At 42.1% G+C, this 72,089-nt stretch overlaps 1 non-coding gene across 1 annotated transcript; it reads right to left on the bottom strand.

The window, feature by feature from the left end:
* Positions 1 to 26,500: 26,500 nt before the first annotated feature.
* LOC126254799 (U6 spliceosomal RNA) lies at positions 26,501 to 26,607 on the bottom strand. Its single transcript, XR_007546435.1, has one exon. It is a non-coding gene; the product is annotated as a U6 spliceosomal RNA (small nuclear RNA).
* Positions 26,608 to 72,089: the final 45,482 nt, after the last annotated feature.

The following is a 72,089-nucleotide window of genomic DNA, read 5'->3' on the forward strand; positions in this document are numbered from 1 at the left end:
CGAGTTTATACTGCAGTCGCAAAATCGGACAAAATATTCTATGGAGGGATAAACTGAGAGGAATTTAGAAAATAGATACACTGAACATATCAACTGTTACCACATATAACCAATTTACAAAATCAGCAGTAGCAGCACAAATAAAAAACACGGACACCCATTCAAAAGCACAGAAGATCTTAAGATAGTCCACCACTTCCCAAAATCGCACACAATGGATTTAATGGAGAGCTTGAAATGTCTGTGCACCGCAAAAATCAAGGAGAAAAAAATGCTCAAAGACAAACTAGATAGCGCTTCAGCAAATTATTTCAAATGTTTCTCTTGCGTATGATAACTGTAGTACCTTTTATAAATATGTGCACATAGATGGAGAGGGAGAAAGAGAGGGACAATGTAATCGATAATTCATGGTTCAAATGGCTCTGAGCACTATGGGACTCAACTGCTGAGGTTATTAGTCCCCTAGAACTTAGAACTAGTTAAACCTAACTAACCCTAGGACATCACAAACATCCATGCCCGAGGCAGGATTCGAACCTGCGACCGTAGCGGTCTTGCGGTTCCAGACTGCAGCGCCTTTAACCGCACGGCCACTTCGGCCGGCTGATAATTCATGGTCAGTAATGGTAAAATAAATTTTGTAATCGACAACCTGGTATAAATAATGCAATCCACAGAAAATGTAACACCTGTGACTGAGTGTCAAACACTTTGTGAGACCCTAATGTCTTAATACCTGTGTAGCATGTTACATCACAAAAACGAAGAGTGGAAGTACATATTCTATGTACTGCAGCAGGCACAATAATTACAAGCAGACAAAGAAAAATACCATCTGTAACATAGCATATAAAATCATTCGAAGATTCATTTAGTCCGATTTTCCGATTGGAATAATCTAAAAAAGACAACTACAGCGCAAGAGAGGCAGAAAATCACAAATGCGAACGGCACAAAAAATACTTATGTAAACAAATGCTCTTAAATGGCTCTGAGCACTATGGGACTCAACTGCTGAGGTCATTAGTCCCCTAGAACTTAGAACTAGTTAAACCTAACTAACCTAAGGACATCACAAACATCCATGCCCGAGGCAGGATTCGAACCTGCGACCGTAGCGGTCTTGCGGTTCCAGACTGCAGCGCCTTTAACCGCACGGCCACTTCGGCCGGCAAATGCTCTTAAAAATTAGAATAAATTTTCGAAAAGCGTTGTGCTAAGCATGTAAAAATAAGTAACTGCCGCAGATTTTCATTATTCAGATACAAATGGCGCTGTTGCAGGCTTTCCAGAACATCGATTATGATAACGAAATTAGGAAACGTTAACGTGACTACCGTTCGATGCTCTTCACATTTGGCGGGATCTCGATCATACGTATCCACTTCGGAGCTGTCGCTGAATTGTAATAGGCGACCATGCTTGTTATGCAACCACAGAGCTCAATAAACAATCGTAACAAAATGTGAGCAGAGCTGCGGGTCATATCAGATGCCAGTTCAGACTCACTGGCAGAAACTTAAAAAAATGTAATTCATCTACTACAACTGTAGCTTACAAAACACATGTTCGACCGATGCTTGAATATTGTCCATCATCCATTTGGTTGGATTAATACAAGAGATACAAAAGATCCAACGAATCTCGGCGAGTTTCGTCAAAGAATCGTTTGGTCGGCGCGAGAATATTCTGGAGGTGCTCAACAGATTCCAGTGGCTGACGGTTCTTAGCGGCGTTATGCACCACGGAAAATTTTACTGCTGAATTTCAGAGAGAACATTTTCATTTTTTATTTATTTAACGCATGGCGCCTAGGGACCTAATCAGTTTCTTACATTCAAATATAAAACATTTATGTACTGAGAATTATGCAACATTGGCAAAAAACGCTTATAATAAATAAAATATGAAAGACACTGAATATTTAATGGTGACAACAGTATTTTTACATAGCATTTCATTTTTCAGTGTGCGTCTGCTACAGTGTGATGCCCAAAGAACTCGGCCATTCAACTGCTGCCGCTAGCAGATCGTCTCAGGAATTTCCTGTGTGCACCGTCCGTCACTTAGTGCTGTATTGTCTGTTGTTGAGCGCCACAGCCGCACTGAGAATGTTCAGCCTTCAGCTTTCGTTCTGGCATGCCATGTTCTGATTCTGTACAGGCGGCTCGATGATTTCCGAGCCCCATGTATTCCTCGAAGTGGTTTGTTTGGATGCGTGTTGGCCGTGTAGTTGTGATTCCGAACGGATGTCCGTTCTGATCCCATTTTTTTTTTCTTCCATGTCATGGGTGGATGGAATTTGGTTCCAGGTAGGTTTCCTAGGTTTAAGCGTATTACGGGATAAGGAGCTCAATGTATTATTTACTGTCAGATCTTTGGAGACCGAGATTTCTTGTTCCACTCTTCTATCATCTGTAGCTGTCGCCCTCGGTGAGGAGGGGCAATCTTCGAGAGAACTGGTGACCACGGAAAAGGCGTCGACTCGAATGTTCCACACGTTAGCCCCATTGCGTAAGATAAGAGTAGGGTAGCATGTTACTTCCTCCCATTCATGTATCAAGAAATGGCTGCAACGGGAAAATCAGAGAAATTAGCGAACATACGGAGGTTTAACGACAGTAATTCTTCTCACGCGCTATTCACGAATGGAACAGTGGAAAAAGGGAGCGGTGGAATAGGCAGTGCCACCAAAAGTGCTCTCCACCGCACACCGTGTGGATGGAGACGTCAAACAGTCGTAGTCGCATTGTTAATACCATGCTCCTGGTCATAATCAAGCAAGATATACCACATTTTTTTGTGTCATGACAGCAAAAGGCCAATGGACTGGTCCTCGACTCTATTTTGGGAAGGTATGAAAAAAAAATGGCGAGCATGCAAACTGTTACGTTCCGGGCTCATCAGATTTGAATCATATTGGGTGTGCGAGCAGCTAGGGGTACATTTTCAAGAACTGCAGGCACCATACAAGTTACAAGCAGCGCGTAAGTTATTTGTGACTTTCTGAAAAGCTGAAACTGTGTACCGGACAGGAGCTCTACATCAAAACCTTCCCTTCCGCACGCGGGTTGTAGCTAACTCTGTAAAAGCATTGCCAGCGAAACGCAAGGCTCGGAGAGTTGGTTCGGGGACAGTTGTTATTTTTCAACTAGATGTTGCCAGGCATGCATTAAAAACTATCCTTTTCTTTCTAATTTGATACATATATACCAAGCCATGTTTACACTCCGCGAACACTGACGTTCCACCTGAACGAAGCCAACAGGGATTGTCAACAGACCAACAGTGCATGTTTCGGCGATTTACCTGACCATGATTGGCAAAATATGGCTTCATCACGGTACACGATACATCTGGAGTATCCTGTCTTAATGCCCATGTAACCAGCGAGAACACATTTTGTCGTTACTTTTTCCGTCCGTTACGTTGTCTAGGTGTTACTCTATCACTTCCTCATAAGTGGTCGAAGAAATTGATAAATAACTGCAGATTTTGGTTGACCCCTACTGGGATGTCTCGCCGCATACACCGCTCAAGGACGAACTGTATTCTTCCTACACTCTCCTTACATTATAAGCATATCGATTTTTTCTACATTTGGTAAATCACATCGTCCACTAACGATGTACTGCTTGGACTGTCGCATACTAACTAGCAAGTGGCAATGCACTCAAGGAAAACAGAAGCACATTGTAAGTAAACACGACAGCACCGTACCTACCAACTACGCAGGTTTAATGGCACAAACAAGTGTTGGTGTGGGAACCTTCCAAAATACGATATCACGTAAACGAATCGCACAAGCATCCTGCAACAAACACCACTGACATTCTAGTCTGCCCTACTTTAAATCTGTTAAAGTCAATACAGATTGTTCCATTCAAAAAAAAAAAGTGTATGTTAGCACAAAAAATACACTTTCTAACTATTATTACAATATCTTGATTGACTAATAACACGAGCCCCTGACTACCAACCCATTCTTTGAAAACCGCTCTTCAATAGTACTCTCCATTTCCGCAATATATGCGGTGCAAGTGATTCACCCTGTACACAAAATTTGACCGAAACTGGCCGTTCCTGAGTTAAGCTTGTATGTCACCCCCACCTCTATAGGTGGCAGTCGGTGCTTAACCCCCCCCCCCCCCCCCCCCCCACACACACACACACAGAAACCGTAGCGGGTGTGCGCACAACATCTTAACAAAGTTTCAGTATAGTCAGATGAATGGTACAGGAACGCAGAGAACACAAGAGCGCATAGGACAAACAAAAATATTGTTTATGAACGAAATTTCCTCCATTCGACTATATATTGTAATATTAATTTTTTTTCACTCCATCGCGGTTTGAGCTTTATACCGGGTGCAAAGCTGAAATATGACTAAACGTCATGTCATCGTCGAAATATTAAAACGTATATTTGGTCTTATAAACCAGTAGTCACATTACAGGATATAAGAGGATAAACATATATAATGCGCTTCGGCTGGTACCGGCAGAGGTTCGAGTCCTCCTTCGGGCATGGGTGTGTGTGTGTTTGTCCTTAGGATAATTTAGGTTAAGTAGTGTAAGCTTAGGGACTGATGACCTTAAGCAGCTAAGTCCCATAAGATTTCACACACATAATGCGCTTGAGACTGTGCACGGCAGACAAAATTTAACATACTGTACTGCGTATAAGACGGCCGATACCGTGCTCCGATACGTATGCGTCACGTCCGTACGTTAACTAATGTTAACTGTAACGCGGCAACTCGTTTATAGGACTAGATATATATTTTAATATTTCGATGATGACATGTCAGTCCCGTCGGAAATTTTGTGATATTTCAACTTCGCACGTAATAAGGGCTATAAAGCTCAAATCGCGGTAGTGTAAAATAAATTAAAATTTTATTTTTATTCAGGCCTACAGCCTAAACGTCTTTTGAGAATGAAAAACAAGGTCCAAGTAGGATGTGTACTGTTTATTATCCTTACAATTGACCATTTTCAACAGTGGGTCCTTTTTCAAGCAAATATTTTCAGCTTAATGCTTCATTTCACATCCTAATAGATCACTGGTACCTGTGAACAGGTACATATCGTATTCCTGTTCGTATGTGGTATTGCACTGCATTGTTTTTGTGCCATATACACAAAGAAATACGCTGTATACTTGTCCACAGGTACCGACAATGTATTAGAATGTAAAGTGAAGCGTGATGCTTAAAATATGTGCCTTAAAAATGACCTACGGTTGGAAATGACTAACTGCAAGGATAATAAACAGAACAGAACGGACCATGTTTTCATCCTCAAAATATTTAAATATATATTGAAGAGAAATATAAGGTCAAGTGTAGCCATGTATGGAAGTGAAAAATGCACGATAAACAGTTTAGACGAGAAGAAAGTGGAAGCTTTTGAAATGTGATGCTACAGAAGAATGCTAAAGATTAGATGGGTAGGCCGGCCGATGTGGTCGAGCGGTTCTAGGCGCTACAGTCTGGACCCGTGCGACTGCCACGTCGCAGGTCCGAATCCTGCCTCGGGCATGGATGTGTGTGATGTCCTTAGGTTAGTTAGGTTTAAGTAGTTCTACCTACTAGGGGACTGATGACCTCAGAAGTTAAGTCCCATAGTGCCCAGATCCATTTGAACCATATTTTAGATGGGTAGATCATGTAAATAATGAGGTGGTTCTGAATAGTAATGGGGAGAAGAGAAATTCGTGGCACAACCTGAGTAGAACAAGGAATCGGTTGGTAGGACAGATTCTGAGGCATCAAGGGATCACCAATTTAGTAGGGGGGAGGGGGGGGGGTGAAACCCATAGAGGGAGACCAAGAGATGAATACAGAATCAGATTCGGAATGATGTAGATTGCAGTAATTACTGGGAGATGAAGTGGCTGGGACAGGATAGGGCAGCGTCCAGAGCTGCATCAAATCAGTCTTCGGACTGAAGACCACAACAACAAAATAGCCAAATGTGGGAAATTTTGTTCAGGAAGTTCTTCTTGGCTGTGGTCCACTACGAAGAAGGGGAAAAAAATCATGTTTATAAATTAGATAAGTTTCAATACAGGTTCGGCACAGTCAGCCTCCTCGTCTTTATTTCGCTCATTGCCATGTAACGACACTGCGTAAAAGGAATGTTTTCTCTGTTTCTATTATATGTTCCACAATATCGACATCTGGCAAGTCTTTCTTGCCGTTTCCCTTTACTCCTCATAACTCCTGTCTTTGCTTTTAGTTGGCTTCATCTGCATTCCGTTTTGAATGGTACGTCCACGCTACAAATTTTGGATTCTTTCCTCGGCGAGTACGTCTACTGCCGAACGTGCACATGGTGGTCTGGTTTGGAGTTCATTCAGACAGTAACGAGACACGTGGACTGGAAGGCCTGGTTACACAATAGACGATACCGGCAGGCGTTTGGGAGGAAAGTCACCATTTGGGCAAACTTTGCTTAGATCGCTGAGCAGACACAAGTTTCGTGCGTCTAGGTGGGAATGGCGGCGTCATTTTCCGCCTCCAAAGGACGGCGTAAGGGCGATTTCTGCGACGCTGCCGCTATCCCTTTAATCCGGCCAGCGAGGCCGGAATGCAGCGAGGACTCCGAGATAAGCAGCACGGCGGCGTCAGCATCCCACCCCACGTGAGCGCGCGGCCGCCGCTCGATAGTCGCTAGACGGGGAGCAGCGGAGCCGGCAGAGAGGCGCAGAGAAGACGAAGCAGTGGAAGAAGCGGGCGAAGGGAAGAGGAGGCGGGAGAGAGGAGAGGTGGCGCGTAATGAGGCGTACACCCCTGCGGCGCGGCCCGACCCTCCGACACTGGCGGCGCGGAGGGTCCGGCCGCGCCAGAGCGCCCTCCCGGGCCGCCTCTGCTCAACACAAACACTTCCCAGCCCAGCCGCGCTCGCAGCTGTCGCACGGCGGCCAGTTCCCCGCGACGCACGTCACTGCACAGAAACACATCAAAATTCCACGTACGGAACTAGGCGCGAGCGGATAGGGAGGTACTTTTGCAAAGAATGCGGCGGGTAGATAATGTTACCCAGGCCAAAGACGGTGCAAACAATGCGTATATAGGGTTAATCACCTAACACCGTAGAAATGTTCGAAGACGTGAGGCATACTGATCCTACGACCTATCTTAGAAGAAAGACTAAGGAAAGGCAAACCTACGTTTCTGGCATTTTTTAGACTTAGAGAAAGCTTTTGACAATGTTGGCTGGAAAACTCTCTTTCAAATTCTGAAGGTGGCAGGGGTAAAATACAGGGAGCGAAAGGCTATTTACAATTTGTACAGAAACCAGATGGCAGTTATAACAGTCGAGCGACATGAAAGGGAAGCAGTGGTTGGGAAGGGAGTGATACTGTGTTGTAGCTTCTCCCCGATGCTATTCAATCTGTATATTGAGCAAGCGGTAAAGGAAACAAAAGAAAAGTTCGGAGTAGGTATTAAAACCCATGGAGAAGAAATAAAAACTCTGAGGTTCGCCGATGGCATTGTAATTCTGTCAGAGACAGCAAAGAACCTGGAAGAGCAGTTGAACGGAATGGACAGTGCCTTGAAAGGAGGATATAAGATGAACATTAACAAAAGCAAAACGAGGATAATGGATTGTAGTCGAATTAAATAGGGTGATGCTGAGGGAATTAGATTAGGAAATGAGACGCTTAAAGTAGTAGATGAGTTTTGCTATTTGGGGAGCAAAATAACTGATGATGGTCGAAGTAGAGAGGATATAAAATGTAGACTGCCAATGGCAAGGCAAGCATTTCTGAAGAAGAGAAATTTGGTAACATCGAGTATTGATTTAAGTGTCAGGAAGTCGTTTCTGAAAGTATTTGTATGGAGTGTAGCCATGTATGGAACTGAAACATGGACGATAAATAGTTTGGACAAGAAGAGAATAGAAGCTTTCCAGATGTGGTGCTACAGAAGAATGCTGAAGATTATATTGATAGATCATGTAACTAATGAGGAGGTACTAAATAGAATTGGGGAGAAGAGGAGTTTGTGGCACAACTTGACTAGAAGAAGGGATCGGTTGGTAGGACATGTTCTGAGGCGTCAAGGGATCACCAATTTAGTACTGGAGGACAGCGTGGAAGGTAAAAATCGTAGTGGGAGACCAAGAGATGTATACACTAAGCAGATTCAGAAGTATGTAGGCTGCAGTAGGTACTGGGAGATGAAGAAGCTTGCACAGGATAGAGTAGCATGGAGAGCTGCATCAAACCAGTCTCAGGTCTGAAGACCACAACACCACCTAACACTTACACCGGTAATATTTCGGAGACGGAAGGCACGGTCGATATGCGGTTTTCAAAGAATTGAATTGTAGGCAAAGGTGCGTATTTGCAGACAGTACACAGTTATGAGACGTTGACGAAAGTGCAGGGTTTTACAACTGTCACAAATTTCTAAATGGGACAACGCCTATCGCACTAAAATCGTAAAACGCGAATATCAATGATGTGTGTTGCAGGAAACTAGTGCAGGCAGTTTACGAATTTCCATAATGAAATTTTTCGCTCTGCAGCGGAGTGTACACGGATATGGAACTAGCCGGCCGCAGTGGCCGAGCGGTTGTAGGCGCTTCAGTCCGGAACCGCGCTGCTGCTACGGTCGCAGGTTCGAATCCTGCCTCCGGCATGGATGTATGTGATGTCCTTAGATTTGTTAGGTTTAAGTAGTTCTAAGTCTAGGGCACTGATGACCTCAGATGTCAAGTCCCATAGCGCTTAGAGCCATTTGATATGAAACTTCCCGGCAGATGAAAACTATGTTCCGGACCGAGACTAGAGTTCGGAATCTGCGCCTTTAGCGAAAACTGCTCTACCGACTGAACTACCCTCCTCACAGCTTCAATTACGCCAATACCTCATCTCATACCTTCCGTAAACCACGTCTGCGTAATACAGTTCTTCGAGGAGTACTAATCTTCCAAGTTTCGCACGAGAGCATATGTGAAATTTGTAAAATAGGAGACGAGATACTGGTGGAAGCAAAGCTGTGAGGACAGGTCGTGACTCGTGCTTGGGTAGCTCAGACGGCAGAGCACTTGCCCGCGAAAGGCAAAGGTCGCGAGTTCGAGTCTCGGTCCGGCTCACAGTTGTAATCTGGCAGGTAGTTTCAGTATATAGGTTGTAAAGATTGTAAACACTGAAACGTCTCCTTAGAAAAATTATGAATGACAGTGCTGGAAAAACTCTTACGATTTTTGATATAGAAACAGTACAGTAAAACTCAACTTACTGTTTTCTCTTTACTTATTCTGATCATCACTAAACTGACACACAATATTTTCAGCGCAACGCAACGTGACTTTCAATAATCCCTACTAAAGAATGGCCCTGACTAACAATAACCCATACCTTTCATGGACCACTTACCTCACTAAAATCTTCGTTACTCGAACTACTGCAATACAGCGAGCGCCAATACTGCCAGCTAAATAAAAGATTCTAACTACTGAAGGCACTAGCTACTGATAGGCATAGTTAGCAAATGAAAGATTTTGATAGAGAACAAACTACGTATTTTCCTTAACAGCGTTCAAAAGTTATATTTATAATTTTGTGACATCCAATTAAACAAATTTCATTTTTCTGACGGACACACGTCCAGGTCGTCCGCTCAAAACTCTGGCACCTCTCTCCCCACATACACCACTGCTGGCGGCTCACCTCCAACTGCCCAACGCTACGCGTTTTTCACATCCAGCTGCCCAACACTACAATAGCGAATATTCCAACAATGCCAACCAGTCACAGACTGCACACAGCATAGTCAGTGATTTTCATACAGAGCGCTACGTGCTGTTACCAACATAAAAACCTGAGCAGCCTACTTACAACACCGACATCTGTTCGTTCTACCCTATTGCTTAGATTCTAGGCGTCGATGTTATGCTTGTTTACATTGTATTGTGTGTACACTGCGATTGCATTGCGACGACCCTGTCACTCACTCTGTAACAATGAACGCAGTAAGGCGTGCTTGGAAGATGGTATTTTCCATTGCGAAAAAAGCGGGCATGCTCACGGTTTACGGTGAATGTAGGAAGTATGCCTTTCGTTCGTGCACCGTGTACGCCGAAAGATATCCCAACAGACGTCAACCTCTTCAGACAACTACAGATGATACGAAACGGCGCATTACTGCTGCCTGCGCTGCATTTTTCGCTGAAATGCTAGAACGTGTTCTGCAATCATTGCATGGCACACTGCAAGCTTGTACTGATGCTGGTGACGGCCATTCTGAGCAGAGACTTTGAGGGCACTAGGACTTTTTACGTGTCAGACCCCACAAAAGTACTGCATTTGCCTTTGTTCGTCTTTAGTTTGTCCTAGGCGACATCCCATTTAACAACCCAACATCTCCGGAGACTGATTAACATCTGTGTAGAGCCGCACATACGGACCCATGTGAAATTAACATTAATTTCTGCAACAACTGTCGGTGTTTAGAATGTTCAAACTACGATATCTCGTAAATTACTTGGACTAGACTCTTGCAACACCACTGATGTTCTAGTTTAGTTTGCTCTGATCGTGGTACTGCCAATAGCCAGTGCTGCATTGACATATTTGCACCCTTTTAAAATAAATATCTGAAACTCATAATACTCTGTGAACGGGCTGCCTACCATTTCAATCTGTGAAATCAGCATATCAATGGCTCCTTCCATTATAGAAATATCTACGGCGCAAGTTTTAGTGATGAGCCTGTATACATCAACAACTGCCGTAGGGAAGGTCGTAAGGACAGTATCATACAACGCAATCCCCAACAAACGAAGTAGCCTGCTTCCAACTACCTATTTGGGAAAAAAAAGAAAAGCTGAACTCTGTCCGAACAAGTTTCGGAAGACCCAACGAAACCGACAGACCGCCGAGTCATCCTCCGTCGACAGGAGTCACTGGATGCAGACATGGAGGGGCATTCTCCGTTTTCGTGTCCGGAGCCACTACTACTCAGTCAAGTAGCTCCTCAATTGGCTTCACAAGGGGTGAGTGCACCCTTTTGCCAACAGTTCTCGGCAGACCCGAACGGTCACCTATCCAAATGCTAGCCAAGCCCGACAGCGCTTAACGTTGCTGATGTGACGGGAACGTGTGTTACCAATGCGGCAGGACCGATGGCGCAGCTACGTATTACACAGAAAAATTAAAAGAGCAAGGCAATACCGTTACACGATATTAATGGAGGGATCACGGACATCGTAATAGCTACTATCCGGAACGCTAGGAAGACAACCATACTTTACATAATGAATCAAAATTATTTATAAACTAGTGACCCGCCCACGCTTCTTCGCACGGGTAGCACCAATTATCTACAGCTGTACGACTTATCTGGTATATCCGTAATAAACTGCACGCGCAAGTCTCCCTCGTGAATCTACTCAGCTATTAGTGAAAGCCATATCAAAATTCACATACTGGCAGAGAAACGCGGAGGGGGTCATTAATTTATGTTAAATCAACGGTATGTGCACCTGTCGGTACACAAGAAGGGCGAATATGTTGTTATCTTTGTTTCTTTTTGTGTTTGTAGATTTTACCGCCGACAGCTATCACAGGTTTCATTTCATTAAGAACCCGACTCAGTTGCTGTTTATATTCGACGTCAACAGCCATTTAGTCAGCAAACGGTATCAAGCTGGTTTTCTGTCTGTGAGAAACAGCTCTCACACCAAGACAGGCCTTCACTTCCCTCGTCTTTTTATCAATATACAAATTCAGTATCGATGTTAACCATGATCGACCTTGCCTTACACCTCTAGTGATTTCGAATTTTGTGTCATTTCGTCAGTGTAGCTAAATCCAGTTTGCTTCGCATAAAAATAATGGATTACCATTTATGCCGTAGTTCATACCTCACTCCCTCCTTGTCCACACATACGGACACACACAATGCTAAGATTGCTTCTCCAGTATCACTCCTTGTCTTAAAAGCAAACTGGTGCTCTCTCGAAGTACGGATGGTTATAATTACTGTAAAGCGCAGATATTTATGAAGGTACAGTGGGGACTGTAATTATCCTATGGCAGCGAATCTCGGTAGATATGCTGATACGTTAATGTGCAACCGATTTACGTTGGAAAAAGTTAGCTCCAATTTTGGGCGCGCTGTACATCTTCTCGTGACACCTCCTGTGCTCATATTGAACAAATTGTGTAAGCGGCGGTTAATAATAAAAGTAACATTATGCCTTTCTCGCTTGTTTGAGCTTTTCTGCCCACGTCCCGTTCGTAATCCATTGCATATGCAAACATTTCTATACGTCTTTCTTGCATTCACGGCGCTAGATTTGCACTTGCTGGCCAAATTTGCAGGTCATTTTTTCCAGCGTAAAACGGTTCCCCATTAACGCACTAGAATATCTACAAAGTTTCGCTGCCAAACGATAGCTATAGCCCAGACTGGGCGCTTTAGTTATAATCACTCGGAACCTTCGAATTTCCGTTCCGTTGTTGGATGAAGTATTCATGTGCGTTTTTGAGGCATCCGATACTACTAGAGTCATTGTGCGATAATTTTCTCATCTCTCTGCTTCTGCTACCTATAAAAGCTTCTAATAGAACAGTGACTTGGGGACTACATACGTTGACGTAGAATATTATTAAGACGAATTTGCTGTTTTTCGGCAACCAGTGATAAAACTGAGGTGAGTTTATGAGCAGCGGACATGAGGCAGTGGCTTCGCGCACGTGTGACTCTGTGAAACGACCGATACAGGATTTTGTTATTTTACTGCACGCTCAGGAGAATGGTTCAAGTGGCTCTGAGCACTATGAGACTTAACATCTGAGGTCACCAGCCCCCTCGAACTTAGAACTACTTAAACCTAACTAATCTAAGGACATCACACACATCCATACTCGAGGCAGGATTCGAACCAGCGACGGTAGCGGTCGCGCGGTTCCAGACTGTAGCGCCTACTATGCGGCTGGTCTCGGCAGAGGTTCGAGTCCTCCCTCGGGCATGTGTGTGTGTGTGTTTGTGTTTGTTTGTCCTTAGTATAATTTAGGTTAAGTAGTGTGTAAGCTTAGGGACTGATGACCTTAGCAGTTAAGTCCCATAAGATTTCACACACATTTTTTTGTAGCGCCTAGAACCGCTCGGCCACACCGGCCGGCGCACGCTCAAAAGAATTGAGTGACGTTATGAGTAGTGGCTATAGCCGTGGAAGAGGTCATTATTGCGATGGGGGGGGGGGGGGCAGATAATCCCATCATGAGAATTGCAGCGGCCTATATATCATAGGTGCTGAGTATGACGACAGATTTCGGAGCAAAAATGGTCGTGTAGTTGTTTACAGGTGACAACTGAAAAAACACATAATGGATTTCGTGGGAACTCTGCGTTTGACGCAGTAGAAATTAATTACAATTTGCTGGGCCACCTGTTGAATTCTCTGTGTGTTCCGGGATCGGTTTAGAATGACGGTTGCTGAGAAGTGTTGGGTATTACCGCTACCGGCGAGAACACATGGCTGGCGGGAAAACAAGTCGGGGCAGCAGAATGAAGCTCCACGGTTGGGGAGGGGGATGGAGGTTATGTGCGGAAGGGGGGGGGGAGGAGGAGGAGGGAAGGGCCGTTTTCTGACGGGCCATCAACTGCGAGTTGAGCGTCCATTCTACTTTCGCTCCTTATGGATGCGGGACAGTGCAGTTACGACGAAAGAACTGTGGCACATCCCCCCCCCCCCCCCCCCGAACACGGTACGGTTGACAATCGCGTGAATGAATTATGGATGACCAGATAACGGGGTCGTCCGGCGAAAGGGGTGGCAGCAAACGGGGGGTTGGGGGAGAGACGCGGTCGGGTATCCACGCGCGGGACGGACTCCGATGAAGAGTTCCGCCTCTTATCACGCCGTGCATCTTCTGCTCCGCCTCGCGGTATCCTCCTGCCGAAACGAGCGGCAGGGCCACCTCCATATACACTGCACGGGGGGAAAGCCAAACGTACCGGGGCGACCGCAGAAATTTACACAAAGGGGGAGAAACATTCTAAAACTACCATTTCCATACAACTGATTCGGCGAGCTTGACAAAGCAATTAAATTTAAAATTTATTACACCTCAAACAACTGACAGGCATCCACACAATATTTTTAAGACAGATTAGTTTGAAACCTAAATGATACACATATTTCATTAGTTATTATTATTATTATTATTATTATTATTATTTTCGATTATTCCCATTTAAAGAGAGCGTTTGAACTTGAATTCCTTTATGATGACTGTTTATGTTTTTTCTGAGCCCAAATTTTCTTCATGTGTTCACTGTGTTGTTTCTTTCGCTCCGCTGTCCATTTGCATCCTGGTCTCTTCTGTGTTGTGGTGTCAAATTTATGTTTTTTGATGATGTTCTTGAATTCAGTTCTATTTTCTGCATCGTTTACTGTTGTGTGTGCTTGTCTGGGGCCCTCTTCAACTTCTTTTGTCCATTTCGTTTTTCCCCTGCCTGAGCTGATGACTTTAAGAATTCGCTTTGAAATTCTGTTTTCATTCATCCTGTGGATGTGTCAGTAGAACTTCATTCTTCTTTTCCTTATTGTATCCGTAATCATGTCTGTGTATTTATATAATTCTGATGTTGGTCTCTTCTTCCAGATTCCTTGCTCTTGTATCGGGCCAAACATTTTCCTGAGAATTTTCCTTTCTTGTTTCTCTATTTCTAAGGCCTACTTTCTCTGCTATTTCTTGTAGTGATTTCACTTGTTGCCTGGCTTCTTGAACGGTGTTGGCTAGGAGAGCAAGATCATTAGCGAATCCCAAGCAGTTTAAGCTAATATCAACTTTTGCACTTCCAATTCTTATCATCTTTCGATATATTATTATTATTATTATTTATTTTATGCCCTTCATTGGACCACTCTAGTCAAAAATACAAAGTTGTAAACAAGTTGTTACACAGGGATACAATTTGGCTCAACAGTAACTTAATATGATATTTAGGTAATATAATTATTAGAGTCTATTCTTATATGAAAGGTGTTTTGCTCTTCTGTGTGCCCAATATTTCTTCATTCTTTCAGATATTTTCTTTCTTTCTTCATATGAGACCACTCTTCCTGTACTCCTTCTGTTGATTTTCATTTGTAGTATTCTGCTTTTCTCTGTCTTGTTTTTTAGGTCATCTACTGTAATTTGGAGTTCTTTTATATCTTCCTTAATTTCTGTGATCCATTTAATGTCGCTCTTGCTATTCCACAATTTTTGTATTATTTTTTTACTAATTCTGTTTTTTGGAGTTCTCATCAGATGTCCAAAGAATGAGATGCGTTTCTTCCTGATTGTGCTCATGACTGGTTCCATTCTCTTATATACTGTTTCATTTGATGCTATTCTCCAATGTCCATTTATTTTATACTGTTTATTTATAATGTCCTAATTATTCTTCTTTCTATTTTAGTATTCAGTCAATTTCTACTGTAATAGTTGTTTTGAAGATAGTTTCAGCTGCATACGTTATTTCTGGTTGTGAAACTGTTTTATAGCCTTTAAATTTGCATCTATAGATAGGCTTTTTTTGTTGTATGTAGTTTTGGTAATGTAATTTGCGTAGTTCAGTTTTTTATTCTATTCTGCCATGATGGCTTCTCATTTAGATTGTATGTTATTATTTCGCCTAAATATTTAAATTTATCAACAATTTTGATTTCCTGTTTTCCTATTGTAATTTTGTTTGCAAGTGGTGGATCAGTTAACATAATTTCCGTTTTTTCAATTGATATTCTAAGGCCTACTTTCTCTGCTATTTCTTGTAGTTATTTCACTTGTTGCCTGGCTTCTTGAACGGTGTTGGCCAGGAGAGCAAGAACATCAGCGAATCCCAAGCAGTTTCAGCTAATATCATCTTTTGCACTTCCAATTCTTATCATCTTTGGATTGTCCTTGTACCATTCTCTAATTATATATTCCAGTGCACAGTTGAACAGTAATGGTGATAGGCAGTCACCTTGTCTTAAGACTGTTTTTATGAGGAATGGTTCCGAAATTTCTCCTCTAAACTTCACTTTTGATTTGGTGTTGGTTAGAGTGAGTTGTATTATTTTAATTAGTTTTGGATGGAGTCCTAGATTTCTTGTAAATTTTTAATTGTGAAGGTTTGCCAGAGTTTGTTCCGTTTCTTGATGTATGCCATAATCAATTTTAAACTAATTATCTGCTCTGCACAGCTTCTCCAGGGTCTGAAACCTCTCTGATATTCCCCTAACTTCTGTTCTAATTGCTCCTTGATTCTTTCTTGGATAGAATTTTGTCTGTGCAATCTAGGAGAGAGATTCCTCTGTAGTTGTCTGGGTTGCTCTTATCTCCCTTTTTGTGTAGTGGGTGGATGATAGCTGTGGTTCAATGTTTGGGGAATCGTTCTTTTACCCAAATTCTTGTTAGAGCCATGTGTAAGGAAGTCTTGACTGTGTCACTTGCATATTTCCACATTTCAAGAAAAACCTGATCTCCACATGCCTTATAATTTTTTTGTTCTTCAAGAATTTTTTCTACTTCTTGGAAGTTTTCATTACTATAAGCAAAGTGCATCATTCTAATTACTAATATGAATATTAATATGAATAACCTTTGGGTGTGGTTTTCATGCAGTTTCTCAGGCTCATTTAGGCAAATGCTGGGCTGGCCCTCGAAATTGCGCCTCAGAAAATGCGGTACACAAACAATTAAAATACAAAGCAGAACAAACTGTACACATTTCAAGGACGGATGGCGCACGCGACCTCCCTCCCTTATATTACCTTGCTGCCATGAAGAGCATCTGGACACAGAGTTAAATAATAAAATAAAATCTGCCAAATCTCGAAATAATGGACACCGCACATTTATTAATAACGTTAGGTTGAATAAAAACACACACACACACACACACACACACACACACACACACACGCACACACACACACACACAGAATTACTGAAAATGTCGTTGGGCAGCAACAAAAGTAACCAGCAAAAAACTGACACATAGCACACCTCAAGATGTGGAAACGAGACCAAACAAAGAAATGCAAGTGATAGAGTAATTGCTGAAGCCATACTGTTACCCGCCGCGATCGGTAATAATAAATATGACGCCCGAATTTCAACGATGCTGATACGAAACTTCGTGACACAGTCTTCCTCGGGTAGCTCAGCTGGTAGAGCATTTTCCCGCGAAAGGCAGAGGTCCCAGGTCCGACACATAGTGCAATGTACTAGAAACGCGTAAAAATTTTGTTACGACTCCCAAATAACAGGTGGTGGCAAGGATGGCTATGGCGGAATCCCTGGTTTGTTTTCGATAAGTGCGCAGCATAATACAGAGTAATTGTACTTCCTAAGAGGTGATTGTGAACTGTTTTAGAAAATTTAGGAGCAGAATCCTACACATTTTGGACGTGTTTTACTCTTGTACGCTACTGTCATACAAATCTTGACTCACCACCAGTATTAGTGCTAGAATATGCAAACCACTGTACAGTAGTTCTATAACTAGGGATTTCATTGTACTAATTTAAAATATAGTACACATATATGAATTGAATGAAATGGGCCTATGAAGGTGCAATGATATGAAACCGTTCAGGAATTATGAACCTGCAATGTAATGAACAGGCCTTGAGGTGTGCTGTCAGCAAAAGGCAGGGAATCGGAGTTCGAACAACGGAGTAGCACCAATTTTCAATCGTCACCGTTTTCCAGTCCTTCGCTTTTTTCCCTTCCACTGGTACCCATCCTCTTTAATTATCGCAGCTTGTCCATCTTTGGTACGCTCTACAATTGGAAAGACGAAACATTCTGAATCTTGCGTTGGATTTGAAGCAGCGATCTTCTTAATACGTCTGAAATCTTATGCCGCTACTTTTGTTTTCACAAGTAGTATATAGATGACATTCTACTGGCTGTTAGACTAAAATTATAAACAGCACCCAGGCTGCTGATGAAATCTTCTCGGGCGTCCATCCGGGTAGCTGCGTCGCAAATCCACGACGTTTCGATGAGTGTCATTCTCCTGATCTTCTGGCTTCTGACTTCGCCAGAAGATGATGAGAATGACACTTATCGAAACGTCGCGGATTTTCGACGCAGCTACCCGGAAGGAAGCCCGAGAAGATTTCATCAGCAGTATACACCGGGAAAGCCTACATTCACAAACAACGCCGAGGCTATTTGTGAAATTGGGAACCGACCACCAAGTCATAACTTCTACTTCATTGCTTAAACACTACAGTTCTGGAAAATTTACCAAGATTTTGCCCATGTGAATTTCAATGAAATGATTAAAACACAGCGGAATGGAACAGCTTGTGGTTGTTGTTGTTGTTGTTGTAGTCTTCAGTCCTGAGACTGGTTTGATGCAGCTCTCCATGCTACTCTATCCTGTGCAAGCTTCTTCATCTCCCAGTACCTACTGCAACCTACATCCTTCTCAATCTGCTTAGTGTATTGATCTCTTGGTCTCCCTCTACGATTTTTACCCTCCACGCTGCCCTCCAATGCTAAATTTGTGATCCCTTGATGCCTTAAAACATGTCCTACCAACCGATCCCTTCTTCTAGTCAAGTTGTGCCACAAACTTCTCTTCTCCCCAATCCTATTCAATACCTCCTCATTAGTTACGTGATCTACCCACCTTATCTTCAGCATTCTTCTGTAGCACCACATTTCGAAAGCTTCTATTCTCTTCTTGTCCAAACTGGTTATCGTCCATGTTTCACTTCCATACATGGCTACACTCCATACAAACACTTTCAGAAACGACTTCCTAACACTTAAATCTATACTCGATGTTAACAAATTTCTCTTCTTCAGAAACGATTTCCTTGCCATTGCCAGTCTACATTTTATATCCTCTCTACTTCGACCATCATCAGTTATTTTACTCCCTAAATAGCAAAACTCCTTTACTACTTTAAGTGTCTCACTTCCTAATCTAATCCCCTCAGCGTCACCCGATTTAATTAGACTACATTCCATTATCCTCGTTTTGCTTTTGTTGATGTTCATCTTATATCCTCCTTTCAAGACACTGTCCATTCCGTTCAACTGCTCTTCCAAGTCCTTTGCTGTCTCTGACAGAATTACAATGTCATCGGCGAACCTCAAAGTTTTTACTTCTTCTCCATGAATTTTAATACCTACTCCGAATTTTTCTTTTGTTTCCTTTACTGCTTGCTCAATATACAGATTGAATAACATCGGGGAGAGGCTACAACCCTGTCTCACTCCTTTCCCAACCACAGCTTCCCTTTCATGCCCCTCGACTCTTATAACTGCCATCTGGTTTCTGTACAAATTGTAAATAGCCTTTCGCTCCCTGTATTTTACCCCTGCCACCTTCAGAATTTGAAAGAGAGTATTCCAGTTAACGTTGTCAAAAGCTTTCTCTAAGTCTACAAATGCTAGAAACGTAGGTTTGCCTTTTCTTAATCTTTCTTCTAAGATAAGTCGTAAGGTTAGTATTGCCTCACGTGTTCCAACATTTCTACGGAATCCAAACTGATCTTCCCCGAGGTCCGCTTCTACCAGTTTTTCAATTCGTCTGTAAAGAATTCGCGTTAGTATTTTGCAGCTGTGACTTATTAAACTGATAGTTCGGTAATTTTCACATCTGTCAACACCTGCTTTCTTTGGTATTGGAATTATTATATTCTTCTTGAAGTCTGTGGGTATTTCCCCTGTCTCATACATCTTGCTCACCAGATGGTAGAGTTTTGTCATGACTGGCTCTCCCAAGGCCATCAGTAGTTCTAATGGAATGTTGTCTATTCCCGGGGCCTTGTTTCGACTCAGGTCTTTCAGTGCTCTGTCAAACTCTTCACGCAGTATCTTATCTCCCATTTCATCTTCATCTACATCCTCTTCCATTTCCATAATATTGTCCTCAAGTATATCGCCCTTGTATAAACCCTCTATATACTCCTTCCACCTTTCTGCCTTCCCTTCTTTGCTTAGAACTGGGTTGCCATCTGAGCTCTTGATATTCATACAAGTGGTTCTCTTCTCTCCAAAGGTCTCTTTAATTTTCCTGTAGGCAGTATCTATCTTACCCCTAGTGAGACAAGCCTCTACATCCTTACATTTGTCCTCTAGCCATCCCTGCTTAGCCATTTTGCACTTTCTGTCGATCTCATTTTTGAGACGTTTGTATTCCTTTTTGCCTGCTTCATTTACTGCATTTTTATATTTTCTCCTTTCATCAATTAAATTCAATATTTCTTCTGTTACCCAAGGATTTCTATTAGCCCTCGTCTTTTTACCTACTTGATCCTCTGCTGCCTTCACTACTTCATCCCTCAGAGCTACCCATTCTTCTTCTACTGTATTTCTTTCCCCCATTCCTGTCAATTGTTCCCTTATGCTCTCCCTGAAACTCTCTACAACCTCTGGTTCTTTCAGTTTATCCAGGTCCCATCTCCTTAAATTCCCACCTTTTTGCAGTTTCTTCAGTTTCAATCTGCAGTTCATAACCAATAGATTGTGGTCAGAATCCACATCTGCCCCTGGAAATGTCTTACAATTTAAAACCTGGTTCCTAAATCTCTGTCTTACCATTATATAATCTATCTGATACCTATTAGTATCTCCAGGATTCTTCCAGGTATACAACCTTCTTTCATGATTCTTGAACCAAGTGTTAGTTATGATTAAGTTATGCTCTGTGCAAAATTCTACAAGGCGGCTTCCTCTTTCATTTCTTCCCCCCAATCCATATTCACCTACTATGTTTCCTTCTCTCCCTTTTCCTACTGACGAATTCCAGTCACCTATGACTATTAAATTTTCGTCTCCCTTCACTACCTGAATAATTTCTTTTATCTCGTCATACATTTCATCAATTTCTTCATCATCTGCAGAGCTAGTTGGCATATAAACTTGTACTACTGTAGTAGGCATGGGCTTTGTGTCTATCTTGGCCACAATAATGCGTTCACTATACTGTTTGTAGTAGCTAACCCGCACTCCTATTTTTTTATTCATTATTAAACCTACTCCTGCATTACCCCTATTTGATTTTGTATTTATAACCCTGTAATCACCTGACCAAAAGTCTTGTTCCTCCTGCCACCGAACTTCACTAATTCCCACTATATCTAACTTTAACCTATCCATTTCCCTTTTTAAATTTTCTAACCTACCTGCCCGATTAAGGGATCTGACATTCCACGCTCCGATCCGTAGAATGCCAGTTTTATTTCTCCTGATAACGACGTCCTCTTGAGTAGTCCCCGCCCGGAGATCCGAATGGGGGACTATTTTACCTCCGGAATATTTTACCCAAGAGGACGCCATCATCATTTAATCATACAGTAAAGCTGCATGTCCTCGGGAAAAATTACGGCTGTAGTTTCCCCTTGCTTTCAGCCGTTCGCAGTACCAGCACAGCAAGGCCGTTTTGGTTAATGTTACAAGGCCAGATCAGTCACTCATCCCGACTGTTGCCCCTGCAACTACTGAAAAGGCTGCTGCCCCTCTTCAGGAACCACATGTTTGTCTGGCCTCTCAACAGATACCCCTCCGTTGTGGTTGCACCTACGGTACGGCCATCTGTATCGCTGAGTCACGCAAGCCTCCCCACCAACGGCAAGGTCCATGGTTCATGGGGGAAGCAGCTTGTGGTAAAGATCTGAATAATATGATCACTGGGTACCAAAGAGCGACTTCTGTTTTGCGAATCGTGTTTTTGCAAGGCCTAAGTGCAGCATATGTTAATATACATTGTTTCAAACAAATGTTAACTTTCTGCCACATACCTCCTGACACAGGACTGCTGTGAATATGCAGGCGAGGATTGTTTTTCACATATTATTCATGATAGCAAGATGACTGATAAATTTGGAAAACCGTGAATTCTCAGGAAACTGATTTTACTGGAAAAGTCAGGGTATTCTGTAGGACTCAGGGATTTCTGAGAGACTCTAGGGGTATTTGCACTGCTCGTTAACGGGAAGAAATATTACTCTTTTACAAATTACTCAGAAATTCTGCTTCGTAAACAATCGGTTGTGGAGTCGCAGGGGGACACTGAAGAAGTACACTGAACTGTCGTAATGTTCGTCGCCAGCTCCGGAGCGCTTCCCGACCTCCAGAATCTTCGTCACTGTTCGTACGTTGTAGGGCCGCAGGCCCGTTTCCCAGTGTATGATTGTGACGTCATCACCTGCGGGTGAGAATTTGCACAGTAGCTGTGTATTCCTCGTTAGGCTTCGATTCCGTTTTACTAATTTCATCGTGAATAGTGCTTTGTCGACTTTCTTGCAATTAGCAACGACCATGTGTGAAGAGCTTCCGGTTTGAAACATGCAGTCAAAGTGTATTGTTATTACACTACAGTGACGACATTTCGAAGCGTGTTTCTGTATGGATTTCTCAGAAATTCGAGGTAGTCGCACAATGACGCGGCACAGCACGGAACGGTGAAGGACGAGTTTAAAATGGAATTTACAGGGACGGTAAAAGCTATAGAAATTACAGAAAAGTTGATAATAACTGTAAATCTTAGCTAAAATTTGAATAATCAAGTATTAATAAGCGACGAGCAACTCAATAAAATGGTGAAATAAAATTGTTCTCACATTCAGTCTGAAATTTCAACCTGGAAAAAATTTGAAATAACAGGGAAATCTTTCGCTGAAACAAAGTTGCCACCCTGTTATCGTTTCTTCAGCGACTTGGGCTTTTGTAGTCTTAGATTCGTTAACTTTGAAACATCGACTTTATTCAAATCCCGAGTTGAGCAGATAAATGGCGTTGATAGGTGGTAGAATAGATCTGAATACATTAAAATTATGTTTATTCGATTTCGCCCGTTTCCGCTAAGGTGCTTCCCTTGTAAGTACTTCAAATGGCTCTGGGCACTATGCGACTTAACTTCTGAGGTCATCAGTCGCCTAGAACTTAGAACTAATTAAACCTAACTAATCTAAGGACATCACACACATCCATGCCCGAGGCAGGATTCGAACCTGCGACCGTAGCAGTCGCGCGGTTCCGGACTGAGCGCCTAGAACCGCTAGACCACCGCGGCCGGCTTGTAAGTACTCTGTGATGTTAGATCGACGGCGGTCGAGTGTCAAGACTCGCTGCTTATCTTTATTATGATTGAAGGAGTCCCACATGTGGCATCACGGAGCTACGCTGCAGCGTGCCAGAACTTCCCACGCCATAAAAGTCCCAGGAGGTCTTTGGGAACGCGAGAGGTCGGTGTCTGTAGCCACGAGCTGTCTGGACTGCACACTACTGTTGAGGCAGAGGTCTGTGAGGACAAGAGAATCTATAGGCGCACCGTTTGTCTGTGGTATACATCCGCAGGTATTAAAGTGTAACGAATTGCTCTGACTCGTTCGGTACGCCGCACAATAGGCTTGTGCCTGGCTGAATTTTTTATGTGCTCAAGCCCGTAATCGGCTTTGAAGCTTTGCTGCGAATTTATGGTTGTACATACTTCAATGTCAGTCACATAAAATTTGAACTCTTTTCTTTGTGCGTCTAACAAAGAGTGGTTAAAAAATGTGTGGCTTATTTAGTCGTATGTTAAAGATCTTCCGCTCAGAAGACATTTCGTAATTTTCTTTGACATTTTAAGGATGGGCCCCGCAATTTACATTGCAAAGAATATGAATTTAAGGGTGATCATGGCATCATTTTAAAACACCATATCCTGTCATACTCTCGATATGCTCCACAAACTTCTACGTTATGTTGTAATTCCTGAAACGGATTTTGTGAATTTTTTTGCGGAACATTTTCGTGATACTGAGTCACATTCCCACATGTGCTTATAGTTCAATATTAGACACATACTTCGTTCATCATGTATACGTTGACTTACAATAATGTTGAATCACGTAAACGTGCTACACTTTTCACTGTAACAGCCACTGAGTAATGTGCTTTTAAATATACTTTACGTGAACAGTGATAGATTCATCGAACATAATTTGTGTCGTATGTGATACAGATAATAAAGCAAATGAAATAATCGTATGGGGAGTTCAGCCGCCGTATTGCAGGTCCTTTATAGTTGACGCCACTTCGGCGACTTGAGAGTCAATGATTCAATCAATGATGATGAAAACGATGATGGACACACAACACCCAGTCCCCTGCTGGGAATCGAGCCCGGGCCCCCTGCGTGGTAGGCGGTAACGCTACCGCTGCGCTACAGAGGCGGACAATAAAGCAAAGATTCTAAAGGATGGCTTCTCTTAGTAGGCTTATACACTGTCCAGTTGCATTAAAAGTGGCCACCTGTCAGAAGCGTGAGTAACCAACATTAGCAACAAGGACCGCTGCGAGATATGCAGGAAGAGAGTCAAGTCAGGTTCTGGAATCCACTGGGACGTGGAGTCAGCGGCCAGCAGCATTACGTTTCTCGGTTGAGGATCCGTGACGGGAACAACCCGATCGACGTGGTCTCGCATATTCTCGATGGGCTAAAATCCGAGGAGTTTGGTGGCGGGGGGCCCTGGTGCTCTTCGAACTATGCACGTACACGGTGAGCTGTCTCTCACACGCATTGTCATGCATTGTCCTACTGGTAAATGACATCGTGCAGAGGAAAAACAAACTGGGTGTATGCGTAGACATGGTCGCTAGTGAGAGATGCATACTTGCGTTGATCCATTGCGCCTTCGAGAATGAGGAGATCACTCTGAGGATGCCACGAAAACATTCCCCGGTCTCCTCCGGTCTTGACATTCCGACGGTAGTTGCAGGGCTATACGCGCCAACGACTACTTGTCAGATGGAGCATAAAACATGACTCGTCTGAAAACAGCGCTTGTTGCCACTCGTCTGACATCCAGTTGCAGTTGGCATGCATCGCCTATGAACCTCAGTCAGCACGGTCGCATGAGCAGGGCGCCCGCCGCAGAGGCCCATATGCACCTAGGTTCGCTGAACGGTCGTTGAGGAGACATTGTTGGAACCTCCTCGGTTGCCGGCCGCTGTGGAAGAGCGCTTCTAGGCGCTTCAGTCCGGAACCGCACTGCTGCTACGGTCGCAGGTTCGAATAATGCCTCTGCTATGGATGTGTGTGATGTCCTTAGGTTAGTTGGGTTTAAGTAGTTGTAAGTTCTAGGGGACTGATGACCTCCCATAGTGTGCCGGCCGCGGTGGTCTCGCGGTTCTAGGCGCGCAGTCCGGAACCGCGCGACTGCTACGGTCGCAGGTTCGAATCCTGCCTCGGGCATGGGTGTGTGTGATGTCCTTAGGTTAGTTAGGTTTAAGTAGTTCTAAGTTCTAGGGGACTTATGACCTAAGATGTTGAGTCCCATAGTGCTCAGAGCCATTTGAACCATTTGAACCTCCCATAGTGCTTAGAGCCATTTGAAACTATTTCTTTTCTTCTTCTTCTTCTTCTTCTTCTTTTTTTTTTTTACTCCTTGGTTCATCTGGAAGGTCAGTTTCTCTACCTGCCCGTGCACATCTCCGCCGCCATCCATCACCCGTCATCTATGGCCCGTGGTGCCCCCCCCCCCCCCCCCCCAGTTGTCTCGCCGCTGGTTTTGAGTAGCGGCATTTTGCCACGCACGACATGCTTTACCCATGGCGGCACGCGAACCGTTTACAAACTTAGCCGTTTCGGAAATGATTCCGCCTTTGGCCTGAAAACCAATGACAACGCCCATTTGAACGTCGGATGAATCGTTCCGCTTCCGCATTACGACAACGACTGCACTGTTTCCGTCGGGATTGAAGATTTCTTCCGAATAGGTTGCTTCTACTGGTCATCTGAATGCATTACGTTACCCTAAGGCATTCCATGTCGTATCTAAGTTGATAAGTAGTACAGCTTCTAAGGATATTGGTTTTCTTCGCGGGTGTCTTAACGAGGTATAAATAAGAAACTTCCTTGCAGATGAAAACTCTGTGCTGGACCGAGACTCGAACTCGGGACCTTTGCCTTTCGCGGGCAAGTGCTCTACCAACTGAGCTACCCAAGCACGACTCGCGCCACGTCCTCACAGCTTTACTTCCGCCAGTACCTCGTCTCATACCTTCCAAACTTTACAGAAGCTCTCCTGCGAACCTTGCAGGACTAGCACTCCTGAAAGAAAGGAGTGAAAATCTCATTCTGGAAACATCCCCCAGGCTGTGCCTGAAGCACGTCTCCGCAATATCCTTTCTTTCAGGAGCGCTAGTCCTGCAAGTTTCGCAGGAGAGCTTCTGTAAAGTCTCGAGGGTAGAAGACGAGATACTGGCGGAAGTAAAGCTGTGAGTCGTGCTTGGGTAGCTCAGTTGGTGAGCACTTGCCCGCGAAAGGCAAAGGTTCCGAGTTCGAGTCTCGGTGCGGCACACAGTTTTAATCTGCCAGGAAGTTTCATATCAGCTCACACTCCGCTGCAGAGCGAAAATCTCATTCTGGAGGTATAAATAGTAATGATAAACTCTCATAGCCCTACTGCCTATCAAGCAGGGTCACAGGCAGCTTGAAGCGTCAACAGCTTCATTACGACGTCCTAATATCCGTATGACGGTGTTTAATATGTGGAACACTTCACGACTTTGCGTGTCATCCTTGGGCAAGGGCCATGCTAATCTTCTCTGTAACGTTCCAGTTTTAGTAGATGTACCACCGAAGCGAGTACTGCTGCTTCCACGTTCCCCCCCCCCCCCCTCCCCTTCCCCCCTTGCGGCCACCTACCGTCTCCGAGTGGTTATTGCACCCCTCAGATCCAGATCCGCAAAACTTTCAAACTCCCTACGAGCCCCTCTATTTTTACGGCGGAAACAGTGGCAGTTTTGGAAGAACTTAAGTTTGTCTCTAGCACTTCCTTCCCCAAGATATTGATAGTATCTGACTCGCAAAGCGTTCTTACAAACATTCAGTACAGTCGATGGAACAAAACAACCAACAGTTATATCTTGGACGTGATATCTGAATATATTCGCAGCACACGCACGGGCCGGACGATCCATTTGTTGTGGGTACCTTCCCACTCTGGTATCCTCTATAATGATGAAGTTGATGCATTAGCCAAACAAGCGGCAACCTTAGGCACCGTCCTGGATCTGCACCTTCCTTATACAGACTACTTACGTGAAGTCAAGGATCACGCAAGACAGCAATGGCAGGAAATGTGGAACGTTTCTCAACAGACAAAAGGCGGTTATTACGCAGTGCTACAACCTCGGATTCCTTCACAGCCGTGGTTCATGAGGACACATCTGGACCGATCCACGATTTCCACCATCAGAAGACTCCGCTTCAATAATGCCTCTTTCCCACAAAATCTCCATCGGATCAACGTTTACAGTTCACCAGCATGTGAGTGTGATCCTGAGTGGGAAGCTGATGTCAACCACATCTTATTTATGTGCCCCAAATTTGACCGTGAACGGTTGGTCTTTCTGAAGACATTGCTGAGTATGGGCTACCTTCTTCCTCAATCAGCTTCTCCTCTTTTGTGTACTAAAGACGTTCGTCTATATAAAGTGATAGTTAACTTCATCAAGAGTACTGGTTACAATCTGTAGGTTTTAATGGTGTACGTAAATTATAAATATGTCTTGCTGATGAAGGTATTTCAGAATCGGTGTGAATTGTAAGCCAAGATACTTTTAATTATTTTCCAATTCAATTCAATTCAATTTTTAAAACATTATGTACAAAACTGTAACAGTTAAGCTTTTTATTCTTGTAAATATGCATTTCTGTATTTATTTATTCAATTATGTGCACATTGTCACTATGTGTTGCCGATGGCTAAATTGAGTACACACTCAAAGGCCAAATAAAACAAAAAAAAAACCTTGACGTCGAACAGAGGCGGTGGTCACATTAAAGTGACTGGAACGCGTGTACACGTCGTCTCATTCGATGAGACTCGGCAGCGACTGCTCCGGAGCGAGGCAGGCGCGCGTGTTAAAGCCCGCGGCAGGCACTGCAGCGTCGGTACGCCCACCTCGCGGCCAAACCTGCTCCGCGGCAAAACAAAGAGCAGGAGGCCGTCTGCCGCACAGGTCGTCCACCTGCGCTGCGCATGCGCCGAGCCGCCGCCGCCGCCGCCGCCCCTGCCCTTCTCCCGTTCGCATCTCCGCGTGAACACGCCGATCAAAACTGCGCTACCGCCCAAGACACAAACTGTTACTGAAACAACAAATTATTGTGACCGCTGTCTCATGTTATGCTTTCCACAGGGCGTTTTAGGTAGATTGTAACTGCATCATCACGTAGATTTGTGTCAGTACGCACGGATGTATTGTTTCTGCGGTTTTTGGGGTAACCTGTGGAACTGTTCGGCAGCAGAAGATAAAAGAGTGTTTTAGTACAAAACTCAAAGTTATGTGAATGTTTTGATTTTATGGGTGAACAGAAATATAAATTTACCAAGAGCAGGCGTTGCCAAAATTGTCAGAGCATTTATAATGGCCAAACTCGGACAGCGTTCAAAGTACATTATAAGGAACATTGCAACTGAAATTCGAATCTTACAAGGGAACCTCCCCATTGCACCCCCCTCAGATTTAGTTATAAGTCGGCACAGTGGATAGGCCTTGAAAAACTGAACACAGATCAATCGAGAAAACAGGAAGAAGTTGTGTGGAACTATGGAAAAAATAAGCAAAATATACAAACTGAGTAGTCCATGCACAAGATATGTAACATCAAGGAGTGTGTGAGCTCAGGAGCGCCGTGATTCCGTGGTTAGCGTGAGCAGCTGTGGAGCGAGAGGTCCTTGATTCAAGACTTCTCTCGAGTGAAAACTTTACTTTCTTTATTTTCGCGGAATTATGATCTTTCCGTTCGTTCATTGACGTCTCTGTTCACTGTAATAAGTGTAGTGTCTGTGTTTTGCGACCGCACCGCTAAACCGTGCGATTAGTAGAGAGGCATTGGAGAGAGGCACGTCCTTTCGTCTACTAATCGCACGGTTTTGCGGTGCGGTCGCAAAACAGAGACACTAAACTTATTACAGATAATTATTATCTGTTCGTCTTTTGGGAGTGATTATCACATCCACAAGAAAACCTAAATCGGGCAAGGTAGAAAAATCTTTTTACCCATTCGCCAAGTTTACAAGCTAGGTGGGTCGACAACATATTCCTATCATGTGACGCACATGCCGCCACGAGTGTGGTATAGAATATATCAGACGTGTTTTACTTTGGAAGAATCGGTTGATCTATGACCTTGCGATCAAATGTTTTCGGTTCCCATTGGATAGGCACGTCCTTTCGTCTACTAATCGCACGGTTTAGCGGTGCGGTCGCAAAACACAGACACTACACTTATTACAGTGAACAGAGACGTCAATGAACGAACGGACAGATCATAACTCTGCGAAAATAAAGAAAGTAAAGTTTTCACTCGAGGGAAGACTTGAACCAAGGACTTCTCATTCCACAGCTGCTCACGCTAACCACGGGACCACGGCGTTCCTGAGCTCACATTATCCTTGATGTTGCCTATCTTGCGCATGGACTACTCAGTTTGTATATTTTGCTTATTTTTTTCATAGTTCCACACAACTTCTTCCTGTTTTCTCGATTGATCTATGTTCAGTTTTTCAAGGCCTATCCACTGTGCCAACTTATAACTAAATCTGAGGGGGGTGCGATGGGGAGGTTCCCTTGTTAGGCCTTGAGTGAACGTGAGATTCAAGACAGTATGAAAGTCATCCACACCGCAGATACAGGTCGTGTGCTACATGTTTTGAAAGAACTCAAAAATGGCTCTGAGCACTATGGCACTTAACACCTGAGGTCATCAGTCCCCTAGAACTTAGAACTACTTAAACCTAAGGACATCACACACATCCATGCCCGAGGCAGGATTCGAACCTGCGACCGTAGCGGTCGCGCGGTTCCAGACTGAAGCGCCTAGAACCGCTCGGCCACACCGGCCGGCTTGAAAGAACTGGAAAGTTTTGTAGAAAAGAAGGAAAACCCGCAAAATTTATGAAACGAACAAATTAAATTTAATTTACATCGGTTTTCCAGTTACTTCATGAAGTACTGCACATAAACGAACAAAATATAATACCTGCCGTATTATCGTATCAGAAATATTTACAAAAACAATTATTTTGTATGAATATTTGTAAAGGCATTTTTAAATATGTACTTTTTATGATGTATTTTGAAAGTGATGTAATTTTTACGGGTGTATTTTGAAAGATAAGCAGGTATGTACGGATATGAAATGTTTATACACAGGTACATAAAAGACGCGATTAAAATGTAAATTTCGTTACCGGCACTTGTAAATTATCTTTGGATACTCTGTACTTCGGACGTTACAAGTACTGTTCTATACTCAATTTAATCTTTCACGCTGTCAGTATCATCATTCCCTACCGTACGGTAACGCACTTTAAAGGTGAGTTAAGTACTATATTACAGCCAGTTTAATATTTAGTGCTGTCAGCGAACTTAAAACGTAAGTCACCATACTGGAAAATGAATACGTACTTTACTTAACCTCAATGTAAGTTTTCCGTATTACTCATTTTGTATCTTTTACAGTGTATATTCCGATGATGCTCTTGTTCATTTGAAGAGTGAAACCGGTAAATAAAAATATTAAGTGCGACATCTGGCTGTTTTCTAAAAACTTACTAATATAAATGTTAATATCTTTCAGCGAAACAAGCAAGAACTAGGAGGTGGTGGTGGTTAGTGTTTAACGTCCCGTCGACAACGAGGTCATTAGAGACGGAGCGCAAGCTCGGGTTGGGGAAGGATTGGGAAGGAAATCGGCCGTGCCCTTTCAAAGGAACCATCCCGGCATTTCCCTGAAACGATTTAGGGAAATCACGGAAAACCTAAATCAGGATGGCCGGAGACGGGATTGAACCGTCGTCCTCCCGAATGCGGAACTAGGAGGAAAGACACTTGAACTGATGGCGAGTTGAATCGCAGATCTTTAGATTTGTATGATCTGACACATACCCGTTTAATTGGTGGGTCACACAACACTAATGAATTCCGTCAATTCTTCACCGACTGCCACGAGAGATGACCGATGACTTGCAGCTCATGCAATGCATCAAGTGGTTAAATTCCACTTAAAGACGTTGGAGGCCTGTAAAGATTAATATAATTCATATCGTCGTGAGTTCATGCATTCACGTATCAGACATACATTAATTATATTACCAGATTCTTCACTTCACGAAGACTATACATTGCAGTAGATAGAAAATCTGACATTAACTAAGAAAGAGGAATACAGGATGCTAGAGCTGTTTCTCCTCTTCAACGTCGTCGATGATTGATGATTTGCTGTCCATGCGTTACGCCAAAAAATTCGACCTCTCTTAGGAAAGTTAATGGCTCGTGCTCGCTGTTTCTACCTGAGCATTTCCGTAAACTCAAGTGATTTATTAATTAGAACATATACTACCTTTTATTACGTTTTGTACCTATCACATGGTAATAAATATTTCATTTGCTGACATGCGATAAATAGTCTCAATTCGCTCTTTTAGCAATAAATATCGGCCATTATTTTGTGCACACGAGGAAGACAGTTTTTAGTATAAAAGACTGTTGAAGCACGCTGTAAACAAAAATGTGTGCACTTGAAAATAGCTTGAAGTCGAAGTATGTCAACAGTGATTATGTAAACGAAAGTGTTTATTTATTTGCACGTGATACTGAACATAATTCTGATCACGTGTTATGATGTGGAACGTTGCACTTTACACACACACACACACACACACACACACACACACACACACACACAGATATATATATATATATATATATATATATATATATATATATATATATATATATATATTGCATCCGCAGATAATTCAATCATCTAGTTGATTCCTGACATCACTGGGTTCATGGACAAAGATATTTATTCTACACCTCAATTCCATTTCTGCTATTCTGAGTGTAAGTCACATCTCCTTTTATTCTTATGTTTGTTAATATTATAACATCTACAGTACTGGCGGAAGAAAATGTTGAGTTTATTTCTGGATTTCATACAGATGTTCCAGTGTTAACGGCAACAAATGGCACAAGACTGTCAGTGTTTCACTAAAACTATACAAGTCCGGCCAATCGCTTTACAACACTTGTTGCCTGTACAAAATTTAACGCAGAACTACCGAACGAATGTATAAAATAAAACCGTACATATTATAAAAATGTTTGTGTATGTATGTGTGTGTGTGTGTGTGTGTGTGTGTGTGTTTCACAATTTCTCCAAAGCTACTGGACCTATTTCAACTAAACTTGATACACATACCCTTTACTGTCAAGCAATAACTACTATGGCGTTAAAAACTGTCTACGTATCACTGTTCAGGAGGTATGACATCATAAACAATGGGATGGGAGAAAAAATTCCGCATCATGCATGACTTTTAAATTTATTACTTTTTTGCTACTAATTCCATTCGCAATATATTTCGCAGGCAGTATCCACATAAGCCGATGAATATGCCTACATAAATATCTCATTGTACGACACATTGTTCACGAGATGACATCATAAAACTGAGATGTGTGAAAAAATGCCACCAATAATTCTCTACTACTAACACACTCCTACAGTCGAGTTGACACCTCTCAACTGCGAAGTGCAAACCGGCTCCAAGCGAAAACAATAGCCGTCTATAGTGCTATGAAGAGACGTCGCCATAGAGACGTTTATAATATCGCGTTGTAGATACGCAACGTATCTACACCCAAGTTATAGAAACAGTATGTCATTAGTAGAAAATGCAAAATCAATACCCGGACAGCGCCCGCTTTTGTCAGCAAGTAAATAAATACGTATTGAAGTAACACAACTGGGCGCTGGTAAAAGGGCTTTGGCAGTCGCTGTCCTGAATAGGTTCCTTTCAGTGACATAGAAACGGGCGTGGCGCGGGCACAACCTCTCACACAGGGCAAATTATAGCTCCCGTCTATCTGCAGGAATCAAACACCCGCCTCCCCGCTCTTCGCGTTTCGTAACGTGCGCTTATCGCAGACCACACCAACTGGTTGCAACTTCACACCCAGATGAAGCGTGACACCTGCTAATAAGCGGCGATACACATCAGACAGGCAGTGCTGATTACAATTTATATTCTACATTTACGTTTCTACATCCGACTACTCATTAGCGCTGTTACCTGGCATTCGTTGTCGCTGTGCGAAACAATGCGGAAACAGTGCCTTCATTTCTAGTGAAAGAAAAAGAGCGCCACAGTTTTCATTAGCCTGGAAAAAAGAAAAGAATGAAAAGAAGCCCGCCAGGGGCAGTAATCAGCGCCTGTAGTTGATATTCGCCTTCATCGGAGGAACAGCTCTATCATTCTCTCCCCCCTCTCCCTTTGTTAATATAAGATTTTCTATCTACTGCAATTTATTGCCTTCGTGAAGTGAAGAATCTGGTAATACAATCAGCATACAGGGTGTTACAAAAAGGTACGGCCAAACTTTCAGGAAACATTCCTCACACACAAAGAAAGAAAATATGCTATGTGGACTTGTGTCCGGAAACGCTTACTTTCCATGTTAGAGTTCATTTTATTACTTCTCTTCAAATCATATTAATCATGGAATGGAAACACACAGCAACAGAACGTACCAGCGTCACTTTCAAACACTTTGTCACAGGAAATGTTCAAAATGTCCTCCGTTAGCGAGGATACATGCATCCACCCTCCGTCGCATGGAATCCCTGATGCGCTGATGCAGCCCTGGAGAATGGCGTATTGTATCACAGCCGTCCACAATACGAGCACGAAGAGTCTCTACATTTGGTACCGGGGTTGCGTAGATAAGAGCTTTCAAATGCCCCCATAAATGAAAGTCAAGAGGGTTGAGGTCAGGAGAGCGTGGAGGCCATGGAATTGGTCCGCCTCTACCAATCCATCGGTCACCGAATCTGTTGTTGAGAAGCATACGAACACTTCCACTGAAATGTGCAGGAGCTCCATCGCGCATGAACCACATGTTGTGTCGTACTTGTTAAGGCACATGTGCTAGCAGCACAGGTAGAGTATCCCGTATGAAATCATGATAACGTGCTCCATTGAGCGTAGGTGGACGAAACTAAAATGAGCTCTAACATGGAAATTAAGCGTTTCCGGACACATGTCCACATAACATCTTTTCTTTATTTGCGTGTGAGGAATGTTTCCTGAAAGTTTGGCCGTACCTTTTTGTAACACCTTGTATATCTGATACGTGAATGCATAACCTCACTCACAGCGATATGAATTAATAAAATCTTTACGAGCTTCCAGCCACTTCAATTGGAATTTAACTACTTGATGCAAATGAAAGCCCAAGAAGGCTTTGTTAGCGATCGTCACAATTATAGCAACTTTGGTTGTATGCCTGATGAGGCTTTTGTGAGATTATGGCTGTTACTGTTGCCGTTAAGTGAAATGCATTTCTCGATGGCTGCGTGCAGCGACAACGTATATGGAAATACCATCATACCAACAAGCGTTTAGTGTGTCTCATTGTCAGAGAGTAAACTGTTACCAGGCAGTGTAAGCGGACCGCTGCTGAGAGTGAGGTCGCAGGGAGGGGTGTGGGATTAGGGTTTCCCATTCCCTCGACGGCCGGTTATTACATAGAACAAGTTCCGATTGGAAAATCGTGGGGTAGGAAATTGGTTATCTCTTTTAAAGGGATCGTGTTAGGATAATGCTAAGGAAACTACGGGAAACTGATGGCCGGATTCGGATTTGAAATCCGTTTTTCTGCATGTGGAGGGTTGGAGGGGGGGGGGGGGCGGCACGGATAGGGGCGGGGGATTCAGCAGTTTAGCCACTGTGCCACCACTGTTGGAACATTTGTCGGATTTTACGCTACCGTCCGAAAATCCCCAACGAAGCAATAAGCACATTTTTGCTCTGAATAATACTCAACACTGCAGCCAAACTTAAATTTAACCGCTTTACAATGGAATTGATTGAGATCTACGATTGTCTTACGAAATTCACATTTCCTGACAGTAGTTTAGCACGTCGTCCTCCTGCAGTACGCGAATGTGCCCCCATAATTTATTACATTAGTTTGCGTAAATCATTCTTTTCATATTCTACATTTCTGCTGGGTGTCCCAGTGACGAAATATCACCTGCATTGGTTTGGCGGAGTATGTAATCCATTTCCGACAAAACTATACAGTTTTTATTTACAAAACTGGTTAGGAAGGAGTATCTAGAACAAATTAAAATCATTACACTGTCACGACACTATACTATTTGTACAGCTATTACTGTAAACATATACGTTTTGACAATTGTCACGCTATCGAATTTATACTGTTCTGAGATGTTCACCAGCCTATACTACTAGTACTTGGGAAACAAAGCACTGCTTCAACAAATGATAAGCGCTGGAAAATATACACGCCAGCACTACTTCATTTAGAGCTCACTAGGGTAGTGCGCAGTTAACATGTGTAAACTACGTCTTTTTTTCTTTTTAGGCCTCCTTTTTCGTAGTCGCTTTTATACGTACACGTAATAGAGGATATATAGCGTCTTTGAGACAATAATAAGTCTTATTTGGCCCATACGAGTTTATTTTAAAGCACCTGAGTCACACTGTAACAACGTGGTTTTTCTTACAGTTCTAATAGTTGTAATTTCAAACATGAGAAGTGTTTATGAGCTTGGCGAACGGAATTGGAAGAAAAATCACATTGTTACAGTGACCACTGAGATGCTTTAAAATTAAGTGAAACGCGTATGGTCTCAGTATAGGTTGCGCATCATATCAACACCGACTCAAAGGAAGGCCTCGGCGCTTGTTGGTGACGTCACGTCAGCTAGGCACGGCGAACGCCAGGTCTGTTGCAGGCAGAAACGCCTGGGCGTGCTTGTCACTATAAATCTCTTATTTTTGGACAAAATGTTTGGTATTGTTTTGAATCCTGCAGTTTTATTTAGATGAAAGATTTTCTCACTATCGTAAAGCTACAAATGAAGATCATAGTTCTGTATTACTGAATCCTGTCGAAACAAACGTAGATCAATATGAGAAGATGCTTTGCCCCATTGCAAGCATCGGAAATTTTACATTCAATTAACTATATTTACTTGATCCATTTTGTTATCGAAACTTACCCCAAACACCCTTACAATTAACTCGTTTCTTTTATTTATTTATTTATTTTCGTTTGACATCGTCACTGGAAATGTGAACTAATTTACATGTGTAAATGTCCAACTGTTGCCAGTCATTAGATTACAGTCGTTTTCAATTAAAGGAATTCTAAACAGGAAACAAAATAGCTTCATGCATCGAAAATACTGCTGAGCTTAAACTTTTTTAAACATGCACATTAGAAAAGATATAAATATTCCCCTCTTGCAACTGAAAGGAGAAGCTTTATAAGACAAAAAAATTTTATTTGATTAAAGAAGTATCTCTCTTTTGCCTCTTCTTCTGTCCCCCACCCCTCCCCCAACGTCTACAATCGCAAGATGTTTCATTAACATTCAGTGCTCCTCACCCCATAGTCAACCAAGATACCTAAAGAAGAGCACCAATATATTCACAGTTTCTTGTAAAAGCAACCCAGTACAAATGTAACTTCCTCAGATTTACAAATAAGGTAAAGAAGCACGAATTCTGTTACTGGTGGACCATGAAGTTGTTTTTGCATGTCAATCCTTAAAACAGGTGGAAATTTAAGTTAAGGAGTACACTATTTGTTAAGAAGTGTCATTAATTGCACAATTAATTGATTGCAGAAATCTCTCAGAACAATGTGTGTTGGTCAACCACCGCCAATAGTTTCACATTTTCCTGTGCCAGAGAGGGAGACACAGGCATTATGAGTATGCCTGCAACAGACCTGGCGTTCGCCGTGCCTAGCTGACGTGACGTCGCGAACAAGCGCCGAGGCTTTCAAAAAATGGCTCTGAGCACTATCGGACTTAACATCTATGGTCATCAGTGCCCTAGAACTTGGAACTACTTAAACCTAACCAACCTAAGGATATCACACAACACCCAGTCATCACGAGGCAGAGAAAATCCCTGACCCCGCCGGGAATCGAACTCGGGAACCGAGGCCTTCCTTTGAGTCGGTGTTGATCGTATACGGGCAACCTTAGTGCCATCACGTTTTTCCCGCTCTTGTTTTCTTGCGTTGTATACAGCGTGTACATAAAGTCTGCAAAAACTTTCAATTATTTATTGCACAAGAACTAAACACTGTACTCATATATATATATGAGTTTTGAAGAGAAACTCTGAAAGTTTTTTTACGAACATTCGATATGCGAACCATGAGTGACCCGGCAGACGTCAATATGATAATCGAATTCTTGCCATACCCGTCCCAGTTGGAATGGCATCGTCGACTTTGGCAGTCGCTTCCCGTATTCTCTTCCGGAACTCTGCTCCATTACGTGGTAGACGCGGTACGCACACCAGCTATTTAATGTGTCCCCACAGAAAAAAGTCACACAGCGTGAGATCTGGTGATCGGGGAGGCTATTTCATGAAACAGCTGTCGAAATCCAACACACAGAAAGCTCGCTCCGCACCTGAACTCGCCATGTTTGCGACTAGCGCTGACTATCGGCAAATTACCAAACTACGCTGTGGCGGCATGCAAAAAAAACCTTTCCGGGATTCTCTTTGAAATGATATATGTACAATGTTATATTCTTGAGCAACAAATAACTGAAAGTGTTCCCGGACTATATGTACACCCTGTATATCAGAACAGTGAATTGCAAGAGAAAAGGCTGGCGGGAAAACGTGTCAAGCGAAAAGACACAATAAGTAAACACTTTGTTACTCACTGCGTTCCACCTCAACTTCGCGCGACAGGCAGAGGAAACGTGTTAGCAACGAGGGCGCCTGCGCTTTTTCTCCGTCCACTTGTCGTTGGGCGATAAATTACACTTTACCGGGGCCCGGCGTGCGGCGGAGCCAATAAAAAGAGCGAGCGGGCCAATCTGGCGCCTCGGCACACACGGCTATCAGCACAAATATTTGACCAGCAGTTTGCTCCGCGCCGCGCCCTGCTTATTACCGGGCTTCCGGCAGCCACGTACTGTATACACGTCCACCCCGGCGTGCCCCGCCTTGTCCTTCACCCAACCCCGGCCCTCTTTAAAGGATACTCAATTCTGCAGTCTGATTCTATACCATTTTTGACAGTTATTACGCTACTTGGTACTCGCAAGTTATCCAGTATCCATATAAATAAAAAATGCCACGGTTCACTGGCTTAGACTCACTTCGTGTAGAAGATAATCTAATGTTTTAATAATCTGGCAGGAGCAGTGCCAATTACTGCGTTAGTTCATGCCTATTTTATCACTGTTAAAAGAAACAATTCACTTTATTGCTACCATGACCGCTCCCACAGGAAAGAACCCAAGCAGCGTGGGCCTGGTACCCTCCACAGTTAACACACAAGTAGTTACGAGGGACATTTCATAAATAACACGCACTAATTTTTTACTTACAAGTTTATTTTTTCAGTATTTCTTTAGAGTCCTTCAGTATGGTCTCCCTGCTTCTCTATGACTGAATCTCAACGTCTCGGAAGCTCTATTATTGGATCCAGGGCACCACTTCTATTCATCTGTCGAATGGTTCTGGTAACGGTGGTACAAAGTTCCTCCAGATAAAGATAAAGACGTCCACGCATAGGTTTTTTCAACTTCGGGAAAAAGTCGAAATCCGGCGGACTCATTTACGCACTGTAGGGAGGACGAGGCAACACTTCCCATCCGTATTCGCGCAGTTTTTGGGCTACAACACTGCCGACATATGAGCGAGCATCCTCGTGGAGAATGAGTAGCTCAGTCTCGAGCAACTGAGGTCGGGTTCGTGCATTTTTCTGCGCAGGTTTTGCATCAAGTTAACGATAATACACTGCTGTGACACTTGTTCCACATGGAACTCTACCTGTCATGATGATTCCTTGCACAAAATCATCATTTGCTCGAGATTTGATTGAGCGCGTTGAAATTCTTTTGGACGTGGGGAATCTGAAGCCTCTCCACTCACTGCATTGTGATTTCAGCTCCGGTTTAAAGTCTGTAATCCACGTTTCATCAAAGGCGAGGCGACAAATCGACGCAAGAATCCTTGGCCTTCACAGTCGAATTGTTGTTTGGCGAAGTTTGCAAAGTCCACGCGTTTCTGGTTCTCTTCAGCTGTGAAACTGTGGGACCCATCTGGCAGAAATTTTTCTCTTCTTCACATCAATTGTCAGAATACGGAATACTGAAGCTGGGGGAATTCCCGTGGCTTCAGAGAGTTCCCCAATAGTCGCACTGCGACCACCTTCAAGAATACCTGCCACGTGTTTCACACTTCATCTGTTTACGTTTTTGGCCTTCCGGGTCTTGGATTATCGTCTCTGCTCATACGTCCACCACGAAAAGGGCTAACCAAACATGAAACTGTACTACGGTCGACTCTAAACGCACCATAAACTTCACTTAACACACTGTGGATTTCTGTCGGCTTTTCGCCGCGTAAAGTTTCGATCTTGATGTATGACCTCTGGTCTTCAACAGTCACAGTACCCGAGAACCCTGCAGAGTCCATTTCTATCTCTCCCCAATTTTATGTTGGAGTACACAACCGCTCAGTCCGGAACTGCGGGACTGCTACGGTCGCAGGTTCGAATCCTGCCTCGGGCATGGATGTATGTGATGTCCTTAGGTTAGTTAGGTTTAAGTAGTTCTAAGTTCTAGGGGACTGATGACCACAGATGTTAAGTCCCATAGTGCTCAGAGCCATTTGAACCGTTTTTGAGTACACAACGAAAAAACAAAAGAATTCATTCTGAGAGGATGACCATAAAAATTTATCCTCCTTTTTCGCATAATATCTGAAAGTTTTTCAATTTTCTTGTAGAGAGTTTCATTTTTGATGTATATAATCTTATTGTCTTGAAATTTTGGTCCTATGTTTTTTCTTAAAATTTTTCTTTCCTTTACCTCAAGTTTCTCCATGTGACCTTTGAAATTAATGTTTAGTGTTCCTGCTGCATACAGTGCTTCTGGCTTAATCACTGTCTTGTAATGTGTAATTTTGGACCCCCGTGAAAGGGATTTTTTGTTGTATGTATTTTTTGTTAGCTGGAAGGCCAATTCAAGTTTATTTTTTTCTGGATTCCATTGCTTTGCTTTCCCCAGCATTCCAACTAATCCATTGTCCCAGATATTTGAATTCTTTTACTATTTCAATCTTTTGTTCTTGAACGTTGAGGTATTTACATGAATGCTTGATGTTTGTCAATATCTTAGTTTTTTCAAAGGAGATGTGAAGACCTATTTTAGCTGCTTGTTTCTTTAATTCAAGGATTTGCTCCCGCGCTTCTTCCATTGTTTCAGCAAACAGGGCCATATCATCTTCGAAAGCAATGCAATTTACTTTAAGGTTCTTCTTTTTGCAACCCAGTCTTATACCACTCCATAGTATTTAAATTATTTGATAAAAATTTCCGTAGTGCTCAGAGCCATTTGAACCAAAAAATTTCCGGTCAATAATTTGAACAATTCTATATCTAGTAACATACATCGGAAATAAAATATAGCATTTTTGGCTACAATTAGGTATTATGTAGTCATAAAAGGACGAAAAAACCATAGAAATATTATGTACCATTTTTATGTAGTGTTAATAAAGTCGCGGTTGAAAAGATTCATTTGACAAATATGAGCATATTTAGATAAGCAAAACAGAGTAATTGTTAAAAAATATGTTAACAATATGTTCCTTGACGACCACATAGCTCTACTGACGCATCAGATTTGTTTAGCACTTTAGATATGAAGTCTAAGATTAGACTTTGTTTCCACAGTGGATGCGGTCTCCTATTGTTAAATGAGTATTTCTTCCCACTAAACACAATTAGGGAATCAGTCAGACTAGGAACATGTTCGAATTCCAACTTGCCATTGTGGCTGCTGCGTTGGCTGCATAATTGTTCTGGTGAAAGATGGTTTTAACTGTTGCTTGATTCAGGACTGTGATGATAGATCCAAGTGTCGCCCACGGTCACGAATCTACGATTTTGTTTGAGGACTCCCACATTCAACGCTGAATATTCCTCCGCATCCCTTTTTGGTCAAACGTCAGGAATCGTGTCATCCAGCATATTTCGTGTATGTTTTGCTTTCTTTCTTCGTTCCGAAGAATGTAGAACGCACGTTCAGTTGAGATGCCTACAATATCAGCTATGTGGCGTATATTCATTCAGCGCTCTTCCGTTACCATACCATGAATTTATTCAACGGCTGTGTTTAAGTGCCAGCCGGTGTGAGATTCAACTTGAGTGATGTCATAACCACGTTTAAACTCATTAATCCATGAATGTATACTCTCACCGACCAGTGACGAGTCCACGCGAGCTTAGCCCCGTTAGGTTTCGAGCTGCGCAGCTGTCGCATCTTTCAAACGTCCGTGTTTAATAACATCACGAAATCCGTTTTTCGACATCTTCTACGTCAACATGTTGCACTGACGATTTCAAACGGGAGTCTTGTAACACAACTAGCGCCAGCAGGTCTAATACATTCGATGCTTTCAAAAAATAATTACAAGATTCGTACGTATCTACGCTGGTACGATCAAATATTTCTCTCTCCTTCTATGAAACTTGTCATCTTTGTGTTTAGAATCATCTGGCGACTTGTACAGAAATGCCAGAATCAAAAAGTACACTTTGTTTCCCTGTCTGTCGTTGGACCACAGTCAGGAAGAATAAAAGTAGCAACTGAGTGGTACAAATCACATCATTCTTTTATAGCTCGTCTCTTTCTTCTGCGATGCACTAACCCCATGACACGTTCTTTGGGTAGCAAATGGACTTTGACGGTAATCCTGTGTGCGTCGTATAAGGACCTCTACAATTTCAGTCTATGTATTCACGTATTCAATACGCATCACTATGAAGTGCGTAGCAGAGAATATCTTTAAAAACTGTTATTTACCTGGCTCTATATGAACGAGTTCTGCGGGCAGAAGAATATTCGTGATTTATGCTAGTTTCATACGCAGGTGCTTAGAAAATATTCAGCGGTTTTCTACCAGTGCCTAACAGTTAAGATTTTTCCACATTTCTGTATAAAAGATGTGATACAGACAAGCGACGTGGCCATTCCGCCCTTCTCCACACAAGCTCGATGTTTCCTGTTGGTAAACACACTGCTGTTTCCCAGTATCCTACCAACCAATCGCAACCTGCCACTTGCTAGACGTAAAACTGAACCTAAGTGGTCACTCCGCTTCTTATTGTTACTCCTAAGTATTTGAACCATATGACTAACTAATCCTATAGTCAAAGAATACCACGTGTTTGCGTATCTAAAGTGCAGCATTGCTCATTTCTTCATACTGAGAATCAGTTGCCAGGCAAAATTTTGTCGAGTTCTAATTGGATCTTACCGCATTATTCACCGAATGAAAAGGAGGAAAGGAAGTTTAGTATTTAACATGCCGTCCACAACGAGGTCATTAGAGACGCAGCACTGGCTCCAGTTAACGAATGATGGGGAGGAAAACGGCCGTGCCCTTGCAAGGGAGCCATCCCGGCATTTGCCTTAAACAGTTCAGTTACATCACGCAAAACCTAAAGCGGGCGGCCGGACACGGATTTCAAACGTCGTCCTCTGAATGCGAGTTCAGTGTATTAACCACTGCGCCGGCCGGTGTGGCCGTGCGGTTAAAGGCGCTTCAGTCTGGAACCGCGTGACCGCTACGGTCGCAGGTTCGAATCCTGCCTCGGACATGGATGTGTGTGATGTCCTTAGGTTAGTTAGGTTTAAGTAGTTCTAAGTTCTAGGGGACTGATGACCACAGCAGTTAAGTCCCATAGTGCTCAGAGCCATTTGAACCATTTTTTATTAACCACTGCGCTACCTCACCAAGTAGAATTTCCTTCCGGTAACCACAACACCAACGAAAAGCCTGATATGCAAAACAACACTACCCGCTAAGTCAGTTTGTTCAAAACGAACAGCATCGGCCCTACACTCTCCTGGGACACACCAGAATATTACTCCATTGTCTGTAGAAGACTCTCTGCGTCCTACCTCTCCGGAAATTTTCGATCCAGTCGCAAGCTTGGTTGGATATCGAATACAAACGAATTTTTTTTACAAGGCGTCGATGTAACACAGAATCTAAAACTTTTTAAAAGCATAGAAACACCGAACCAGCCACAAATACCGTGAGTGAATAAAGAGCGCGAGCCGTTTCGCATGGCCCATTATTTCGAGACTCATGCTGACTCGCATGGGAAAGGTTGTTTAAGAACTACCATAACTTTTGAGCTCAGAATGTGTTTAGGGTTCTACCGCAAAGAGATGTTGCGTGAAGAATTGTGTCAGAATTCGACCAAAGCAACAGCTGTCAATCTGAGACGGGAATTCTATCTAGCTGCACACATCTCCATCTATATTCCACGAGCCACCTTGTGATGTGAACTCCCTGGAACACGCGTGCTCGCGGACTGGTCTAGGCGGGAGAGAACGCTGCGGCTAGAAACCTGTTTGTGGCCCTCTGTGACTTGTAATTCCACACTGGCACCTATGCTATGAGACGTCGAGCCCTTCTGCTGCTTTCAGTAAAGTTGCGCAGGCAATGTTACAGCGCGCACCTGCAAAGTTTGTGGGCTATCCACAGCATTTTGATGTTCTCATACGAGCAGACGCCTACGTAACATTCTAACGGCAGGATCAAAGATCTCGCCCCCCCCCCCCCCCCCCACACACACACACACAATCGTGGGACAGTCAAAGCCCACAGCCGCACAGCTCTCATTACGGATACAACGGTAAACTGCCAGATGTTCCTGTACCGACACAGCAGCTGGCTCCTTTGTCGCATTCATAATGCTACAGAGTCCCTACCCACAATGGTCCGAAACCAGAGACATTCTCGTGAAACTTGTGAAATTACAGTACAATCAGTGACTTAATAAAGAAAGAGCAAGAACATCGGGAAGTTGAAATCGACGGTCACCTCTAGAATGCTTAAGTTTCATTACGGTCGAGAAACGGGAGTCAGAATATTTTTAGCGCAGGATGTTGTCAGGCTTCGAATGAGCTCCAACACAATGTGAGACTGAAAATACAGCACAAGAAATCTTCATTTCGATTCACATGTGTTGAGGGACACATGTGGTATTTCTTAAATCCTTCTTCACACTGTTGAACGTTTCGGTTTCATCAGGAAACTTTATTAAGATAACTGAAGGCTAAAGGCTTCGAGGAAGACTTCTTGGAAGATGGCGGAATAGAAAACTAAGGACGACTGGTTCGAGAGACAATCACTGGACGTAAGTTACTTTCATGTCCAAAGAACCTGGGGATTCTGCGTTGGCATATTACGAACAGCAACATTTCTGCAGCTATCCTGGAGCCAGATACCAGTTGCCAGTTGTAGATTCTATATCTGACGGCTCAGAGTACGACGAGTATTACAGTTAGAAACTGTGGATCTGTCTTGAGCCAGCGTTAACAGACGGTGGACGAATACACGGACTCTTGTTCATCCAGCATATCTCAATGAGAGCGCTTACCGACGTACAATCGAACTTTACACAGACTTTCAAACCTTTACTACCGAACTTTTTCGTGCTTAAACTCTTCACAACATGATGAAAGAAAAAGAGGTTATCGTCAGCTACATTTTTGCTGTTCGTGCAGTAAAACTTCAGCATCAGACGTAACGTTCTAATTTATTATTTCTTCAATATCGACTGTATTGGCAACAAAGTTTGCCGGCAGTGTCCACGTATACCAAAATTGTATCATAGCACGACACGTAGTTCCGGGGATATGAAGTCACAAACACTGCGTGAAAAAGTAGCTTTTGCTCAAAACGAAGCGAAAATTAGCTACACTATACTCATCCAATGTTTCATAATGAGAGCATTTAACGACTTCCAACAAACTTTAAGCATAATTTCAAGCCTGTCCTAAACTTTTTCTTCCCTTACGCGCTTAACTTCAAATACCCTCTCCCACAAACCGCAAGATGGCTTGCAGATCACAGACGTAGATGCAATACATTAACGCATTTGTAAAGTAATCATACGTTTGGCGGTGTTTCATACATGGGAATTTACTGATACTTTATAAATGGGGCGTTCGTTCTTCTTTCAACTCATGATCTTTGCAATTATGCCTACACTTCAAATGTACGATTTTTTGGGCCATTTTTATCAATTGTACAGGTGTGCAAAAATACTGACAAATAAGTCAGATTAGGTAGGCGACGTGGAATCTAGAAAAATTCGCTAGATAACCATAGATCGCCAAAGTACCGTTGTGGAGTTACAGCCGTCAAGCTGCAGCCAACCAGTGACGAGAGCGCAAAAGTGTGAGTTTTTAAACACTTGATCCAGTTCGTATACTAAAAACGGCAGTTCCTAGTTTGATTAGCTCAGTATTATTGTTTAAGATAAGCAGTCAAAGGTAAGTAAATTTTAAATTCCTATCCACTGTTGATTGCTTCAAACGCTATTTTTTCTGTAATTTCTACTGGGTAAAGCTAGACTATTAAATCCACTATGCCAGAAGTACTGTAAAACCATTAATTTGTCAATATATGCCTAACAAGCTGCACTACGGAGCAGCACTGTAGCAAAGTCGTCAACATTTGGTACTATAAAGTTCAATTGTTTACTGATGAAATCTAAACGTCATGTGTTTTAATCTTTGATAATGTACGGAGAGCATGAACTGAACTTTTATTCTAAGCGGCGGATCACTGACTGTAGGCTATGGTAATGGAAAAATCACAACAACATTGCAACAAATTTATCATCATCGAATAAATGGTTGAGGCACACTCTCCAAAATTCCTGCTGTGTTGCGAATGATTGTGGTCAAGAGCATTTTTGTCGCAAAGAACGTGAATGATGTTTTGAAGTAATTCGTGATTACTGAATTCGAAAATAAAATCCGTTTTTGCGTATGAGGTTCAGATTTTGTGACACGGCATTCTCTGTCTACAAAATAACTTGAAAATGCTCACACTGATTAGTTTGGTATGTCTTATTTAATTTGCTTTTATTTATTTTTTGCGGATGTGTTGGTAAACAATCGAAATATATACAAGGGCCGCGTGTTTAGATTAAGTAGTTCATAAGCTTACGGACCGATGACGTCAGCAGATTGGTCCCGTAAGACTTTACCACAAATTACCTTTCTATATACAAGGAATTCCATACATGATCCTCAGTTGCGACATTCACAGCTGGGATAAGGAGGACGCCGATGGGTCTTGCTCGCGTTGCCTCGCATAGCTTTCTGTTTGTTGTATTAGTTTCATTAGTGAGAAGAGCTCTGACCTTGTGAAGTGAGTTGCTGTAGGACCATGAAGGTTTGTGCTTTGCGTGAATGCAGAACAAGAAATGCCTCTTACCAGTACAAATAACACAAATTCTTTTGTTGTATCTGTGGAAAATTAACTTCGAAATTGCAAAAACGAAAACTTAATCTTCTTATAAAAGAGATCCTACGAACTTTATTTCGAGTGCAAGGTTGGCGGCCGAGACTAGAAATGGGCCCCCGCATATGCTGTTTCACATCTGTTGCACTCCTGACATGCTGGTTAAAAGGATCACGCCACACGTCCGTTAGTGTCCCCATGACTTGTAGGAAACCAACGAATCACACAACAGACTGTTCTTTATATGTGTCACAAATGGCTGGAATCGCCTCTGACACAAAGGAAATTGAGCAATATCCCAATTTACTGCAATGCTGTCCGACTATTACTGGTCCGTACGAAGAGACGTTGCTGAGGCAAAGTATCACAGGGAAACTGGGAAGAAAAAATTCAAATGGTTCAAATGGCTCTGAGCACTATGGGACTCAACTGCTGAGGTCATTAGTCCCCTAGAACTTAGAACTAGTTAAACCTAACTAACCTAAGGACATCACAAACATCCATGCCCGAGGCAGGATTCGAACCTGCGACCGTAGCGGTCTTGCGGTTCCAGACTGCAGCGCCTTTAACCGCACGGCCACTTCGGCCGGCCAAGAAAAAATTATTACGTATGTTTATTCACTTTTCTTTTGTCCTTATCTTGCTTATTTCTTTGATTAATTTGTGTACTGACGAAGAGTCTTTCATTCTCCTTTTGCCAGACATGTGATGCTAAATACATAGGCTCATATACGCGTTTAAAAAAAAACAGTATCACATGGAAACTGAAGCCGATAGAGAAATTCTATATTTATTTATTTATTTTCTGATAGTTGATTACTCCTGCCAGTTGTTCGATTTGACGAAATCCGGTTTTTCCCTGCACCACGTACAGAAACACATACATTGGGTCCAGAATGAGATTTTCACTCTGCAGTGGAGTGTGCGCTGATATGAAACTTCCTGGCAGATTAAAACTGTGTGCCGGACGGATACTCGAACTTGGGGCCTTGAAGCTCTAAGGACAGGTCGTGAGTCGTGCTTGGGTAGCTCAGACGGTACAGCACTCGCCCGCGAAAGGCAAAGTTCCCGAGTTCCAGTCTCGGTCCGGCAGACAGTTTTAATCTGCCAGGAAGTTTCACATACATTGGGAGTAAACGATAACCGTTTACACCGTACCACACTGATGGAGGGAACGTCGAGAAGAAGAGTTTGATACAGGACACTTGCGGTCTGTCAGTCGGGGAAATAAAAATCATTAATTTCAACTTTCCCGTAAGGCTCATCTCGACTGTCCGTGCACACTTCCAGGATCGACCTAAATTTCCATATACTAGTGTCTACGACCCCACTGCACACGGCTTACCTGGAATCTCAGGGGTTATAAACTTGCGTGTAATAAATGTGTGTAATAGTAAGCATTACGGCCTAGACGGGCCAAACGACGTTAATACTGACGTTGAACATATTTGTCTCATAACCCTGTTACGGCTATCTAGGTAAGATACGAATAATGGCGGCGTAGACGTTATGCCACATGGAGATTAGGATTGGTCCTGAAAGAACGCACGAATAGCCGAGATGGTTGTTTAGCTTTTTGGCACTATTCAGGGAGCAACCCCACGGTTTTACGACGCAAGGCGTCGTATCTTTTGTTGTTCACGAATTACTTTGGGTCGTCGTTAACGCACCGTCCAGAGCATTGCGGTGTGTGAAGAGATTGAAGATATAGCACAGGATGGGCTGACGAGAGATTATACCGTGATCAACCGTTGATGAAAGAGAAGACGACCTGGACACCCACCGCCTGGCTGCTGTGGAAGTAAAAAGCAAATGAAAAAAATAATAAAGAGAATTGTATCCTTTCCTTTCTCTCTCTCTCTCTTTATGGTGAAAGAAGCGGTGGCATCAGATATTATTTCTGTTTGTAGGGAGGTTGTATGGGTGTTAGAGGCCAACACCTCAAGTGGAAAAGGTAGGTGAAAAAAAAGGGGGGGGGGCTAGAGTGTTTGATAAAAAGATAAGAAAGATGGTTAAGGCGACCGCTTGCGATAAGCAGGAAATCTGAGTTGAGTCCCGGTCCGGCACAAATTTTCATCTTTCACTAATAGGTTGTGATTTCTATATATAATACCACTGAAGTAAAAATATTCGCAACTGCGACAAATTTACGTAATACAACAGCTGAAGAGCGTCACAGACGTCTGTTGCTGCATAAATGTTTACATGCCTCAAGGAACAGACGCCGTAATAATAAGAGCTTCATCTACGACCAAGACTATATGATCATTCCATTTCATGCACAGTCTATTTGTTACGCTCTGGTATTTGTACGAGTCGATTGATCCCAGTTCCGACTTAGTGATACGGTACCCGAAGGACACTGCTGTAGCGTATTTTTCAGCATTTTGTGAAGTGCACAAATTTACATTTCTGAACATTTAAGCAAAGTTGCAAATCTCTGCGCAGTTTTGAAATCCTATGAAGATCTGACTGAATATTTTTGTAGCTTTTTTGCAGACAGTACATTATAGATAACTGCATCATCTGCAAAGTATGCAGTAACTATTAATGTTGTCTGCTAGGTCATTAGCATACGACACGATCAGTTAGGGCCCAATACACTTCGCTGGGGCATGCCTCAAGTAACTTCTACTTATGTCGATGGATCTCCATTCAAGATAACTTGCTATATCCTCATCACCTACAAATCCTCAGTCCAGTCACAAAATTCGTTTGATACCCCATACGTGGAACACGTGAGGCAATGCTGACCCTATTACCTATCTTAGAAGCTAGATTAAGAAAAGGCAAACCTACGTTTCTAGCATTTGTAGACTTAGAGAAAGCTTTTGACAATGTTGACTGGAATACTCTGTTTCAAATTCTAAAGGTGGCAAGGGTAAAATACAGGGAGCGAAAGGCTATTTACAATTTGTACAGAAACCAGACGGCAGTTATAAAAGTCGAGGGACATGAAAGGGAAGCAGTGGTTGCGAAGGGAGTGAGACAGGGTTGTAGCCTCTCCCCGATATTATTCAATCTGTATATTGAGCGAAAACAAAAGAAAAATTCGGAGTAGGTATTAAAATCCGATGACATTGTAATTCTGTCAGAGACAGCAAAGGACCTGGAAGAGCAGTTGAACGGAATGGGCAGTGTTTTGAAAGCAGGATATAAGATGAACATCAACAAAAGCAAAACGAGGATAATGGAATGTAGTCGAATTAAGTCGGGTGATGCTGAGGGAATTATATTAGGAAATGAGACACTTAAAGTAGTAAAGGAGTTTTGCTATTTGGGGAGCAAAATAACTGATTATGGTCGAAGTAGAGAGGATATAAAATGTAGAGTGGCAATGGCAAGAAGAGAATAGAAGCTTTCGATGTGGTGCTACAGAAGAATGCTGAAGATTAGATGGGTAGATCACATAACTAATGAGGAGGTATTGAATAGAATTGAGGAGAAGAGGAGTTTGTGGCACAACTTGACAAGAAGAAGGGTTCGGTTGGTAGGACATGTTCTGAGGCATCAAGGGATCACCAATTTAGTATTGGAGGGCAGCGTGGAGGGTAAAAATCGTAGAGGGACACCAAGAGATGAAGACATTAAACAGAATCAGAAGTATGTAAGTTGCAGTAGGTATTGGGAGATGAAGAAGCTTGCACAGGATAGAGTAGCATGGAGAGCTGCATCAAACCAGTATCAGGACTGAACACCACAACAAGAACGCCATACGATCGTACTTCCGTACTGCCAGGTCCGCAGGCGATGCTGTAGTGTGCACAAGGAATGTAACGCAAAACTCTCTTTGCGACTATTTTTGTGAGTCACCAATATCTGCTGAGTATCAGTGAGATATGAGAGTCCAGAACTAGAGTGGCAGTGACAAGTGTGTAAGACGCGGCGGCCACAGCGGTCCCACACAGCTGCCTGAGCCCACCCGGGCCTGGCTCCGCTGCCGCGATCGATAGCGAGTCCTCGGTGACGTGAGGGGGAGGGGTTATCAGGTTTCATTACCAGCGGCGCGGCCAGCAGCTGGCGTCGGGCCCCCTCACCTGCGGACCGTCCGCACCACTCAACAAGAACGATTCACCGTCAGGGAAACATCTTCCCGTGGTGAAACTGTTCCCCAACAGCTTACGACCGCCTGGCCTTCCGCTCTAATCATATATTGCCAGGAGGCCTCTCTTTTTGAGGTATTTCGGCCGATTGCTGTTTGATAACAAAGAGCAACGAAATAACCAAATCAGTTGTTTTGCACATCTTGCTTAGGCGATGGTCAACAGCATGTCAAAATAAAAAAAAAAGCCTAACACTGTGCTGTCTGTAATAATGTGATTTTATTTTGCTACTGATCCATCATCAACGGCAGGAAAATTATCTCAGATATATCACATGTCATACACGCTTTGATTTTTTTTTTTTCATTATTTATTTTATGGCTTTCATTGGACCACTCTAGTCAAAAATACAAAGTCGTAAACAAGTTGTTACACAGGGATGCAATTTGGTTCAACAATAACTTAATATGATATTTAGGTAATATAATTATTAGAGACTATTCTTATATGAAAGGTGTTTTGCTCTTCTGTCTGCCCAATATTTCTTCATTCCTTCAGATATTTTCTATCTTTCTTCATCTGAGACCACTCTTCCTGTACTCCTTTTATTGATTTTCATTTGTAGTCTGGTTTGCGGGTCTTGCAGCATTCTGCTTTTCTCTGTCATGTTTTTTAGGTCATCTACTGTAATTTGAAGTTCTTTTATATCTTCCTTAATTTCTGTGATCTATTTAATGTCACTCTTGCTATTCCACAATTTTTGTATTATTTTTTTACTAATTCTGTTTTCTGGAGTTCTCATCAGATGTCCAAAGAATGAGATGCGTTTCATCCTGATTGTGCTCATGACTGGTTCTATTTTCTTACATACTGTTTCATTTGATGCTATTCTCCAATGTCCATTTATTTTATACTGTTTATTTATACATGTCCTAATTATTCTTCTTTCTATTTTTAGTATTCTGTCAATTTCTGCTGTATTAGTTGTTTTGAAGATAGTTTCAGCTGCATACGTTATTTCTGGTTGTGTAACTGTTTTATAGTGTTTTAATTTTGCATCTATAGATAGGCTTTTTTAGTTGTATCTAGTTTTGGTAATGTAATTTGCGTAGTTCAGTTTTTTTATTCTATTCTGCCATGATGGCTTCTCATTTAGATTGTATGTTACTATTTCGCCTAAATATTTAAATTTATCAACAATTTTGATTTCCTGTTTTCCCATTGTAATTTTGGTTGGAAGTGGTGGATCAGTTAGCATAATCTCCGTTTTTTCAAATGATATTCTAAGGCCTACTTTCTCTGCTATTTCTTGTAGTGATTTCACTTGTTGCCTGGCTTCTTGAACGGTGTTGGCTAGGAGAGCAAGATCATCAGCGAATCCCAAGCAGTTTAAGTTAATATCATCTTTTGCACTTCCAGTTCTTATCATCTTTGGATTGTGCTTGTACCATTCTCTCATTATGTATTCCAGTGCACAGTTGAACAGTAATGGTGATAGGCAGTCACCTTGTCTTAACCTGTTTCTATGAGGAATGGTTCCGAAATTTCTCCTCTAAACTTCACTTTTGATTTGGTGTTGGTTAGAGTGAGTTGTATTATTTTAATTAGTTTTGAAATAAGTTATCACAGCAAACCATAATTGCCTAGATAATATATAATCGAAAATTGTAGCACGATAAAAATATGATGGCACATTGACACAAGGGCAACAATTGGTCCTTCTGTCAATGTGCCATCGTATTTTTATCGTGCTACAATTTTCGATTTTATATTATCTTGGCAATTATGGTTTGCTGTGGTAACTTCTTTCAAAGCGTGTATGACATGTGACACATTTGTGATAATTTTCCTGACGTTGGTGATGGTTCAGAACCGAAACCGGTAGCAAAATAAAATCACATTATTACAGACAGCACAGGGTTATGCATTTTTGGCAACTGTTTTGTCCTGCTACCAGACACACTATCTATTTTTTAATTTACTATATTACTACGCGTTCCGAACATATTTTGCTCATCATCAATCGTTTTTATTTCATGCAAGTGAAACCCGAAGTTACTCAAATATCCAAATATAAAGTATCTGATAATTTAAAAACTACGTCTTTTTAGAAACTATGTTCATTTGATAATTTTAGTACCTGGTGAAGTAACAAAATGAATGCACTGCTGTCGCTGTTTTGTGGTGTTGGGTCTCTATCTTGATGATTGTAACCTGGCCTGTGTTGGACCCATGACGATTTATGGCATCAGTTAGTTGGCTATCAATTAAATATTCAAACTGCTTTAACTAGCCACATATATTATTATTTGTGTACAAAATATATCATTAAACATAAGGCAACTGAAAAAAGTCAAGTACATTATTTAAAAAAACAAAATCGGTAGCTTCGTCTGTGATAAGGCCTTCCGGATATTCTTCTTGCCATAATGATTTTATTGCGGTTTCAGTTTGTTGTTCGGAGTTTATGAAACTTTGTCTAGATTTAAGCGTTTTGGGTATGGTTCGATAGTTGTGTAGCAGGTGCCTCTTGTCAGTCATCTGTTTCGTTCTTTCAAACCCAGGAATGATTTTCCGACGTTTGGTGAGGCAATATCCGATAATGAATATAAATGGTCCATTCTAAAAGATCCCAGGCTGACACCTATCTTTCTGCAGGTATCCACCATACCCATCAACAGAAAAGCAGGTGGCGAATGCTGTGGTGTGGAATATGTTCGAGTTGGTGCCTCACTTTGCAGATGTTAATTTGGTTAGTATGCCACTACGTGTTCCTATTTCAGCTTATGTTTTCTCGATATGTTTTTTACATGTTAAGGTTCTATCGAGACTCATGTCCTTATGGGGACAGTTGTTCAAGCGCGTACCACTCCAGACTTATTTCTTGCCTCCCGGTAGTTAAGGTGAAATATATAATAATTTTATTGGGGTTTGGTTTTAGATGATTACATCTGTAGTAGTTCACGAGCGTTGCAAGGTCGTCGCTCAGGTCATTTTAAATTTCATTAAAGATGTTGCTTGTGCTCAGTTGATATTCATGACGGTCACGGTCAAGCATAACATGCTTCTCGCGCAATAAAGGCCGACACTCGACGCTGTGGCTGATGGGAGCGATTGAAATGGGAAATGCGTTTACGGTCGCTCCCATCAGCCACCGCGCAGAGTATCAACTTGGGCTCCGCTAGTATACAATGTTTGCATTGAAAATTATCCATTACTTCGCACTAATTATTTAACATTCTCTCTAGCTCTGTGAGGTTTTACTTACGGTTTATTCGTCCCATTTCCACGTATTTCCCAGTACAGCTATATCGCAGAAATGCATCGCAACGTCTTCTGAGCTCTAAGCACGATGGTGAAGTATTCTCTGAAATTTACTTCAGGACTCGGTTTGTAACTTCACTCAACATTCACAATACTACTACAATATGGCGGAATTACAATTTGCGTCAAGATATCGATTCTGACTGCGTCGATCTTTGCGGTAATAATAGCTACGTACTCACTTGTTTATCACTAAAGCGACTTACATTTATTGTACTGTACTAGTGTTAAGGATATTTACGAATTTTACTTTTAACTTCCATAACTTCATTTAGAATAGTATTTTCATTTAATATATTTTTTATTTCTATTACATACACTTTCATCATAATGTAACTTAGTTATAAAATAAAAAACTGGCAAACACTTGCAATTGCAATCAAAAGTGATTTAATTTTTGAGCGTAAATAAAGGTTTTACTGAAGCGTAAACATGTAAAAAATCCTTATTATGTAATAATTGTGTGTTCATTGGAATGCTTTCTTCATTTTTTTCCCTTAAGGGGCTCCGGAAAGGCTCAAAATCATGAAAAGTTCAATTTTTACTTTTTTGCGTTTTCTGAATCTGCAGACTATTACCTTTTAATAGATATATAATTTATTCAATTCCGAAACTACAACTATTTTTAATGTTTTTTTGAAATGTGTTTTACATGGACGTGACCCACTGTGGCGCTGTTAAACTGCTGTCAAATGGAGTTATTATTAACGTCCGTGTTCATCAGGTACATTTTAGTGATGTGAGATAAAGTATGTGTTGTGGCTAACCTGTGATGGTTCAATATATATCGCTGGTGTGATTGTCGATTGTTTCATGTTTATTTACTCTGTCGTTATCTCGAAAATATTCGTAATTAATTCTGTTTCTTGAGTCTCTGTTTTGTTGAAGTATAATAATGAGTAAAAGTAAAGTTATTAGAAATCCTCTGAAGGCTTTTAAGAAAAGGAGAAATGTTGGAAAGCCAAAGGTATGTGTTATTACTGTAAACAATAAAGACCGATGAAAATCCCCAACATAGCTTGTGTCCCAAAGAAGAAGACAGTCGGTGTAAATATAACAAAGGATTGCTAACTGGTGAAGTGTACACTCATAAGCATAGTCTGCCTCATGCAATAATGGAGGTGATAAAACCTATTTTCAGAGACTTAGCAGCACCTGAACTGTTGAAAAAGTGTATTCACGGAAAAACTCAAAACCCCAATGAAAGTGTAAATAGTGTTATATGGTCGAGAATCCCCAAGACTGTATTTGTTGAAATAGAAACACTTCACTTTGGTGTGTATGATGCTGTTGCGACTTTCAATGATGGCAACATTGTAAGGTGCAAGGTATTTAGAAATATGGGAATGAAGATAGGTTCTAACATGGTACGAGCGATGCTTGCTTTAGACAAGGAACGCCTTCGGGCTGCAGACAGGGCTGTAAAGAGTCTAGAAATACAAGCAAGAGTAAACAGGAGGAGGAACAAGAGGAAGCTGGAGGAGGAGTTTGCAGAGGATGAAGATAATCCATCCTATGGACCTGGAATGCACTACAAAGTTAATCCAATCTTTGTCGCTCGATTCCCAAAACTTTTATTTTCTCATACTAATTACATGTTTTCTAAGGATCTTCCAAACATATTTGTTTCAAACTTTCAGTAAATGTTACACAGTACCTTCTGCATAATTTAACACTGCCTTTTTCCAAAAAACTGTATATTTTTTAATATATAAATAAAAAATTGCAAAAAAAAATGTTGTGAATTTTCATTACAATTGAAAAAAATCATCTTTAATAACTGAACTAAAATTTTGTAAAATCCCTGTGTTAAGTTGTAGCCCATATTCCAATAAATAATCTGTAAAAAGTTCAACTTCCTACCTCAAATACTTTGTGAGGAAAGATGTAATTTATAAGCGTTATTTTAACATTGCAAGTATAGGGCGTTCCGGAGCCCCTTAAAGCATCAGATTAATTGCCTATTTTATAAATCAGTGATGTGACCGACAGTGGTGGCCCATCATACTGGTATTCAGGCAGCCCCGATGAGTCTTTCCACCTTACATGTAATGAAAGCGCTCACTTTGTTTCTCACTCACATTACCAAAATTTTCAAGGAAAACTCGACGTAACTGTTCAAAAAGTTAATCTTGAGGCCCGTCAGTTTGCGTAAGTTCTCTAACGTTTCCAGCATGTTGTCTACAACAGAAATATAATAAACGTAGTTTTTGTTGCCTAAGACCTTACTTACTAGCCACCCTACCACTCAGTCATTTTGGATTAAATGTTAGAATCCAACCACGTTCTTAGAATGTCAAGGCCAACAAAAACACCTTCTTTTCAGTTTCGCTCCGATGGGCAAGGAAACTCCTCGGAGAGATACTTGAATCAGTCTCTATATTCGGGTATGGCAATAAACTACTTCATTAGCAGTAACTTAATGTGTAGGGCTGTTAATAGAATTTCTTTCCCATAAACAAAGAAAATATAGAAAAGAAAGTTCAGTGGGAATGAAATAGTTGTTCCCAAAAGTCTGTGTTTTTCGATTACAACGCAGAAGTTCATCAAACTATAATTGACATAGCATTGTTGTTGTTGTTGTTGTTGTTGTTGTGGTCTTCAGTCCTGAGACTGGTTTGATGCAGCTCTCCATGCTACTCTATCCTATGCAAGCTTCTTCATCTCCCAGTACCTACTGCAACCTACATCATTCTGAATCTGCTTAGTGTATTGATCTCTTGGTCTCCCTCTACGATTTTTACCCTCCACGCTGCCCTCCAATGCTAAATTTGTGATCCCTTGACGCCTCAAAACATGTCCTACCAACTGATCCCTTCTTCTAGTCAAGTTGTGCCACAAACTTCTCTTCTCCCCAATCCTATTCAATACCGATCGATGGACTCTGTCTGAATGTCTTCTGTCTGACCTAGGGGGTTATGAGATAATTTAATTTGCTTACATGTAGGTTTTCGTGGTTTCATTTTAGTGCAAATGTGTTTTAAAATCGAAAATGACGACCTATGGTTTTTCTTATGTTTCCAGTTAACGTGGTATGGCTCTGAGCACTATGGGACTTAACTTCTGATGTCATTAGTCCCCTAGAACTTAGAGCTACTTAAACCTATCCAACCTAAGGACATCACACACATCCATACCCGAGGCAGGATTCGAAGCTGCGATCGTAGCGGTCGCGCGGTTCCAGACTGTAGCGCCTAGAACCGCTCGGCCACCCCGGCCGGCTAACGTGGTATGGTTCAGAATCTAAAGATGAGGTGATATGAAAAATTATTTAAGTTTCATACAATCACTGGATGAGTGATGTAATAGAAGGCGTATTCGCGACTGAAGTAACGTATGTGTCAGAGATGAACCAAGGCACCTGTAGTATTCCAAGGTCCTTGTTCTGAAGAATAAACATTTTATTTAGGAAAGCAGCTGCAGCCAAGTCCCCACATCTCACACCCATATAATAAAGGTGGAATGTCAACCATCTTTCAAACGAGTAATTTCGCTCTGCTGCCCTTCGACTGTCACTGAGTAATGGATAAACCTGTTTTAAGCTAGCCGAATGTAGATTACATACGTGTTATGTGGTGTTATCTTAAGGTAAAATGTTTCACCGACGCACACCCGGGAAGGACATGCGTGCGAGCTCACGTGTGGGGGTTATATGTAAATTGTCCGAGGATCTTTAAGTGGCCTTTACCGACATGCATTCCCACTTGCTATCTGCGGTCGCAGTTCGCTGATACTAGGTTTAGATGGGGACAAAACCAGTTTTCCTAAACCGAATACCCCAATATCACTTCTGACTTGTAACGTATACACTCCCAAAATCGATTTTTGGAAATGCGATTCCAGTTGTCAGATTTTTTTCTTCCACAGTCGATTTTCGCTTCCCTGTAAACGATCAGCTGATACGAATAGTTCGTAGTTGTTTTAACAAATGTCGGCTAATCTGCACACGGCGATTTATTGTGCAACAAAGGAGAAGATGAAATACTGGACAGACCAACAATTTAATCACACCGTATATTTATGTGAAGAGAGGCGCCCAACGTGCTCACGAAATGGGAAACCGGAGAGGCTGATTTTCAGAGGTCAACTGTGTAAAACAATTTCCCGTAGGAAATAGGATACTGACCGGGATAGCAAAAATCCAATCACGGCTGCCATGTAAACACGACAGCCCAATATGGGTTCCCAAGTTCAGTTTTGGTCTTCTGGAAGTTGTGTCGCGTGTAAACATAATGTGTGAGTCAGGATTCCAACATCCTCTTACCCTTAGGCTTTTCGTTCCAGATTATTTTCAATCAGATAGTCCTCTGCCAAAGACTCTGAAACACACTCCTCTAGCCAATACGCGAAAATCGCAATTACCGCATCATTACGCTCTCTGTTATTTTATAGTACAATGACCAAACAAAACCCTTTGTTTTTTCAGTCCCAGAGGTATGATGCCAGCACGCTCACTACGCTACCTCTCTCGGGAAAATAACAATCGTTTCCCTCTGTCATCCTGTTGACAAATTAAAAGAGATTTTCCTGTAACGATGTTTGACAACTACAGACATGAACAAAAAGCAATGCACTGACCAGTCACAAAAACTGACATGTATTAAGTGAAAAGTTGCTCCGACGAAATTCGCGGGCAGGGACACCTCGCCCTGACTCAAAAAATATGCACTTCGTGAAAGAGATTGCTGCACCTCCAGTGGGTCATAAATTTGAAACTGATTTATATACACAGGGTAGCAGTCGTGAAATGTAGGAACGTAACACTTCAGCAACGCTAGTGCAGCCGTTGAAAGCCAATAAAACGATCACATCGCAGGCACAAAAACCGAAGGAGCGTCGGTTGCGCCTCGTGTAAGTGATGTCAAGACCAGAATACATCTGGCGTGTGTGTGTGTGTTCCAGGTGAGCTCTGGAACGCCTGGGGCAATTTCAGGAAAAAAACGAGGCACTGTTCACCCCTGGGAGCGAAGATTACGGTTGTAAGTGGGTGAAACGCAATAAATATGCACAACTCTGGAATACCTTGCATAATTTCAACAAAACTTAGTACACGCGGGAATTTGTGAACAAAAAGGTACTACAGGGTAAGACACTCCTGGCTCTAGTAACCTGGGAGCGAAGGATGGGGGTAGGTTGGTGGTTTACAAAGGTTATTTCGTAGAAAGGCAAGTCTAGAACCAAACTTTATATACGTGTGAGTTAGTATCTGGGGGAAAAAATTAGGGGCAAGGAGATGAGACTAGTGTGGATGGGGCACGTAGCCAGTCGAATGGATGGTAGGTGCGCCAACGAAGCTGTTTCCTGGATTCACTTGGACTTATCAACCAGGACTGAAGTGCTATCACGCAATGACACGAAACCGTTCAGACGACTATTACTGCGTAACCGGAGCTATGGTATCTACTGAGTAGTTATATTTGAAGTGCAGCAACTCACAGAGTTCCAGTCGGGGCTCTAAGTGGTATGGCAGCGAAACTTTGTAGATACTGTAATGCGTTAATGCGGAACAGATTTACGCTGGAGGGGGAAAAAAATCTAATTCTGGGCTCCAGGTGCAAATCTGGAGCTGTGAGCGCAAGAAATGCGTATGAAAATGTTTCCATATGTAATGGATTAGGAACGGGATGTGGGCAGAAAAGATCAGACAGATGAGAAGGCGTAATGTTGATTTTATTATTACTTGCCGCTTACAATTTGTCCAGTAGGAGCACCGGATACGTCGACGAGATGATGTACAGCACCGGCTTTGCACCTTGTAGCCAAAATTATACTATTTTTTTTCCTACGTAAATCGGTTCCACATTAACGCATTATCATATCTACCAAATTTCGCTGCTGTACTATAATTACACACCACACTCGACCTCTGTGATTAGCTATACTTTAATTATAGCCACCTGGTACATTCAACGGCCTGTTTTTACAGAATAGCATACATCCGCGCCCATCAGAATTGCAACACACACACACACACACACACACACACACACACACACACACACACAGAGAGAGAGAGAGAGAGAGAGAGAGAGAGAGAGAGTTAACAATAAGTCAAATACGAACCTCTTGCTATCTTTCTGTAAATGCTCTACCTATGTTCTTTTCCGTGTTCGCAAAGCAAATTCAGTTTCTCGGGATCCGCCTTCTTCAAATATCTCATTTATTGTTTCACTCTAACATGACTGGAGTACGAGGACACGGCTACATTCAGAAGCAGGCTCCAGTTTCGTCAGGTTTGCTTCGGGCTAAGACCATCAACATACACAAACCACAAGCCACCATACGGCTGCGCATGTTGGAAGGTACCTTGTACCAATACTATTATAGACCCTTTGTTGTTCCACCCGCAGACGGAGCGAGGGAAAAGCGACTGTCGGTATGATTCCGTACGAGCCCTCACTTTTCTTATCTTATTTGTTTACGCGGTCCTAAAACGAAAGAATCAATCTGTAGTCATCCACAAATGCCTATTCTCTATATTTCCTCAACAGTGTTTCGCGAAAACAACGGCATCGTTACTCCAAAGATACACTGTCTTCTTGGAACGGATCTGGTGACGGTTCCAAATACTCAGTCAGTACTCGAGAGTGTGTCGCACAAGTGCTCGGTGCGACGGTAGCCACGTGTATCGAATCGATACGAGGGGGGGGGGGGGGGGGGGGGACGACGACGACGACGACGACGACACAATTGGCTATCACGCTGAAGCTCGGAAGCTCTTGCGAAACCGGATGACCCTCGGAACAGGCCAAGGCCCTAAACCGAGCAGGCGGCTGCCACGACGTACATTTCTTTCCGACCCGAACCACACACGAGTTCTGCTTCGCTAGTGACGTACGGTATTTAATATGAGGCACCGCATATTGTGCCACACCGGGCGCGGTACGTCTACAGAGGTGATACACGATGGTCGTTCCGAAAGTAATGCCGCATATCTTTATTTAAGGGAACTACAGGAGATACATAAATCACAACAGCACATCTAAATGGGGCAATATTTCAGTTACAGACTGTCATTTTTCCACATAGTCACCACCATTCGTTATGCACTTTTGCCAACCATGAACCAGAGCCTACACGTCGCGCTCGTTAAAAATCGAAACCAGTTGAGGTTAACCACTTCCTTGCAGCTGTGACAACAGCATTTGAGTCTTCAAAATCTCTGAAACGTAGACTGTCTTTCAGAGGCCCAAAGAGATGGAAGTCTGTAGACGCATGTGGTGAAACAGTCCAGCCGAATTTCGCAATGAGTTCTTGGTCACAAAACTGGTGTGGGGCCTGGCATTATAATTTTGCAGGTGGAAGTTGGTCTTCTTCTTGGCCTTACCTCGGAAATTCGGGTTTTTCAGGTTAGTCCGTGTCATCTTGCGGCGTGCTGAATTGACAGTTTCTCAAGGATATCCAAAAGAATCACACCCTGGCTATCCCAGAAGACTGTGCAGGTCACTTTGCCTGCTTTTCCCTCGCTCCGTCTGCGGGTGGAACAACAAAGGGTCTATAATAGTATCGGTATGATTCCGTACGAGCCCTAATTTTTCTTATCTTGTTTACGCTGTCCTAATACGACACGGCAACATTCAGAAGCAGGCTCCAATTTCGTCGGGTTTGCTTCGGGCTACGACCATCAACAGACACAAACCACAAGCCACCATACGGCTGCGCATGCTGGAAGGTACATTGTATGATGCCTGCAGCAGCTCTGTAGAAATGCGCACACGCACGCACCTTCTGTAAACTGCGAGCAAGTGATATCTCTCTCTGTCTTCTCCTCGGCTTCGAGATCCAAACGACAGCAGAGAGCAACGCCCTGGCTGATGCCGTGTTCCTCACTTCCGGTAGGCGTTCGATAGTCCTGCAGAGTCGCCTTGCGGACAAAACGTTAGCGCAGAGAACAACGGAGCACTTCGTGACTGGACTGAAGTATTCCTAACAAGGGAACCTCCCCATCGCACCCCCCTCAGATTTAGTTATAAGTTGGCACAGTGGATAGGCCTCGAAAAATTGAACACAGATCAATCGAGAAAACAGGAAGAAGTTGTGTGGAAAAAAAAAATAAAATAAAATATACAAACTGAGTAGTCCATGCGCAAGATAAGCAACATCAAGGACAGTATGTGTTCAGGAGCGCCGTGGTCCCGTGGTTAGCGTGAGCAGCTGCGGAACGGAAGGTCCTTGGTTCAAGTCTTCCCTCGAGTGAAAAGTTTAATTTTTTATTTTCAGACAATTATTATCTGTCCATTTGTTCATTGACGTTTCTGTTCACGGTAATAAGTTTAGTGTGTGTTTTGCGACCGCACCGCTAAACCGTGCTATTAGTAGGCGAAAGGACGTGCCTATCCAATGGGAACCGAAAAAGTTTGATCGCAAGGTCATGGGTCAACCGACTCCTCCACAGAAAAAAAAAAAAAAACGCCTGCTATATTCTATACGACACTGGTGACGGCATATGTTGTCGACCAGCCTAACTTGTACACTTGGCGAATGGGTAAAAAGATTCTTCTACCTTGCCCGATTTAGGTTTTCTTGTGGATGTGATAATCACTCCCAAAAAAGTGATCGCATCGGACGGACAGACAGATAATAGCTGTCTGAAAATAAAAAATTAAATTTTTCACTCGAGGGAAGACTTAAACCAAGGACCTCTCGTATTTCAGCTGCTCACGCTAACCACGGCGCTCGTGAGCTCATACTCTCCTTGATGTTGCATATCTTGTGCATAGACTACTCAGTTTGTATATTTTGCTTATTTTTTTTCGTACTTCCACACAACTTCTTCCTGTTTTCTCGATTGATCTGTGTTCAGTTTTTCAAGGCCTATCCACTGTGCCAACTTATAACTAAGTCTGAGGGGGATGCGATGGGGAGGTTCCCTTGTAAGAAACTATGTCATGGGAAGAAACCGTTACATGAGAAGATTGTTTCGAGCAGGACCGTCGCATTGACGACGAATATGAATATCCTGGTGGGAAATGTCCTTTGGTGCCTCAATTTATGATGTTCTGCTTATTTTTGTAGGGACCATTAGGGTGTCTTATATTTAATTAGTGCTGTGCCATTCCTTTATTTGACTGGCTTTTGCCCTAGTAACGAGGGTAACCTCTGCAAGAGAGCGGTGTTGACATTCATTCTCTCTTTTCGTTTATTTCTTTAATTAGGTGAAAGAATAGTTTCGTTGCTTGTCCGGTAATATTTATGCGCTCTCTGGCGTTATTATGTGGACAGGTGTGTTTGTATTTGGGAAGCTGAATTCTGTCGGTTCTGTTTCTAGGAATTCTGGAGTGAATGTTTAGTAGGAGGTTTTCCTGTTTATTCCCACTTAGTCCGTGAGCTGTAACAGGTGCTCTTTCGTGGAAGGGCTCTCCGTGGAATGGAGGAACAAAATTACAGCGGTACCCGACGAAGCTTCTATCACACACTGTGAGGTGCTTTCTATGTTAGACAAAAACATGGAAGCGTCGCTATAAATGCGTACTGGAACATAAATGTAGATTCTAGCCAAGCACGCTGGGCATTTGGCAATGAACGGCACCTGTGCAATGTCTTCAACACGTTGCAAGAGTCAGCCGTAGACACAACAGCGTTTTGGGTAGTTATGAGGGCATAATGTCGGAGCTACGTAAATTCGAACGTGGGCAAATTGTTTGTGCTTGTTTGGTGGATGCTTCCGTATCAAGGCAACCATACAGCCGAGGCACCGCTTAGAACACTTATACCGATTACAGGGAAAGGGGGAAAACAGCATCCGCCAAGTCGTAACGTGGACGAAAAGTGTGTGTTGAGCAGTCGTGTCGGACGGTCTTTGAAGAGGACTGTGACGAAAAGTCACAACAGAACTGAGCGTCACACTTGCGAACTCTGTCAGCAGCCAAACAACACCACGGGAGCTGCAGAAGTGATGCCAATGCCCGTAACAGTAAAATCTGGCGGCGAAGTCAAAAACTCTGGACTATGGAGCAATTGGAGAAAGTCATTTGGTCGAATGAGTCTTAGTTCCACACTGTTTACAACTTCTGGCCCAGTTAACAACCCAAGAGTAAAACATGGCGGGGTTTCGATGACGACTTGGGCAGATTTAGTGGCCCGTAGGTACTCTGCAAGGCTGCAGTCCTGCCAAGGATTATGCGGTTGTTTCGACTGATTGGGTTCATCCCGTGGTACAATATTTGTTCCCCGATGGTGATGCTGTGTTCCAAGACGACAGGGCGCCTCTTCGCACAGCTCGCATCGTCCAGAACTGTTTTTGTGAGCACCAGGGTGATTGTCTTGTCTCCGCTAGCTACCACAATCAACAGATCTCGGTATTATTGAGACCCTTTGGAGAAGGGTGCGTAATCGCTATCCACCTCCATCATCGTCACCCGAATTTGACATTTTTCAGGAAGAAAGCATAGGAGCCACTGAAAACCATACAAAACTGGTATTTATCCATTCCGAGTCGACTGGAAGCTGTTTTCAATACCAACAATTTTTACATACCGTATTAGACATGATAATGTGTTCTGTTTCCATATTTTTTGTACACCTTGTACATCTCTAGCTAGCGGAGTGCGACTGTCAGATCTCTCTCTCTCTCGTGTGTGTGTGTGTGTGTCGCCTAAGCAAACGTACAGCAGAAAAAATGTTATCAATTCACATCATTCCTCTCCCACAAAGCTTGATGGCCTAGCATACAAACCGTTGTAGTAGAAACCAGGAAACGAAAACAGCAAGTTTATTCCACAGGAAGAATGACCGCCAGTGTACATTCGTACTGTAAACGAAACATTGCTGCCATCTACTTTACGTACTAATTGTTTCCAAATTCTTTGTCGGCAAAGTGCTCACATTACATTACAGGTGCGTGTACTGTGCTGAAGAAAGTGTTTCACATTCGCAGGAAAGGTAAAAGTGGGACGACTTCGATACATCATTCTCCCAGTTATATAACAGGATACAATTTACAAAAGGAACGATTTAAGGGCTGCGTTCGTGTCCTCGCTTGGCGAAGCTAAAACTAAAAAGCACAAACGATCGAAGAGAGTGGTTAATAAGTCAAGTAAGCTACATTCTGCAGCAAATGAGTTTTCTAAAGCCTAGAGAAGGTTTGCGTATTCTAATTCCATAGTCAGTAACTTTGTGATATTCGGAGCTTTGGTTAACCACACAGTGATTCTTATTCCCCCTTAATGCAATTGTGTGTCCGGATAATACGCCAGGCGATATTTCTCCATTCTTGAAACATTAATTACAAACTGACACACTTACATTCACAATGAGACGTGTCCATCGAGAAGGTTCAAAAATGGTTCAAATGGCTCTGAGCACTATGGGACTCAACTGCTGAGGTCATTAGTCCCCTAGAACTTAGAACTAGTTAAACCTAACTAACCTAAGGACATCACAAACATCCATGCCCGAGGCAGGATTCGAACCTGCGACCGTAGCGGTCTTGCGGTTCCAGACTGCAGCGCCTTTAACCATCGAGAAGGAATACATTCGTTTTACAGAAGGTAGCTGCCGTTAAACATTACTGCACGCTGCTCGAATGCGGACATTCGCGTGCTACAGCAAGCATGTAATCGAATGGTGCGCGGGATTAAACGCAATCAGAAACGCATTCAAAGAGTTTGTATGCTAAACTACTGCTTCTCTGTTGACTTATTCCCTAGTGCGGCGTATTATAAATGACACAGCCTTTATTTCAAAACAGCAGCACATTTCACAAAAACCACAACTAGGAACATGATGATATACACGAAACATTGTGAAGCACTTACTTTGGTTAAAAAAGGCCACTACTAAGAAACGTAAGTTTTTACTGACTTGCTTGCAACTACAAAAATATCTAAGGAACAATTTAAGAGGAGCCTGCTTCTAATAAACTGAATCGGCATGTTCGAAGAAAATTTACTGCTAGTGTATGTTAAGCAGCTTTTACTTGGTGGAAATGAGACATGGACTTTTAATTCGGAAAAACTATTCAATAACTGAAGATAGCCGAGGAAGCATTGATGCGAATTACTGGAAGAGAAAGCAAAACTGGCGGAAGTAACCTATTTCTGAGAAAAACGTAATTATTACAGCATCGAAAATGCAATTAAATGGGCGAATCGATGGTGGATGGACCAAAGAATTTTTGCTGGATTCCAAGATACAAGAAAAGACAGAAGGAAGCAAGGAACATTACAGTTTAACGTCCCGTCAACAGCGAAGTCATTAGAGGGAGCCCAAGCTCGGATTGTATCAACGATGGGGAAGGAAATTGGCCGTGCCCTTTTAAAAAGAAACCATCCCGGCATTTACTTGGAGCAATTTCTAGAAATCACGGAAAACCTACATCTGGATGGCAGGACGAGGTTCGAGAAGACAAAGACGACGATCCAGTGAAAAGCGGGTAGACGACACTCGATAACTAGCAACGTGTATGTGCAAACTTAAAATAAAAAACCGCGATGTACGAATAAGTTAAGGGGAGCCGTTGTTCAGTAGTGGACATGATGGTAGAGAGAAGCCTTAAGAATCTTTCGCTTGTCTACCATCTCTCTTGTCCCGCAAGCACGATCTGATTTCCGAGTATTTTCCAGATGTCATCATTAAATCAAATTACTTGGGGGCTTTCTTCCGTTAGCTTTGGACAATAACTTTTAAAATAGATGAAAGTCTTCTGCGCATGTAGGATACTAGTTAAATATGGTTGCTTATCTGTTCTAGTAAAAATAAATATGCCACCAGTTTTCTTGACAGACATGAAATGAGTTTTATGGGCATGCTGACATTTGGGGGCTTGTTCCCATGGACGTTTTCCACGATAACTTTATGAAGCCGTGGTATGTGTACTAAAAAAAAAAAATTAAACACACACACACACACACACACACACACACACACACCGTTCTCGCTTCCCGAGCACGGGGTCCCGGGTTCGATTCCCGGCGGGGTCAGGGATTTTCTCTGCCTCGTGATGACTGGGTGTTGTGTGATGTCCTTAGGTTAGTTAGGTTTAAGTAGTTCTAAGTTCTAGGGGACTGATGACCATAGCTGTTAAGTCCCATAGTGCTCAGAGCCATTTTTGAACACACACACACACACACACACACACACACACACACAGAGAGAGAGAGAGAGAGAGAGAGAGAGAGAGAAGCGGATATCAAATTGAAGACTGTGTCCCTCCGTTTTCTGCACCTCTGTTATACATTTTGAAAAAGTGTATTATGAGGCAGGGTTACGTTAATCATTGTATAATGACAACTAAACTTCTTGCTTCCGCAATATTCACTACGTCCATTAGCTTAATTTACACTGCTGACTACGTAGAGTTTGTGGGCTTTGCACGAACGGCAATCAACGAAAAACCTCGGTTATCAAAATTATAACTTCTAAGGTCAAGTCATTTCATCGATCAAATAACCATGTCATTGTCTTTTAACTAATGAAATTAAATGGTACATACCAAAATTACGTCGTTTATTTTTCTTGAACACCACTGCTGCTGACATCTGATTAACTACGGAAAAACTTGTAGCAGTGTTAGCACAATGTGAGATATACAGGAGGACATCAAAATCAACAAAATCAACATAATTTATTGCTACACAGCTACAAAACAACTGTAAAACTCTACAGCAATCTTTCGGTAATGTCCATTTCATACTGACGCTGTTCAAATACCTGAAATATAAATCAAAATAGGCAGCAACAGTTAAGCTCTTAGTAGCTCGCAAGCATTATATTTGACATTTTAGGGCAACTTCTGCGTATCAAATAACGATTACTATCTATCTTTCCACCCAACAATTATCTTCGTGCATAGCTAACAACAAATGCTTGTTGTTATTACACTTTCAATTTTACTTATTTCTTTTACTCTCCACGCAGCTGTTTTTTTTCCAAAAGAAATAAACGTAAAATCACAGATGCTTTTGACAAACTGAAAATAGTTTTCTGAATTAACTCCAAATGATTCACAAAACAAACGTTCGATATCGACATGTGTTGCCACTTTTGGCTTATGGCAGCGAAATTCGGTTTTTAATGTGAAAAGAGTTCCGAAACAGGATAGTTGAGCGAGCTGATGCATGATGGAACTAAGCGTCAGAGGTAATAAATCAAAATGCTAGATTAGGGAAGACGTAATTACGACTGTAATGAAAATGAAATAGAGGTGGACGCGGTATGTCACCAGACGAATGGAAGATAGATGGAAGAAAAAAATTATTTGCCCGATTCAAAAAGGTAAGATAAAAACCAGATTAAGTCCTGAACGAAGACGGGCAGATGAAATTGGATAACGTTTAGGAGCAACATTGGTTATAAGCACCTAAGGCCTTATTGCATGGAAATGTCTGGAGAAGGTCTTTATCCAGCAGTGGTCGTCTGCAGATGACAACGATCATACATTAGTACTCATACGTCGCTCTCGTTATTGGAATCACTCTGCTCAATACATGCACTCTTACAAATTTACATTGGAAATTGCTTTACTCTTTAAATCGAGATATAGCAATTTTAAATGTACGAACTTAATGGGAATGCCGACATTACCGCTACACTCAAATATTACTCTATGATTCGAAGAACGCCAGTTTTCAGTACGCGAAATTCCGTTCTAAAACTTAACTGTGCCAGAATTAAAATAAAATAATTTTTCCCTATTGTGATACATGAGACGATAGGCAGACAAATATAGTATTAAAAAGTTTTGGTCGTGTACTAATAGGTAAAAAAAAAGTCAATTGCAGAAACGAATACAAATTAACATTGTTGCGATAATTCTTTTGCTATTGGAGTCTGAATAAAAAAAACATTCCGTAAAAAAATTTGGTATACAAAAAATGGAACAACGGTCTTTTTAATCTCGCTAATTAACAAACATGATGCCGGGCAAATAAAAAAAATTACATCGTTGGATTGTTACTGCTTTAAAACATGCCGCTACAAACTGAATTAATTAACATTGGTTGTGTTGTTACTTTCTCGCTGCTTGTTTTAGTGAAGTACAATTAAAAAAAAAAAAAGGTAGCTGCGAGGATTATGATATAAGCGACATCCATATCAAATTACTATTGGCTACGGAAAACTATAGCGCTCCCTCCACTACGAAGCAGCTCGTACCCATCGCGTAGCGTATGACCTGCATTACTGGCGAAAGAGAAAGTAGTGAAGTTGCAACGCAAGCCAAAGAAATGTTACGGCTGTTGTCACGAGGCAGGTGCCTGGCGCCAGTGCGTGCGCCCGTGAATTTGGGTGAAGGGCCCGCCTGCAGCAGAAGCATCGAACCCGGCAGCGGAGGCCACGGCGCTGCGCTGGCCGTGACATTCGGCAGCCGTTCAAATTAAAATGCTTTGCCTCAGCGCCTTGAGGACACGTACTGGTGTCTTCTGACTTAACATCGCCCTAGAACTCACCTGATCGTTGCCTGCGTACATAAACTGCCACAACAGATGTCAAATAACACCGTGCTGCCTTTGTATTCGTTTCTGTCGTATAAAATCGACGCATTCCTCGCCTACTTGCCGCTGCAGCAAAGAGAAAAAACTCACCTGTCCGAGCTCTCGGAGCTGTCGTAGCGATCTGCACATCTCTTCTTCCTACAGTTGTCCCCCTCATTTGGACATAGGCTTGGAAATTCCACATGTTCTGAGTTGGCACCACAAAGCATTTTCGTAGCGTGCACACCCAAGCTCAGCACGCCATTCACTCGATAATTTGAACACAATTCTCCATTGTCGTCGCGAATATAGAATGACGGTTTAACACTGGTTACGTTTTTAGCCTTCATACAGTCTTTATGAGCTATTTTGAGAATATCTACTGTGTCTTTCGCTTTGATATCATTCTCTCGTCTCGCCGTCCCCTGAACACACAGCCCGTCTGCCATCTTGTTTGGTACGCACAGCAACACTGACGTGACGTCACAGACGCGGCGGAGTGGGGAGGCCAGCCCTCCACGTGACGTCACAAGTATTCGTCGCTAGCCCCTCCTTTCTCTAACTCTCACTGTTCATTGGCCAGCCGTCAATTACATAATTTTCTAGCAGGAGTAATGACTTCGTGTGGAGATATTAAATATGGATGTTTGACCCATTGACCTCGAGCGACGATGTTAAGATGCAGAAAAATCAATCGCTCAAGCAACTGAAAGCTCTCCCTACCTAACTGTATATGTAAGTCGCATAATTACATATTTTCGACATTATCACTACAAATACAGAGGCGTACATAACGCTGAAGCACCGACAACAAAATTTACTGTCATTTACTTGCTTGCATCATTATCGAGCCTTTTTTTAAAAATATATCTTGTTAGTAATGAGTTATCAAGGTGACGCTAACCCACATTTTTCATCTCGCGTCCTTACGTATCATTACTGCCGTAAACACTTTTTGTGTGTTTTGACGGTAGTTTGTAATTATGATCGTGAGAGAATGTTTAGAAATGTTCAGAGTGAACTTATGCACTATCCCGAGTATGTGGCAGGGTTTTATTACTCAGAATACACACAAAATGACGTGACACTGCTCTGTATATAGAACAGAAGCAAATTGTGCAGGTTTCGTTCTGTAGGCACACACATCCAATTTTCACTTTTCCACAAACAAAAATAAATAAAATAAATACAGGTAATGTAAATAAATAGCGAAAATTTTAACTTCTTTATCAAGCGCAAACTGGCTGTCAAAAGAAACAATTGACAAACGCGGTTATAAGGTAAAATAAGAACACCTTTTTCTTCATCCTTTGCTTTTTGTTAATAGTAGTTGATTGTGGTTGGCTTTTAAAATGATAGAAAAACATGATATTCATTACTACACATGAGGTATAATTATGTTCGTCTTCCATACCTAGTGCACCAGATATTGAATACATGTAAACAAAAAGTATTGTAATGAAGGACTTCGCTTGCATGTATTGAAAATTTAGCCTGTATGTGTAACTTACTTATGAAATAAAGACCAGTAAGACAAAATGGTTTTCTTGAGTTTAACATATAACTCTCAGTCAGCAACTAGTAAATAAAAAAAATGCAGATGTATTGTGAATAAGTCAGTCTCCATTTACACTCAACTATACAAAGGTGTAAGTTGAAAAAATTAGATTGAGAGTTTGGCAGTAAACAATGTCAAACTGAATTAGTTCTTCTGGGAATATCTACCATGATAATTACTGCAATACAACACGAAATTACCATACTGATTTTGAAGTAATTTCATATAAAAATAAACTTAATAAATACAGCAACAATTTCTTCATTGTTAATCAAAACTTCTTTAACTGTCAAAACTTACCTCAAACATGTTCACCACAAGAAATCACTTGTCAAAATTGCCCATACTGATTATGAGCTATACAAAACTTAACAATATGGGAACGCATATTCTGTCAGTCAATATGTAGGGGAAAAAAAGGGAGAAACAAAAGCTAACAGACACCACCCACAGAACACAAGTTGCCTTCTAAATGTGTTAACAATCTATACTCTAATTTCTACTCTTTGTACTGATAAAGAATTTCAGCACTATATTGTTTTTCCATACCTGCTACCATGAACAGAACCAATAAAATATAGTTTATGCCACTTGGCAGTCTATGAGAAGAATGTGCTCAGTCTCTAATGCTACGATGTTAAATCTTAGTCTTCCTTCCTTCTCTCTTATCCGGTATTACTGACTTATATTTCAAGTGATGCCAATATATTTAAGTTGAAGTCTTTAAACAGTCATTGAACAGTGTCATGCATAATAATTTTAATACTGTAATGCTCACTCTTTGAAATTCTGAAGTTATCAAGAATACAATAAAGGAAATAGAAGGTTACAACTTGTACAGAAACAAGACTGCAATTGTAAGTTTCAGAGTCCATGAAAGGGAGGCAGTAGTTGAAACTGGAGTGGGGGGGGGGGGTTGTTTATCCTTCATGTTATTCGGTCTGTAGGCCTACACTGAGTAAGCAGCAAAGGATAAATTTGTTACTGGAATTAAAAGTTCAAAAAGAATAAATCCTGCAAGGTGTGTCAGTAACATTGTAATTCTATCAGAGAAGATGAAGGGCACTGAAGAACAGCTGAACAAAAGGAATCATGTCTTTGAAAGGGATTATAAGACTAACAACAAAAGTAGAGCAAGGGCAATGGAATGCAGTTATATTAAATCAGATAACATTGAAGAAATTGGATTAGGAAGAAGAAGTGAAAATAGCAAATGAGTTATTTTTTTGGGAACCAAATTACTGACATACGCAAAAGTAAAATCAAATGTAGACTGAGCAATAGCAAGAAAAAGTTTTATGAAAAAGAAAAAAATTGGTGAGACAGAACATAAACTTAAGTGTTAGGCAATCACTTCTGAAAGTATTTGTCTGA

Source organism: Schistocerca nitens, chromosome 4, assembly GCF_023898315.1.
Source record: "Schistocerca nitens isolate TAMUIC-IGC-003100 chromosome 4, iqSchNite1.1, whole genome shotgun sequence".
In the NCBI taxonomy this organism is placed as follows: Eukaryota; Metazoa; Arthropoda; class Insecta; order Orthoptera; family Acrididae; genus Schistocerca; species Schistocerca nitens.